A 72,089-nucleotide genomic window follows, 5' to 3' on the forward strand; every position below is an offset into this window, starting at 1 on the left:
CTGATATTCAGAGCTGGGTACTCGTGTGATCCCCTGAATGCGGATGAGGGAACAGAATTGAGGATCAAGGGTGTGAACCAAGTTGTCCAAAGTCACATGCAAACCACCAGAGGGACGTGGTGCTGAGGTCTGTGCCCACGGTCTCCTGCATCTACAACATCTACAAAACATCCAAATCCTCTTGGGACAGTATCTGCAGTCACACTGCTGGTCACATACCTGTCTCCACAGGTCTCAGGACCTCGATCTTCTGGTGCAGCGTGGGTCCTCTCTCTCGGCTTTTGCTGGCCTACCTGTCCTCCTCCCTGAGAAGGAACATGGAAAAGAAATGGTCATGATTCTCTCCCCCGCCCCAATCCTCCAGAATCAACACCCCGCCCCCACACTGTTCCTGGGCAAGGTTTCCTAAGGGACACCCCGTGCCTCTGTCTGTAACAGGAGGATACTCATCCATGCACTTCCTAAAATATCCTGGGAAGATCCAAGTTCGGGCAAAGAGCAGAGTCCCTGCGCAGAGGAAGTGCTGCCCAAAGTTACATTTGGCCCGCTGGGGTTGGGCCTGATGGGATGCAACCAACAACCCCACACTGAAGATGCTGGGGAGAAAACTGCATCTGTCCGTGATGGATACCGACCTTTTTTCCTCGTCATTGTTTCTTAGCCACACAGTATCACAACAACTATTCCCACAGTGTTTACATTGCATTATGAATTATAAGTCATCTAGAGTGGTTTAGAGCAGATGGGAGGTTGTGCGTAGGTTGGGTTCAAATTTAAGGCCATTTTCCAGAAATGGATTGAGCATGGGAGCATGTTGGTGCCCAGGGCCTCAGAGAGCCAGTGCTCTAGGGATAACCAGGAAGGACTGTATTTGCTGGTCCTGCCTCCTTCCTAGGAGGCTTCCAGTTTTCTAGCCCAGGCACCTAATGGTTGCTGGAAGCCTTTGGCTGTGGACCACCCACACATGGGCTCCAGCCTCACAGGTGACCAATCCTCCCCTGACTGACCCGAAACCCTCCACGAGGTCTACCAGGGAAATGACCCTCGGCTTTCCCTCCATGGGCCCTTCACAGCTCCACTTCACTTCACCAGGGGGCGTCTGGTCTCTAGAGCCCCATGCCATCCTGGATGGATGTGCCTTCACCAGGCCTGGGAAGAAAGCAGTGTGTGAAAAGAGGGCACGTGGCTGACTTCGGTACAAGCCTGTAATCCCAGCTGCTCCAGGGCCAGGGCAGGAGGATCTCAAGTTCCACACCGTCCTCTGCAACCTAGGGAAACCATGTCTCAAAATAAAAGTAAAGGGGGCTGGGGATGTAACTCAGTGGTCAAGCACTTTTGGGTTCCATCCCTAGTCCAGAAAAAAAAAAAAAAAAGGAAAGGATAGAAAAAAAAACTAAAACTTAAGAAAGGAAGCAAGGAGGAAAGAAAGAAAAGAGGAAGCAAGAGGTTAGCACACAGCGTAGTCCCTGAGGATGGCTCCTCCCACTCTGAGGACCCCCAGTAGGGGGCTTTCTCTGTGCCCAGGAAGCTGACTGGGGACACTGGGCACATGGGGAGTCCAGCTACCGACACACAAGTCTCGCAGACCCACTAGCCCCCCCCCCCCCCCCCAGGACCCCGTCCCTCCCCCAGCTCCAGGGCCCCACAGGCTCATGCCACTGTCGCTCCTGTCCATCCCAGGCCCTAGGGATGAGAATGGACCTCCCTGGGGCTCTCTGAGCCATGTCCCCACCATGACCTGCTGCTGGTCGATCACTCTTCTTCACACCCTGCGGCCCCCGTCAGGATCCGAGGCAGCTAGTTCCGAAGCCCTGGGCTGAGGAAGGAGCTCGTGCCTGCGCAGACCACGTGGGCCAAGTAGGGGCAGCCACCCACCTGAAGCTCCCAGGGAACTGTGGCTCTTTCCCGCCTTCTAGAGAATGGAGGGCGCCACCTAGGGCAGGCCTGGAAGACGTCTGGGACTGGGCGAAAGAGAGCTTCCAGACCCCTGAGGACATGGGATCCTAATTCTGCCTCCTCCCACAGACTGACGGACCACTCGCAGCTCCTCCACAGTCCCTGGTCTGGTCAGGGTTGGAAGCCACCAGCTACTGTCACCCAGTCAGGCCAGAGCAACAGTTCCCACAGCACCACATGGGGGCGACACGACCTGCCCCCGGCTCACGCTTCCTCTGCCGAGTGCGCCCTCCTGTGGGGAGACCACGGTGGCTGGCTCCCCGTGCTTTGGGGGACTCCCTGTCTTCTCAAGCCTCCCAGACTCACCCCCCAGGTGTCCCTGTGCTGTCTCAGAGGGGTTGATTTTTCGTGACCTCACTCTCATCTCGATCCTGCCTGACCTCCCAAACCCGAGGTGCAGATCGACAGTCCACATGACACATTTCCCGCGCCTGCGGTGTTAAGCTGTCTAGGAATACCCAGTGGTGGGATGTCGCTCTTCTCAATGTGCTTTGAGTGAGGTCAAGCATACGCCACCTGCTCCACCACAGCCAGTAATGGAACAGCCCATGGATGAGCCCGAAGGAACCCAGGCACTGAGACAGTAGGTCCTGGAGGGTACAGATTCACAGGACAGGGGCTCAGACTCTTCCTTTCAACCCCTGGCTGGGAGTGGACCTGGAAGGAGCTGCTCATCTCTGTCCCTGTGTGGGGCCGGGGCAGGTTCCCTGAACATTTCTGGGGTGCCCCACCACCAACACCCCCCCCCCAGCGGGGCTCCCTTCTCAGGCCAGCCTTGTGTCAGATGTGTGCAGACAATCTGGGTAGTTTTACACTGAAACCACAAACACAGGAGTCTTCATCTTAGTGGAATAAGAAATAGGACACACCATGACCAGAAGTTGAACAAGTAATATGTTATTAAAACACAACTTAGTGGCAAAATAAAATGAAAATTTAGGCTCCCTGGCAGCTCAAGACCAGTACCACATAAAGCAAGAGCCACTAAGCCCATTAGAACAACTGTGCAGGATGGAACATGGCTTGGAAATGTTTTCCCTGGCCAGTGGAAGTTACCACGACCTAGCCCAACCCAGCCCAGCAAATCAATAAAAATGTGCATCTCCCTTTGTTCAGGGAGCAGCCATGTCCTCCTTCCTCTCAGTCACAGCTCTCTCCCCTCAGCTGAAGCCCCAGTGAAAACCTTGCTGATGTATTTCTGCTCACTTGACTCGATTCCATGTTCACCTTCACCCAGCCCAAAGTTCCCATCTCCGGTATCAATAAAGTTATGCACTGAACACAGGGCCAGGGCTCTGTGCCATCTGGCTCCCCATGGCAATGACACTCTCCTTTCCTGTCATCCCTCTTTCATGCCATCCCACATTTACTCGCCAGACTCACCCTCCTTCATCCTTTTAGTCCACAGAACATGCCAGAAACTTTTCCTAGCTTGGAAATTTTACCGTTGATGTTAACTGGCTCTTTCTGCCTGGTGGGATGGGGACAACGTGCCCCTTTATTCCTGAGCTACACGGCCATTGATGGAGCTTCCACAAGTACAGGTTATTAGCTCTCCTCATCTTTCAAAATGCAGCCTGGCAGGGGCTGGATGATGGCAGGGGTTCAGAGTCCTGCTTGTACAGCACAATCAGGCATCCCCAGTTCTCCTGACTCCAGTCAGTCAGTCATGGTCACTGCACTGCTCACCGCACCATTTTAATGGAGTCACACGCTGGCTGCTCCTAGTTTGACTGGGAGCTCGCCCCTTCCCTAACCATGGGGAAAACAAGGTTAACCTTCTTCCCATCCTAGACAGAGTCATCTGTCTTTGAACTCATGGACCACAGGAGTGAAGGAATCTGGACTTTGGGGCTGGCAGCAGCGGGTCCTTGTCTCTCAAGGCTACAAATGAATTATGACTCTTGACAGGGAACCACTGGAGTGCAGCCTTTGTGTCCCCCTTAAAACCCCACTCACTGTTCCCACTGAGAGTTAGAATCACAGCCTCTGGGACAGCAGTCCCCCGTGTTTCTCCTTTGCTCACAAAGCAATAAAACTTCCTTTCCCTCTTTCTCAAAACCTTGTCCTTGTTATTGGACTGGCGCCTGGGGGAAGGTATCACCAACTCATAGGAGGCCTCATTATAGATCTTTATCACAGTAGCCCTTTGCCAATGCCAGGTATATACAACAGGATTCTGCAAATAAGTAAATACAGTGAGGATGAAGGGTGGCAAAGTTCCAGAGGTCCAAGAAGGAAGCAATAAACACAGAAAGGTGGAAAGAAAGGGAAACGTAGAACAAACTCTGCTTTTGGACTCTTGCTCACGATGAGGGTGTAAGTCACAATTCTCTTTGCATACAGAGAGGACACCTTTGGGTCTAAAGTCCATGTCCTCCAACAAAAAGGAATAGGGATCCTTGGAGGTATGGATGAAGTGATGGCATTTTTATCTTCCCAGGAACCAGAAAACCACACATTAAGCATGACAAAGAGGGGTCCTTTACAGTCACAAAACACACCCCTTAGGGGGATACAGTGGACCTTGAAATGATGAAGGATAATCCATCAGAAATACAAGTAGTAGTAGATAAAACACAGTCGGGATGAGATGCTTCAAGCACCTCTCCTACTTCTTTCATAAAGTTGCCTTGAGAATTAAAAGAGATTGTGCCTCTAAAACATTTATTCTGATTTCACACATAGTAATAATTGTTCAAAATTTGTAGCTATTTTTTATTAAATATATCCTCATTTTTAAGTGGAGCAAATGAAGCTAGAGAAGTGACATAATTGTCACATATATGTTATCAGCAGAACCAAGATTGTGAACCCAGGTCTGTCTGACTCCACATTGATCTTTTCACTTTTTTGTGTATGAACATATGTATATGTTTCAGTCGACAAAAACACATATATAATTGTCCTGGATTTGTAAATATCTTGCAGATGATGTTCTGGTTCCCCAATACTGAGTGGACTTATCAATTTAACAAACTAAATGCTTCCTTGGTGATCTGAAAGAATTATGATTGAATGACTAACATCTCCAAAAAAAATAACATTAGCAATAAATACTCCTAGCCTAAGAAGAGTTGATGTACTGTTTGTGTATTTAAAGATATTGAGAAGACTTCATTAGATAATAATCGATGAATACTGGTTATAATAAAAGCCTTACAATTTGGCTGCCCCCCCCCCAAAAGCAGCTCTCTCCATAAACGATGTCCATCACTGCGATCACAAACACCGTACATACATGCACCTGGCCCTCAAAATTTTCAAAGTCCTTTAATGGAACTCCATTTCAAAGCCTCATTTCAGGCAGTGGACTACACTTGGCCCAAGACCACTACTTTTCCAACCTCTTCTCAAGATCATTGTCTTACTTCCTTTCCTGGGGGTACAGTAGCTGTGGCTGATTCACACCTGACTGGGCTGACAAAATCCACAGTTGTTCTCTGAGAACACGCTAATGCATCTGCCAGACTGGAGAATGAATGGGAGGTCCTGGAATCCATGGCTCCCGCACCTCTCAGTTCCAACCCTGGCCTTTCTGTGTAATTCCCACTGGTGTGAAGCTGCTTTGGAATGATGACTTCCCCAGGGACCTGCAGCTGCCACAGCTCCCGCTGGCCCTTTCTCTCCTGGGAGTTCCTGCTCCATGGGTCAGGAAGCCCAGGGGGCAGTGACAGAAGCCAAGTTCCATTAGGGCCTGGGATTTGGTCCTGTTGGCTTCACTCCAGTGCCTGGCATGTAAAATGGGATCGACAAGAATTTGTGAGTGGAAACACAGCCTCCACAAGCTATTCCTGACTACCCCACTCCCTTAAAATGGAGAAGTAACCACTGGATGGTTGGGAGGTCCCACTAGACCTGTAAAACAAACCCAGAAGCAAACCCTGTTTATTCCGGGGGCCAGGGAGTTACGGTGGAATTAGGAATCCCAGGACTGGGGCTGAGCTCACAGCCACTTCTCTGTGATGCTGAAAGCTTTAAAACGACACAGTTACCTCGTTAGATGCTCTCTGAAGGCAAGGCAGGAAGCTTCATGGAGTATACCTGTGGGATTTAGGTAACATCCTTCCCTCTGGGCGAGCAACCCCCCAACACAGACACACACACACACACACACATGCATGCATCAAGGGGCTCTGTGTTTGACCCCTGAACCATGTCTGTAGGCAGGATGCACCTCTCCCACAGAGTGGCTCAAGGGGGCTGAAGGGTACCATATGGGCAATGTTTTTGTTTAAAAAATCCATTGAGGACCTAATGGCATGCTAGAAAATTTTATTCCCAGGGAGTGAATGATGAATTAACCACAGATGAGCATTATTGCCACTCAGGTAATTCATTTATTGAACTTAATAACATGCGACGTGCTCCTGGTATCTACCAGGCACTATTGTACATGCTGGCTGGTGGGTTAATGAAAACAAACAAAAACTGCCCTCTTTTCATGGAATTACCATACTAGTATGGGAAAGAAGGGACATAGGTAAACACTAAATTTAATAGGTTGAGATGGTGTCAACAGATGGAGAATATTGTGGAAAAATAAAATTTGGGCAGATAGCCGAAGGAGGACTCAAAACTGAAGGCAAGCTGTGACTTTAAATCCTGCCCATTAATGGGCTGGCCCTGCAGCCTCTTAAGTACTTTGCCTCCCTGGGTTACTTCAAAGTCAAACGAGACCACCCACCATCAGCACAGAATCCACTCCTGGCCATGGAAAGCCAAGAATTCAATCACCCCCTGCTTGGGCTGACTAAAACCCACTGTTTCACTCCGAGAGCTCTCTTTCACATTGGCCAAAGAGGAGAATTAAATGGATAGTGGTGGGATCCACAGCCCATGCATCTGTCAACATCCACTGTGGCCTTCCGTGTAATTAATAGCAACGTTACTTCTATCCTACAATCAGGAACCAGTTTTAGCATCTTTTTGAACAGATTAGGCACATCTCTAAAGTGGGACCATGGTCCCCAGGGAGCTACCCAGTAAGTCTACAAGAAAAGGCTAATTTAATGTATTGTTTGGGCTCACTAAGCTTAGCTTTTCTTTAATGGTTTAATACCAGGCCCTTTACTGCCCATGGGAATAAAGACCAACAGGAAACAAAGGGTTTTGCTTTTACAATATGTGCACAGGGGTCATAGAAACTGCTCTCCAAATATAGCAGGACTGAACGCTCTCTACTATGACCACGTCAACGATGTCATTTGGTTGAGGTACGTAACCGGCAGGAAGCTTCAGAGAATCCAAAGTGAAAAAGATGGTGTCGTCCACCACACCATGTCGCCCATGTACACTGCTAATGCAGACCTGTGATGAGAAATGATGGGAATGGTTGTGTAAAAGCACAGTCCATCCTCACCAGCTCTGCACCTCCTCACTCTGCCTCTAACCTGTGGGTCAACTCCAACCCTGGCACTGATTTCCCAACCTGCCTGGCACACTGGCAATGCCAGGGGTGCTTTTAAAACACACCAGTGCCAAGGTCCCACCTCATGCCAATTAAATTGGAATCTCTGGAGACGGGCCCCGAGACTGTGACCAGAGACCTTGGGCTAAATATTACCCACAATAGACATGGATCCTATTTCCCTGAGTTTCCTACTCATCTTCAGGCTGCAGTACCCAAGTCATTACCCAGCTTTTGCCAGTAAGCTCCAGACTCACAACCCACCTCATTCATTTTTTCCCCAAACTTTCTGGCACACAAATTGCTTTTCCTTAACTGTTGCTCTCAGAATTTTTTGTTGTTGTCTGTTTTGGTACTGGGGATTAGACCCGGGGGTACTCTACCATCCCCAGTTACATCCCCAGCCCCTTTAAATTTATTTTTTTAGACAGGGAAAAACTAAGCTGCTGAGGCTAGTCTCCAAACTTTGATCCTCCTGCCTCGGCCTCCAAAGGAGTTGGAATTACAGGCATGTGTCACCATGCTGGACAATTTCTCTCTTTTTCTTTCTTTCTCTCTTTCTCTCCTTGTCTTCCTTCCTTCCTTCCTTTCTTCCTTTCTTTTCTTTTCTTTTTTTTTTTTTGGTGATCCTGGGAACTGAACTCAGCTGAACTCAGGACATGGCCCATGCTAGGCAGATGCCTTACCACGGAGCCACTCCCATATCCCTCTAATAACTTTCTAATACAAAAAAAAAAAAAAAAAAAAAAAAAAAACCAACTACATAACTTAGAAAGTAATTATGCATGTGGTCTACATTACATTTTATTTAGATCCTTTTGAAAGCCCTTCCTTTTCTATAAGAAAATAGGTTTCTGTTTGGCAAGAAATACATGTTCTAGATTTCTAACCACACCCAACAGACTTTCCCTCAAGAAAATTATCGTTAAAGGAAGGATAGGCAGAAACGAATGACCAGTGAAACATGGACACAGATTACCTCATCCACATGCCTACAGTTCATGGGCTTCACGGAGAGGGCATTGATGTTTGAGGTGCCCGGCTGCACGCAATACTCGACCTCTAGCCAGTCGCCCTTATAAGGCACGAAGCCTAAAATAACCATGGAGAGATTTCAGCGTCATTATCTCTTCACTTAGGCCACATTCCATTTCATAAGTCCCTTTGACATGGTAATACCCTAACACACCTTCTATTGTATGTAAAGTACATTCTGTACACATTTAAACAGACATATAAATCATATCAGTCCTGCTCTTGGAAAGTCAGTTTATATGCCTGTAGCCACCGTTTCTCCTGTCCCGATTTAACAAAGTCAAATGCGGAAAAGTGTCAACCACGTGTCACAGCCAACTTTTTGGCAGCGGCACGGGATTCACTAATCAACTAGCAACATTCACAACTCCTTTGGGAGAGTCAGCTAAGGACATAGGTGAGAGCACATGATTGAACTTGGGTACCTGCCAGTATAGCACTGGCTAGAAACAAAATCTTGGAACTTATCTGCCGATCACAAATAGAATGCAAAAATGAGCATGTGCACACATGTGTGCGCGCGCGCACACACACACACACACACACACAGAGGTATAAGGCTGTCTCCAATCTCATTTTGAAGCATTTCATTTTTTTGGAGAAGGGTATCCTTTTCACTTGCAGAATGTTTTCCTTGACTTAACATTACACACATAAGTGAAATTTTATATAGACATTAAGGACTGCATTCACACAAAGGAGGGAATCGCTGATGTTTTTATGAATATCACCTGTCTGTCCCTGTATCGTGCATTTTTTTCAATTCCTAGGGCCCACGTCACATATCCAAGAGCTGTAAACTGCAGCCAAGTACGTAATAGCCATAGCTCTTTCTCTGCAAATGCAAAACATACCATCACGAACGATAGACAGTGAGAAGCAAGTATCTTTATTAATGTAGACCGCGTCCTTTGTCACTAAGGTGGCACGACTGATTAAAACACTGGTTCCAAGGTCAGATGGCCCAGAATCATCAAAATGGTCAGATATAGCATCCACCTGTAACACATGGAAACGCTTATTACAAACAAAACTAATTTTTACAACAAGAACGTGTATGATCCCCTAAGAATCTCCCTCATAACAACTACAATTCAATGAGTTAGCCTGGTCATTGTAGGTTTGCAAGACATACGATTCCTGTGTCAGAGACAAAGGACTTTGTGACTCACAGCAAATACAGCCACTGCCCACCTCTGTTGAACCGTTGGTGTTCAGGAAATATCTTAAACTACCCTCTTTGACACTAGTCCATATATTTCGCATGACAAGTACATCATAAACATGAGAGGATGCTAAGAATAACGTCTGTGCTTTGTGGATTACAAAACCGCATCCAAAATGTTAATTGTGCATCCGTGTTTAATGTGTTCACAGCACTAGGCCCAAATATGAAAAATATAATGTCCTTGCCAGAGAGGAATTCAAAGTTCAATAGAGAAAATATCTAGTTCTGAACAAGTTGTGATAATGGCTATAAATCATGTTTGAAAATGGGTCTTGCAAATCCCCAGGGGGAGAACATTTTAGCCTTGGAGAGAACGGGGTTTTATTTGGAGGAGGTGAGACTTGAGCTTTGTCTGCAAGAAGACGAAGTCTTTACCTGGTCAAAGGGGGTGGGGGCAGGTGCAGAGAGAGACAGGAACAACAAACACAGGTTGGGAGAACAGGGAGGAAAACACAATTTTCAAGATCTGGTCCTGGGGGAGAAAAACATGAGAGAGAGTTGGAGAAATAACCACGACAGGAAGAGATCTAAAAATGGCAAGTGGCATTAGGGCCTAGTTTTTCTACCACAGAGAGGGTACAAATATTTCAGCTCATCAGAAGTAACGATCCTTATTTAAAATTGTTTTTGATTAGAGCATGATGGCACACTCCTGTCATCCCAGTGGCTTGGGAGGTTGAGGCAGGAAGATCGCGAGTTCAAAGCCAGCCTCAGCAAATTAGCGAGACCCTAAGCAACTTAGCAAGACCCGGTCCGGTCTCTAAATAAAATATATAAAGGGCTGGGGATGTGGCTCATTGGTGAAGCACCCCTGGGTTCAGTCCCTGCTACCAAAAAAAAAAAAATTGTTTTTAATTACACAAACAATACATTCTCATTAAAGACAAAAGGAAAAGACAGATGAATATGAAGCAGAAAACAAGCACCCATCATTTACAGTTTTCCATTGCCTAGAATATATTATGGTATCAACTGTATTATTTCATTCATCATGTTCCAGACATTTTTTTCTGTGAATAAATATATGCCCAGTTTCCAAAACAAAACTTAATATGCCATGCAGTGTTACAGGTTTCAGGTCCTAATCTTTCTCATAAAACAAGACTACTGAAAGGGTAATATAGCATCCCTATGAATGGATTGTCATAATCAATCAATCCAATCCCACATTATGTGTTATTTAGTTTGTATCCTTTGCAATGCATCGCCTACCCCTCTCATTGACTTCTGTAGCGCCAAAGTCCTAGGAGTGATATTTTTTTGGTTCAAAGATTTCTGTTGGAAACATGAGCCCCCAAGATGTAACGTTTTTTCCACGTCTTTTCTAAAGCCTATTTCATTGCTACTCCTATATCAAAACTGATGTCTTTCCAGCTGTCAATACCAATCTCAAGGTCCTTTTGCCCAGATTCACTTTCTTTGGGGAAGAAAGCACCAGGCTCCTGGCTGTCTATCCAGCACCACTTTTGTCAGAATCCAAGTGGGTGATCCTTCATATACCCTCTCATAACTCTGTGCCCTGACTCCACACTAGCTCACAGCCATACTGTACAGCAGGCTGGCGCCCCACCACACCCTGCCCCCACCCAGATTTCACGCCAAACTCCTCTCCCAAATTCCTTTTCTTTTCCCTTGCTACCATCACTAACACAGTAGGGCATACAGACAGATTCAAAGGCTTATGAAGAAACATCTTACCATACACATGGCCTTTCCTTTCCCATCAACAGGGGGATAGAGTGAATTGATCATCCAATTCACCGTAAGGGACAACTGGGTAGCAATTAGCAAGCCAAGATATGGGTCCTTCTCTCAGACCGCTCACCTCAATCAAATCCAGGCTAGTCAAATGTTGACATGTAAATGCACAGAGAACTTTCAGAAGAAAAGGCAAGTGAATGTGTGTGCACATTATGAGTTGGAATGAGCCCAAGAATTCCTGCTGAACACAAAAGCCACATGGACAACATGGACATACTTATCTTACAGGAAAAATAAACATACACAATAAAGAAAAAAGATGGTGTTGGAGGAAATAATGCAAGAACTCCATACCTTAATGAAGCTACGAATAAGAAGTTTAAAATGCACCGTGTTTGACGTATGTATTCCACCTTGAACGCATACCTCAGAAAAGGAATATATATATATATATATATATATATATATATATACATACATACACACACATACACATATATATGTATTTTTAGTTGTAGATGGACGCAATACCTTTATTTTATTGTTTTTACATGGTGCTGAGAATCGAACCCAGTGCCTCACGTTAGGCAAGCATTCTACCACCGAGCCACAACTTGAGCCAGAAGATGGCTCTTTACCAGAAAATCTGTAGAATTTTATAGAGTCCAATGATATCATCATTAACAATTATTTATTTATTATTAATTAATTAATTAATTAATTTGGTACTAGGGATTGAACTCAGGGGGCACTCAACCACTGAGCCACATCCCCAGCCCTCCATCTTACTTTGATGGCTTTCAACACATGAGATGCTTTATCTTCTTCCACAAGTGCAGTAACCTTTTGACCAGCTTTCAGAGGCACATTACCAGTCACAGCATCAGTACTGAAGTAGATGGACCCATCAATCTGGCCATAATCAGTACAGAAAGTTGTCACAACCCCCTGTATAGTTCTCAAATTGCTGTCACCTATGACACAGAAAAACAAAGATCACATCATTTAAGCTCCAATGCAAATGCCCACTACAAATAAGTCCTACACTGGCCCTGAGCACATTTCTTCACTCCTCGGACCTGTTTTCACCTTTAAACAACGTCGATAAGTTTCTGTGCCTCGGGGTTGGTGCGAGTATTAACTGACACATAGATGCCACCTGTTAGGAGCTGTGAGTGCCCTGCCCAAGTGAGAGTGTGAATGTTGATGCGATCACCATGGCTGCATGCAGGAGACTCTAAGCTTCCAGGACGGCTGCGACGACCCTTCCTCAACATCACCAGCAGTTTCTCCAGATCCTTCAACATCTCCCGGAAGCAATAAAAGGTTTCGGGAGACGTTAAGACTCGCGCCCTCGGCTTCAAATACATGCCTATTTGGGTTAGAGACCAAGTTCACCCCCGAATTAGGGCGGTTCACGTCTCGGGAAATGGAAAGGGGTGTCACGCAAGGGGGTGGCAGCCGCAGGGCCTTCTCTGTGGCCGTCTAAACACCCTTCCCCTTTGGACCAACGGGAGACTTAAGATCGAGGTTCGACGGAGGACCCTGGGCCACCCTCACTCCAGGCACACCATGGCAGCACCCCCGCTGCCCTTCCGGCTAGGCCCGAGCCCCGTGAGCCCCGTGAGCCCCGTGAGCCTGGGCGGGCTGAGGAGAGGCCCCCTCTGAGGAGGCTCCTCCTGTGGAGGCCAAGGGGACTCACAGAGGACTACCTTGCAGCAGCCTCTGCTGCCCCTCATCAGGTTCCGCCCTCTTCCGAAGTAAGGCAATAAACCCTCTCAGGATCCTGAGCATGTTGCTACCACCACAGGCCTGGGGGCCGCCCTCGCCACACAGACCAAGCACCAGGCCTCCTCTGTGGGACGCCCTAGCGTCACAGCGCCCCCTTGACCCCTCTGCTTCTCTTCCTCAGCCTCTGTCAGGTGGGACCACGGAACTGCTAGTGAGCAGCCCTCAGGTGAGCCAGGGTCATGGCGCCCCCACCCGGGCTCACAGGTGTGCCTTAACCTCCCCAGACTGAGAGGGCCCTGCAGGGCACACCTCTTTCCACCTTCCAACCAATGGGAATGCAACACCACAGAACATGCCCCCTGCACCCTGAGCACACTGGTGAGACTATCCTAAGGGGCCCTTAGATCGGATGGGTGGAGCCTCAATTTCCCCACCCGTTGCTTCTTATTGGTTGCAGACACACACGTGATCCTCAGCTGCATTCCCAAAAACTATAAGCCTTAGTACATTCTACACATGAATGAAGGTAGATTTGTGCTCAGATCATCTCTCTCCTCAAGTTATGAGCTCTTTTCTCCATTTTCTTAACAGAAAATGGAACGGAAGGGCTTTACAATATATATTTTTTTTAAGTTTAGCCAGGCATAGTGTATGCATGCCGGTAATCCCAGCAGCTCAGAGGCTGAGGCAGGAGGATCTTGAGTTCAAAGCCAGCCTCAGTAAAAGTGAGGCCTAAGCAACTCAGTGAGACCCTGTCTGGGGATGGGGCTCAGTGGTTGAGTGCCTTTGAGTTCAATCCCCGGTGTTCACCCACTCAAATCTTAATTTTAAGTTTATACAATTTCTTTATGATTTTTGTTGGTACATTATAATTATACATAATAGTGGGATTCCTTGTGACATAATCATACATGCTTATAATTTGATGAGTCTCATTCCTCAGTACATTTTTTTCCTTCCTCTCCTCTCCCAACTCCTTTTCTCTATAAGTCTCCCCTTTATTATATTTAAATTAATGTATTATATATAAAAGTGGGATTCACTTTGGTATATTCGTATATGGACACAGCGTAATTTAGTGGATTTCACTCTCCAGTATCTCCTCATGCCTTTCCCTCTCCCTTCTTCTTCATTCCAAGAAGGGATTTTAGAATTTCTATGTCATGAGAAATCTGAAGCTTTTCTCCAACAAAATAATTTCTTTCACATATTCTACTACCGTCCTAAAAACTCCATTGATTTCAGTGAGAACCTTATAAAGCAAGCAGTTACTATCCCTGCCCAACCTTCCTTATTCAGAAAATCAGGTTCCTCTAAAACAACAAGAAAGTACGTTTCTGTTTAGGCAGAGTGGGATGTCTCTATGGGGCACTCTTTGCTTAACTGAATGCTAGTATTTCATTTCCAGGATCCTGAAACACTCTGCTTGTAGTCTGTGTTAGTCTGCTTCTCATCCCTGGGACCAAAATTCATGGCTACAAAAACTCAAGAGGAGGAAAAGTTTATTTGGGGTTCAAGGTCATAGAGATTTAGTCCATGGTGAGCTGACTCCGTTCCTTTGGGCCTTGAGAAAGGCAGAACATACCAGTGGAAGAGCTTGGTGGAGGAAAGCAGCTTTGCTCCTGGCAGGAGGTGGAAGTGGGGGGGCAGGGGGAGGAAGAGAGAGGGAGGAAGAGAGAGGGAGGGAAAGGGAGAAAGGGAGGGAGAGGGAGAAAGGGAGGGAGGGGGGGAGAGAGAGAGAGAGAGAGAGAGAGAGAGAGAGAAAGAAGCAGGGGGATAAGGTACTGAGAGGAGGAGCCAAAAATATGATAGGCAGACAGGGCAGAGATCTCCATAGCAGATTTCCATAGCAGCAATTGTGTGTGCAAAGTCTCTGATCCAGCCAGCCAGCTAACCATGGAGCACATGAACAGTGCACGATCAACATCCTGATTGGACAGAGGGGGTGCATGCTCACCAAGTATCTCACTCTGGGTGTAGCAATTCCCCTCCCTAAAAGTCATTAGCCAGTAGATTTAAAAGTTACCTCCAGCAACACCATATAAACCCCTGGACAGCCACACCTCAGTGACCAGTCTCTTGGGACCCCTTCCTTGTGGTAGCTGTTTCCTGTCTGTTAAAATTCTGTTATTCTACTATACCCTCCATTGTCGACAGGTCTCATTCTTCAGATCCTAAATACATCTCACTGCATCTCAGGTACAATCCCCAAGACCACACCTCCCAATGACCCACCTCTCCTAGCCATACCCCCACCACCTGCTCATAGTTACCACCCAACATTATAGTCCATCATTTGCTTTTTCAAACCAATCTCAGGGTCCTCTGAGTGGACACTTCCAGGGAGAATCTAAAGGTGCATGTTTTTGCCTGGCCCAGGACACAGTCAGTCTCACTCAGGGTGGTATGTCAGGCGAAGACACAGCAGATGCAAAATGGTGTGGAGTTTAAATCCTTTGATTGAATCCTTCAAAGCCCAGGGATGGGAGGGGTGCTCTGTAATAGCACCCCCCTTCCCCTTCTTTCTCACTTTGCTTTGCAGGCTTCAGCTCCGCCCCCTCCCCCCTCTGGTATCCCGCAGTTCTCTCTCCGGTCTCCCCTCCGTCTCTGGCTCTGTCCCTTTATCATGTAGATTTACAAGGCATTCTTCCCTATTTTAAAGAGGCTTTCTCCAGTGCATAGGAAGGGAGGAAAACAATCTATATAATTCTGGGATCCTCTTTGCCCAGAAAGTTAGGTCCCTTCCCACAAAGATGGACAGGAACCCCCTCTGTGCCCACTGAATGCATCAGATCTAATTTGGGGTGGGGGAGGGGGTGAAAAGGAAAACTGTTAGGGACAGGGTTGTTTAGGACAGAGGGGGCGGTGCAATCATTAGGCAATCAGATCACAGGTAGGAAGTAGGCAATTCATTTAAGCTCTAATCGGATGTTCAGGGAAAAATTAATCAAGACACTGAAGGAATAGGACCAGGGGAAGAGATAGTTAACCCTCTGACCAAATTGGTTGTCTTTCTTCTGCTTCATGCTCCTCTCGCTGAGCTGGAGTTCATTTTGAGTCCCCCATTTTTTGTTTTTTTTTCAAAGCCCAAAGCCATCCTCCTTTTCCAATAGGGGACATCTAGTGACAGGGTGTGAGGGGCACACTGTGACACTAAACCATCCTGCACTGCTTTTCCTCTTTGCTTTGTTTTGGGGGACTTACAACAAGGAGCTTCTACTGGGAGGCAGTGCTGTCATCAAAACCCCTGAGACATCTGGATGTGGTCCCCTAATTAACAACATCACCTGAAACAAAACAACACACACACACACACACACACACACACACACACACACACACACATATGCAAAACATCACCTGGTGCTACTTTCAGGGCCAGTGTGGTCTTCCTTCCCTTTTCTTTTCAAGGACTGGAAGATCCTGGCTCCACCCAGAGCTGCTGGCAGACTAATGAATGGTCCCAGCAACTCTGTGCCTGATCAGCAATGGGCTGAAAGGAACACTCTTGCAATTTAAAAACACTGTCATCCTTCTACAATAACCAACCCCCTTGACCAATGGCAGTCACTTTCAATTTCCCTTAATTCCTTGAGCCCGAGGCACCCTCTAATTTACTTTCTATTGTTATATGATTGGGTTTTTTTTTAAACCGTGCATCCGTGGCTGCCACCTGGGAATAATATTGTCCCTAGGAGACTTTTGACAGTGCCTGGAGATAATTTTGATTTTCACAACTGGCCAGGTGGGGGCCGTTGCAACTGGTATTTGGTGGGTGGAGGCCAGAGATGCTGCAAAGCATCTGACAATATCCTTACAACAAAGTACCCAGCTCAAAATGTCAAATGAGTTGAGGAACCTCATTTATGATACTTTCTTTCTTTCCTTCCTTCCTTTCCCTCTCCCATTTTTTTTTTTTTTTTTTTTTGGTATGAGGGATTGAACCCAGGTGCTTAACCACTGAGCCACATCCCCAGCCCTTTTCAATTTTGATTTTGAGACAGAGTCTTGCTAAGTTGCTCAAGGGCTCACTATGGCTAAGGCCTCCTGCCTCAGCCTCCTGAGCTGCTGAGATTAGAGGGGTGTGCCACCACACCTGGCTCCCCATCTATGATTTTGGTCAGAAGTCCTAATGAATGAAATGTGTACATGCCTAACAGGTGGTTTTTAGTTAAAGTACTTTACAGCAGGATTAGCCTTTATTTTCTTATCTTTCAAGCAGGTTAAAATACTAGTGGGGGAAAATCAACACTTTCCTCAAGGAAGACTCCATGATTGACCTTTCAAAGTAACTCCTCTATACTTGGTTACCTGGGAAAACCACAGGATTAGAGCTCACAAAATTTATTTCAACAGAGTCTGTAGTGAGTTTTTATTCTAAGAATGCCAAAATAAGTAAGTGCTATCCTGAGAAGCATCGCTGGAGGCCTGATACCCTTAGAGCTGTGCTGTTGCTCATGATGTGGGTCAGTCTTTTTTAAAAGGTATTTCTTACAGCAATAAAAATGTGAATTTGTTGTTTTCATTTTTTTTGTGACAAAATACATATACAATAAATGTCTGAGGATAAAAGGAAAATATACTCTCTTCACCCCAATTGTTACCGACCCTATGGAGCTCAACCTCCACCTCTGCTACCTTCAAAAACGTGGATACATTTTAGTGCACCCTTTCCTGCTGCAATGCTCAAGTCCAGCATTCCCTTTTTAATCTTGCTTTTTGGTTTTTCATGGATAATGGTTCTTCTTTGTATGTGCCGCAACCTGATAAAATCCTGAGTACAGAGCAAGAGTGCTCCTGTTTTGGGGTGAATTCACGTGAGGTGGATTGTAGAAAAGTCCAAATAAAACCCTCAAGGAAAGAGTATCAACAGGACAGCCACATACCATTGTATATACTTTCAGTGTTCCCTAGTTTGACATTTTATTACTGGTTTGCAGATAAAATATTGATAAATGTGGACTTTGAGGTCAGACTGCTTAAATTTAAGGCTGTCCTAGACTGTGGGACCATCAGCAATCACATTTGGATTTCTTCTCTTTCTCTGCTCTACATATAGTCTTGAAAGACCCCAGCCCAATAACTTTAGGCCCAGTAATAAATCACCAGGGCTTGCTTCCGCACCTGCACAGACGTCAGATGTATTTTTCAGAAAATCAGTTAAGTGTAACCGATTAAAAGGGAAAAACAGGATGGTTGGGAAAGAGCAGAAGAATAGATTCCAGGGCATGCCTGACTAAACAGGGGCTAATAAGCAGGAATAGAAAAAAAAAACAGAATGTTCATATGTAACTGTCATATGGTGTAATTCCAGGAACATAAAATGAAAAATAACTTTACCCTTTAGGTAACCTGTATGTTGGGTTCAAAATAACCAATAAGAAACCTGTTGCTTACCGCGCGCGCGAAACCTGCTCCTTGACCCTATAAAAAATCCTGTACCCCAAAGCCCGGTGTGCCAGTTCACCGAAGCTCCGGCTGAGGTTTCGCTGGGCACCCGCAGGCGCCTGTGTATCAATAAATCACCTCTTGCGTTTGCAGCCAGTGCCTCGTGCGTCTTTCTTGGACAGGGAATCGGTGGGTCTTTCATTTGGCGAGCCAGCCAGGAGAACTCCTGTAACCCCGTCCGGATCCCTGCCCGAGGAACACCCGATAACCACTGGGAGGTAAGCTGGCCAGTTCGTGTCATTTTGTGTCTCTCTCTGTCTGGTTGTTATCTTGTTATCTGTTCATGCGCAGCGTCTGTACGATTACGCGTAATCGCTCTGTATTCTGGGCAGCTTGAGAAGGAGTTGACGAACTCTGACTTCTCCCCTGCCACCCTGGGAGACGTCCCAGGGGCTCAGGGAGGCCCATCTTGGGGGGCCTCCAATGTTCTGTAGAGTACACTGTACTCGTGGGTGACGGAGGTGACGGTATCCCTCCTCTCCCTAATCCGTCAGGTACGTTCGGTTTGTGCTCGAGCCGCGCAGCGTTCTCTGTGTCCAGTCTGATATTTGTGTCTGTCTTCTTGCCTTTGCCCGAAGCCGCGCAGCGTTCTTTGTGTTTTGTGTCCTGTCTGATTTGTATCTGTCTCCTTGCCTCTGCATTTTCTCATTCCACCTGAGACTAACATGGGACAATCTATAACAACTTTAACATCTCGCTTTGACTTTTCTCAAAGCCCTATCCTCATTATTAAATTAGTGTTAATTGGCTTTAGAGATGGGAACCAAATTTTCAGTCACAAATTTTAACACTCTCAAGGGGACTTTTAAGGAGTCCCCACTCTGCTCTCTTGGGGAAGCTTAGCACTCGAAACAACTGCAAGCAGAGGATGGACTTTTTGGGAGCTGGCTACTAAAAAGTTAGAAGAAAAAAAAAAAATGCCTAATGCCTAAGGTCAAACCAAACTGGAGGAACTGATCCTATGGGTGAAAGATAGGATTAAGGGACTCCCAGCAGCTGCCAGAGCCATTTAGCTCTGGGGAGTTCCCTGGGTCCTTATCTACATCTTAAGGATTACGCTACCTCTGTTTACTTAAAAAGAAGGGACACTAAATGCAGTAAAGCCAGTCACACTGGGACCCTTGATTTTACACCTATATTTGCCCCTACGTGAAAACATCTGGTCCACTCATGGGAAAGTCTATGGTGCCATTGATGGGAGTCATAATTAAATGAAAGTTCAAAACCTGGAGAGATATTTTCTTATCTGGTTGTCTGATTGTTTCTTAGGGATAATCTAGGTTAAATGTGTGTCTAAAAAAAATAATAATAATAATTTTTATTGTAACAATCTGGTATCTGAATGGGTTTCTAAAGCATTGCACTATCTTGCAGTTAAAAGTTGGGTTTAAGCAATTGTTTAATTTGATTTTAGATAGTTCATGCTAGAAAACTTAAATACTTGGGATAAAAAAAAAAAAAATTTAAAGAGTTTCAATTTTGAACTGGGTAGCCTGAAAAGAAATTAAAACGTTGGTCTGGCTCATAAAAATGACATTAAATAATTAAATAGTAATAGTCTTAAAAATTTTCAAAGCTTAATTTCAGATATATATGGTAGTGTGTGGGCAAATTTAATGTAACTCAATGCTACTTTAGAAACTTCAGAACAAGCAAAGTGGCTTAGAGGTACTAAAGAAATTTCTTCTGATGGTAGAGATCCTATTTCCAGTTTTATGTGAACAAGTTTTTCTAGTGTAAAAAGATATAAAATTTTAAATTTTGGAAATTGCTTCTTAAATTTGTATCATAATTTTCAACATCTAAACCTGGAAATATAACTTAAGGTTAAAATGCCTTAGGCCTAAAGTGTCTGCTCAAAATAGCAGTTTTTTTTTTTCCCTGCTCCTTCCAGACCTTGGTCAGGGCTTAAACTGATATGCAAACAGAAGCAGCTTGGAGCTCAGGCCCAAGAAAAAAAAAAAAAAACATTGCAATGGAGATTTCATCTGCAAAAAGCTACGAGGCCTTTATTATTGTTATGTGTGCACACTCTTGTTATGTGTTGTATGTCGGTATGTCTGTATGTGTGTATGTCCATATATCCTACAGTGATATAACAATTGACAGATGAGGAGCGCTCATAAAAAAAAAAAAAATTAAAAATAGATCCAAATATCTTTAATTCACGTGATTCAAACGGTTCAATTTAGATTGGGTAAACAGATAAAAGTAAAGATGTCCTCAAAATTAAGCTTATAAGTTTCTCTAGGTGTTCAAAAAGGCCCTAATAAAATGTTAACTCTGCTTAAATTTAAAAGTTTACAAGTATTGTTTCAAAATGTGAACAAAAGGAGGTTTATGTAATTATGGTGTTATTAATGTGTTCATATCTTCCAGGTATACAAGTCTGTAAGGTAGAAGCTTCAAAAGAACATTATATCAAGCTGGTGTTCTAAAGTTGTATGGTAATTTTAGGCTTAAAAAAAAAAAAAAACATGTTGGAGATTCAATTATATCATTTGTGTTCTATAACTGAACTTGTTATCAATAAGATATGTACGGTTCCATGTTACTTTCTACTCTGAGATACAATTCATGTATTTTTAAGTTAATAAGAGCCTAATCTATGTGAAGGTTTTATTGCAAAACACAAAAGTACATTACTACTTTTCTATAAGAGGTTAAAAGCTTTCAGCCTTTAATTCATGTTTTAGGTGTGATATTAAACTTGAACAACAATTTATGTAAACTTTGTAAAATGATCAGCTTCAGAACTATAGTACTTGAGATTTATAAAGAGCCCTGCCTTACTTGAAATAAGGCTCTGTCCCATCTCACTACATGTGAAAGTGGCTATGAAAAAAGTAAGCCAGATTTCAGTACAGTTAAAGTTGTGTCCAAAAATAGGTTTGTGCCAAGATTACTAGGATCTCAAACAGGAAATTATGATGTATAACCCTGCCAAAATTCAAGGTAGCTATTATATAAGCTAAATATGTTTTTACCCTAGTTAGTTTTGTTTTGTAGTTTGCTTATAGATGGTTTAAGGATTGCCTGTTAATGTTTTAAAGAGGTATTGCTTTAAGAACACAACCTGGGTCAACATAAGATAAGGAGTTATCACCTACAGGATAGAGAGATAGACATTAAAGCCCAGTGCTCTTAATATAAGGCTGTTAACTTATTTGCTGGATGTTTAAGATCAAGTTTTTAAAATTAGTTAAATTAAAAGGGCCAAGAAAACCAATATTCGGCTCTTGCCCTCTGAGTCAGTCTGAATCAGGGAATAGGGGACTTCTCCAAAGGGCTCAGCAACTCTAGGCCACATAACCTCCTGAGCAGGGAGATTAATGAGACCGGTGGAGGACAGAAAGCCAATCGGTGCATTTGCTGTAAAGAGGAGGGTCATTAGAAAAGGGAGACATCCCTGATGCTTCTGAGGGAAGCCATATGGTCAAGCAAGGCCTGGACCCATCCTAGCGCAAATGGCACTAGCAGAACTGAAAAGCTGCTATGAAGTTCCCGAGGACTCCCAGGGAAACTCAGCTGACTGTAAACAATAGGTAGAAACAAAAGTCAGTTTGACTTGCTTCATCTTAAACACTTAGCAAAGACAGTCAAAGCCAAAGCACAGCTGTCCCTGGACATCTTAAATGATAATAATAGTTAAATGTAACTTCCATAAATAAGTAGACTGAAGGCTACAAAAAAGATTCTTAGACAGAAATGCCTGATAACTGTCAAAGGGACTGCTAGAGTAGTTTTAGTCTAAGGCCTTTATTTCTAGCCAACGCAGGTCGGCTTGATGTTTGCTAATATGGTTATCCAGCCCTAAGTAACAGAATTAAAGATTTCTCTATTAGACACAGAGGTTATACTAGTAAAAGGATTTTGCAGGATCAGATGGCATTAAATTATTAAACTATATCTTAAAGAAAAAGACATCTGTAACCCTACATGTTAGTTGTTGTGTTGACATCCCTGACATTTCTGACAATGTGACAAATATCTTTAAAGATTTACCTGCTCAGATGGAAGCCATGTCCTCAGCAACTTTTTCGTGGAAACAATATCCTAGCTCCTAGTTCCTGGTACTGCCTGATGGAAAACATTGTTAATCTTTGTCTTGGCCATTATACTCATTGGCATATTTCTGTGCTGTGGCATTTATTACTGCATCAATATGGTTCCAGTACTAATAAGTTCTTGTTTCTCTTATAGACCACCCATCACTCAAATGGCCCTCCAGCCTATTACTTCTCAATTAGACTTTCATCATGGACCACTCGATAGACCCGATATTTTTAAGGGGGACTCCAAACTGCATGCCCCACGCCGTCCCTTTTCAGCCTGAAGAAGCCAGAAAGATTCTCTTCGTCCCCCTTCCTCACAGCAGTAAGGAGTTCCCAAATTAAAAAAAAAAAAAAATGAAGCCAGATTTAAAGTTAGGTAGTCAGTGTAGTTAGATAAATCGGGGGTCTAATATCAAGTGACCAAGTCTATCACTGTCTTAGAGAAATCTCTCTCTTCCCTCGCAGAAGTCGTACTACAAAATAGAAGGGGATTAGATCTGTTATTCCTTAGAAAAGGTGGTCTCTGTGTGGTTTTAAAGAAACAATGTTGTTTTTACGCTGACCATACAGGGGTAGTCCGGGAAACTATAAAAAAGGTCACTGAAAGGCTGGCCAAAAAAAAAAAAAAAAAAAAAAAAAAATTTGAGGCTCAACAAGGATGGTTTGAACACTGGTTTAACAAATCCCCATGGTTAACTACTTTGCTATCCACCATAGCGGGACCTTTAGTTATTCTGCTAATAATCCTAACGTTTGGACCCTGCATACTCAATAGATTGGTGCAATTCATGAGAGAGAGACTTTCTATAATCCAAACTATGGTTCTAACTCAACAGTACCAGTTGCTTAAACAACAAACAGGGTCACACACAAGCTTAATCCAAGAACCTGAGCAAGCAGAACAATGGATATAAGATTCTATCCATGATAAAGAAAAAGGGGGGAATGAAAGACCCCAGCCCAATAACTTTAGGCCCAGTAATAAATCACCAGGGCTTGCTTCCGCACCTGCACAGACGTCAGATGTATTTTTCAGAAAATCAGTTAAGTGTAACCGATTAAAAGGGAAAAACAGGATGGTTGGGAAAGAGCAGAAGAATAGATTCCAGGGCATGCCTGACTAAACAGGGGCTAATAAGCAGGAATAGAAAAAAAAACAGAATGTTCATATGTAACTGTCATATGGTGTAATTCCAGGAACATAAAATGAAAAATAACTTTACCCTTTAGGTAACCTGTATGTTGGGTTCAAAATAACCAATAAGAAACCTGTTGCTTACCGCGCGCGCGAAACCTGCTCCTTGACCCTATAAAAAATCCTGTACCCCAAAGCCCGGTGTGCCAGTTCACCGAAGCTCCGGCTGAGGTTTCGCTGGGCACCCGCAGGCGCCTGTGTATCAATAAATCACCTCTTGCGTTTGCAGCCAGTGCCTCGTGCGTCTTTCTTGGACAGGGAATCGGTGGGTCTTTCAGTCTCATTTCCTATATTCTAGAGATATGAAGGCAAAATGATGAAATATGCTAATCAGAGGGATTTCTGGTCATAATGATCTCTGCAGAAATGTTGTGGTTTGGGGGACACCCCAAAAGCTCATTTGCGAGACAATGCAAGAACATTCAGAGGTGAAATGATTGGATTATGAGAGTCTTAACCCACTCAGTGGATTAGTCCCCTGATAAGGATTAACTGAGCAGTAACTGTTATTGATAGACCTTTATTTTATTTATTTATATGTGGTGCTGAGAATCGAACCCAGTGCCTCACACAGGCAAGTGTGCTATCGCTGGGCCACAGCCCCAGCCTTAAAACTGATTTCTTTCAATGTCTATAAGTATAAAGCATTATCACCCTTGGCTAGAAAAATGGGACCAAGCTCAATGCATTTGGGAGAATCATTATTTTTTTTTTAATCATAGCAAGAGAAAAAATCTGCATAAGCACCACTAACTCTTTTAATGGTTCTGCCATAATTAGTGTTCTTCTATATAGCAACAAACATCAGTAAGGGGAATGAAATTCCCTTAATGTTAAATCTAGGAGCTTTTCTAATCATAACGATTGCACCTTTTATTCTCCATGTATTTCAACACTCATTGCCTTTGTGGTTTCATAATTTAAATTATCTCATGAATATTCTATTTTCATCTGAATAATGAACTCATTCCTGGATAGGAAAGGTTGCAGTAGCTGCACAAGGGGGCAGTGTGGAGAGCAGGAAGGGAGCTCAGATACCTTGCAAACCGATCTAATTCACAAACCAGCTCTTCTTCTACTGGTCTTCTGGTCTTGAACTTGTGATCTAATTTAAGCCTCAGTTTTTCCTCAGGTGTAAAACAGAGAGAGTATCTGTTTTGGGGTTATTATGTGATCAAAACTGATAATGGTGTTCATATTGGCAGCATATATCCAAACATTGGAATGATACAGAGATTAGCCTGGCCCTTGTGCAAAGATGACATGCATATCTATGAAGCACTCCACATTGAAAAAAAATAATAAGCGACAGCGAACATCTGTGTGCAAGCACGTAATTTACTCTCAATTACCAAAGTAAAACTGTGAAGGTAGTAAGGTTACTATCCCCACTTTACACTGGAGGAAACTAGAACCCAGATAAATTTTTTTCTTTTTAAAAATTTGTTATTTTTAGATATCCACGATAGCAAAGTATAATTTTAGATGTATTATACATACACGGAATATAACTTATTCTTATTCCCAGTGTTGCAGCTACTGAACAGTCTTTCACCAAAGGGACAACTAAAGATTATTAAAGAAGAACAACCACAAGGGTTTTCCAGGTGGTCAATTGGAATGCAACAAAATTTAGTTTCATTCAACAATAATTTAATAAATGAGTTCTATGGGCTGGGTGCATGGGCTTTGTAATGCCTCAAGGGAATGAGAAGGGAGTCTGAAATGTCCTTGGGAGATTACCCAGTGTTCACTGACGAAAAGATCCCAGGTAGCACATTAAGTACCAGTGAATCAAGGTGCTTTTAATAGAACCCTGAGATGTGATTATAATGTAAGCTGTGAATTTCCATGTCCAACAGATTCATTGCACCATTAGAGAAAACATGCGGATTCCGGAAGTCACTCATTCCTGCTTTGCTTGGCCTCCTGATATTCCTCCCCATAGGAAACTCTTCGTAGCCAGAGACATCCAGAGGAGTCTCTTAATTGCCTTCAGGAATGAAGCTACCGACCCGTGCTAGGAGAACTTCTGTTAGCACGGGCCGATGGCTGTCTTTACAATGATTAATTGTGGCACATGGGATATGCTCTCTGAGCTAATCAAAGTACACAGATGTATTCCTTTGTGGGTAAATGTATTGACTTTGATCTATGTAACTGGCAAGCAAATGATAGATAATTTAATTCTATAACTGAGACCAGAGAAAAGTGCAATTTTGGAATGTGAGTCACCAGGACCAGAGATCTTTTGCAGCACTTGAACTTTACAGTGAACCAGGGATGTATGGGGACAGGATGGGAAGGATCACAACAAGCACAAGGAAACACTGTAGGGTGGCCAGAGAGCATTTTGGTGGCACCTTCTTATGAAGATGAAACCTGGATAAACCATTTGAAGACTTACCAAAAAAATAATCCCTGTGTATGAGGGTCCATATGTGTGCACAGAATGAATGTAACTTTGTATAAAAGAACATCTAACATTAGGCCCGTACAAGAGCAAAGAAAATCTAACTCCATTGAAAAGTTTTAAGAATTCACGACCAAGGAACAGTTTGAAAAGATCAGCAGATGCCAATGAAAGGATAAGAAATAGGAATTACCCATCCCCTTTCGAAATATCTGAACTCTTGTGAGAAATCTAGGCTATCTATAAACTTTAAAATGAAGCTACCTAGGAGGAGAGGGAATAGAACATGATTTCAAACCTTTAATTCAACACGTTAGCTTTAAAACCAGGAAAGCATAAATTCTGACCACTAAAGAATATTACAGTATAAAATTCTGGTATTCATTTCCATTTTTAAAAGTATGATATTATCCTTATAAATATTATGACAGCATAATATTAGAAACATCACAAAAGGCAAAACACGGCATTCAGATTTCTCACAAAACCCATTCCCCTACAGAGTTACAATTCTTTTTTATTCAGATGTAGTATTTGTACATCTTGGTGGGGTAGATTATGGTAGACATGGATACAGCGTGTAGTGATCCAGTCAGGTAATAAGCATTTACATCTCTTCAAACATTACTCCTTTTTATGTGTTGAGAATTTCATACTCTTCCAGTCATTCTGAAATACGTGGATTGTTTCAACAAGTATTTACCATAGTGTGTTATGGAAAAATCAGAAGCCATTCCTCCTCTCTGTTTCTATTCCCACTGTCCCCTGCCATTCCCAGTCTCTAGTGAAAACTATTTCCCTTTCCAGTGGATTTTCTAAGGAGATACATTTATGGATTTCCACAAATGTGTGAGAACATATACTTGTCTTTCTGTGTCTGCTAATTTCACATAACATGCCCTCCAATTCTATCTATGTCGATGCAAATGACAGGATTTCATTATTATTTATGGCTGAATAATATTCCATCTTGTATATATACCACATTTTCTTTATCCATTCATCTGCTGTTGGACATCTGGGTTGACTGCATGTTTCAAGTACTGTGGTTCGTGCGGCGGTAAATATGGGAAAACAGGTGTCTTCTGCACATAATGATTGTGCTGTGGTACTAGTGAAATTATTAGATCCTATAGTAGTTCTAGTTTTAGTTTGGGAGCAATCTCAATACTGTTTTCCATAATGGTTATACTAGTTTCATTTCCACTGATAGTGTATAAGTCCCTTTGCTCTGCATCCTTGCCCACATTTTTTTTTTTTTTTGGTCTATTTGGTGTTAATTGTTCTAACAGGGTGAGATGGTATCTCATGATTGTTTTTTATTTCCGTTTCCAGCATTTTTTCATATCCTTGCTTTTTGCCATTTCTATATCTTCTTTTGAGAAGTGTCTCTAGTTCTTCAGGCCATTTTTAAATTGGATGATATTTTTTGGTGGTCAGCTTTTGGAGCTGCTTGGTGTATATTCTGGATGTCAGTCCAGTGTATGAATAATTTGCAAACTTGTTCTTGCATTTTGCAGGTTGTCTCTTAACACTTGATTATTTCCTTTGCTGAACAGAAGCTTCTTAGTGGTATGATCCCACCTGACTATTTTGACTTGTGTTGCGTCTGCCTTTGAGGCCCGATCTCAGACATCATTATCTACACCATGGTCTTGAAGTAATTGCATAGTTTCAGGTTCTACATTTAGGTCTCTGATTCATTTTGAGTTGATGTTTGTGTATGGCGAGAGGAAAGCATCTAAACCTTGTCTAATTGTGCTGGCACTCTTTTTGGAAGAGGCTGTCTTTTGGACACTGTACGTTCTGCATGCTTCTGTGAAAAGTCAGTTGGCTGTACGAGCATGGATTGATTTTCTAGATCCTCCAATCTGTTCCATGGGTCTCTGCCTGTGTCTGTTCTGATGGCTGTACCATGCAATCCCCAATACTGGAAATTTGTAGTATGTTTTGAAGTCAGGTATGTGATGTGCCTCCAGGTTATCCACCCCCCTCAGAATCACTTTGACTATTAAGGGTCTTTTGTGGTTTCAAGCGTTTTTGGATGATTGTATATATTTCTTGAAGGAAACTCATAGATTTGTTTTGGTAATATGGTAATTTTAGCAATATTAAATTCTTTTGATATAGGAACATGGGATAGGTTTTTATTTTTTGTGTTCTCTACCATTTCATTCATCAGTGTTTTATATGATTTTTATGGTACAGATCTTTCACTTCCATGATTAGGTATCTTTCAACATGCCTTATATATTTTTGCCTTTGTGAATGCAATTACTTTCTTAATTTCTTTTTAAAAAATATATTTGTTCTGTTTAGCTACACATGATAGTAGAATATATTTTACATATTATGCATACATGGAATATAACTTAAGATCTCATTCTTGTGGTTATACATGATGTGGAGTTTCACTGGTCATGTATTCATATATGAACACAGGAAAATTATGTCTAATTCATTGACTTTCCTATTCCCATTCCAACTCTTTACCTTCATTCCCCTTTGTCTAATCGAATGAACTTCTATTTTTCCCCACTGCCCCCTCCCTTTTTGTGCATGAGCATCCATGTATCAGAGAGAACATTACCTTTGGGTTTTGTTTTTTTTTTTTTTAGATTGGCTTATTTTGCTTGGCATTATAGCCGCCAGTTCCATCAATTTACTGGCAAATGCCATTATCTCATTCTTCTTTATGGCTGAGTAATATTCCATTGTGTATATACCATATTTTCTTTCTTTATCTATCTATCTGTTAAAGGGCACCTAGGTTGCTTCCATAGCTTAGCTATTGTGAATTGTGCTGCTCTAAGCATTGATGTGGCTGTGTCATTGTAGTAGGCTCATTTTAAATCCTTTGGCTATACACTAAGGAGTGGGATAACTGGGTCAAATGGTAGTTCCATTAAATTTTTTTTCAGAGATCTCCATTCTGCTTCCCAGAGTGGTTGCATCAGTGTACAGTTCCACCAGCAATGTGTGAGTGTACACTTTTCCCCACATCCTCACCAACATTTATTGTTACTTATATTCTTGATAATTGCCATTCTGACTTGAGTGAGATGGCATCTCAGGGTGGTCTTAATTTGCATTTATCTAACTGCTAGAAATATTGAACTTTTAAAATATATTTGTTGACTGAACATATTTCTTCTTCTGTGAAGTGTGTGTTCACTTTCTTTTCCCATTTATTTATTTAGATATTTGGGTTTTTTTCTTTGGTGTAAAGTTTTTTTTGAGTTCTTTGCATATACTGGAAATTAATGCCCTCTCTGAGGTGCAGTTTGGCAAATATTTTCTTCCATTCTGTGGGCTCTGTCTTCATGCTCTTGATTGTTTCCTTTGCTGTGAAAAAGCCTTTTAGTGTGATGCCATTTAGTGTGATGTCATCCCATTTATTGATTTTTGATCTTAACTTCTTGCGCTTTAGGAGTCTTGTTAACAAACTTAGTCCCTGAACTGAAATGTTGGAGTGTTGGTTTCTGGTCTAATTCCTAGGTCTTTTGATCTACTTTGAGTTAAATTTTATGTAGGGTGAGAAATGAAATTTGTAGTAAATTTAATTCTACTACATATGGATTTACAGTTTTCCCAGCACCATTTGTTGAAGAGGCTATCTTTTCTCCAATGCATGTTTATGGCACTGCTGTCTAGTATGCAATAACTGTATTTATGAGGGTTTGCCTCTGTGTTTTCTGCTCCATTGATCTTCAATTTGTCTGTTTTGGCACCAATACCATGCCATTTTTGTTACCATGTGGCTCTGTAGTATAATTTAACATCTGGTATTGTGATGCCTCCTGCTATTTTTTTTTTTTTTCTCGCTAAGGATTGCTTTGGCTATTTTGGGCCTCTTATTTTACCAAATGAATCTCATGACTGCTTTTTTCTATATCTATGAAGAACATCATTGGAATTTTAATGAGAATTGCATTGAATCTACATAGCATTTTTGGTAATACAAACATTTTGACAATATTAATTCTGCCTGTCCAAGAACATAAGAGATCTTTCTATTCTCCTAAGGTTTTCTTCAATTTTTCTGTGATCTGTAGTTTTCATTGTAGAAGTTCTTCACCTCTTTTATTAGATTGATTCCTAAGTATTTTTTGAGGCTTTTGTGAATGAAATAATTTTCTTAATTTCTCTTTCAGCTTACTCATCATTGGTGTCTAGGAATGCAATTGATCTAAGGGTGTTAATCTTGTATCCTTTACTTTGCTGAATTCATTTATAAGTTTTAGAAGTTTTCTGATGGAGTTTTTTAGGTCTCCTAAATACAGGATTATGTCATCAACAAAGAGAAAGTTTGAGTTCTTCTTTGCCTATTTTTATAGATTTAATTTCTTCCATTTGTCTAATTGCTCTGGTTAGAGTTCTTACCCTACACAAAATTCAACTCAAAGTAGACCAAAGACCTAGGAATTAGAACAGAAACCAATGCCCCAACATTTCAGTTCAGGGACTATGTTGATTAAAAGTGGTAAAAGAGGACATCCTTGTCTTGTCCCTGTTTTTAGAGTGAATGCTTTCAATTTTTCTCCATTCAGAATGACGCTGGCCTTAGGGTAGCTGCATATAGCTTTTAAAATGTTGAGGTATGCTCCTTATATCCCCAGTTATTCTAGTGTTTTGAATACGAATGGATGCTGTATATTGTCATGTGATTTTTCCTGCATCTATTGAAATATTCAGGTGATTTCTATCTTTAAGTCTATTTATATAGTAAATTATACTTATTGATTTTGATATGTTGTTCCAACATATGGGAATGAAGTGGGATGAAGCCCACTTGATCATGGTGCACTATCTTTTTAATAATGTGTTTTTGTATGTGAATTGCCAGTATTTTATTAAGAATTTTTGCATAGATGTTCATCAAGGATATTGGTCTGAAATTTCTTTCTTTGATGTGTCTTTGTATGGTTTTGGTGTCAGGGTGATGCTCACTTCATAGAATGAGTTTGAAAGAGTTACCTCCTTTTCTGTTTCATGGAATAATTTGAGAAGCATTAGTATTAATTATTCTTTAAAGGTCTGGTAGAACTTGGCTGAGAATCCATCTGGTCCTGGGCTTTTCTTTGTTGGTAGGCTTTAGATTGCTTCTTTAGCTTTATTACTTTAAATTGATCTGTTTAAAATTTTTAAATTTTAAATATATTCTCCTGGTTTCAAAAATGAAATCATTTTTATTTCTATTTTTGGTGTTGATTTGTTATTCTTTTTCTAGGGACTTAAAATGTAATGTTAGAATTTTATTTATTTGGTGTCTTTCTAGTCTTTTAACGTATGAACTCAGTGCTATGAACTTTCCTCTTACAGCTGCCTTCATATTGTACCAGAGTTTTTGATTTGTTGTTTCAGTATTCTCATTTTCTTCCAAGTATTTTTGAATTTCACTTCTGATTTCTTCTGCTATCCATTCATCATTCAACGGTATATCATTTAGTCTCCAGGTGTTAGTTACTATTTTATCATTGATTGCTAATTTTTTTCCACTAAGATCTTACAGGATAAAAGGTATTAACACTATATTTTTTTTGGTATTTCTTGAGAGTTTCTGTGGGTTAAGATTTCCACTTTAAAAAGTGTTCCATATCTAATGAGAAAAAAGTATATTCAGTCACTAATGAATGAAATAGTCTATATAGTCTATATAGTCAGTTAAGTCTAAATTATTAATTATACTTTTTAGTTCTGTAGTTTTCATTTATACTTCTTGAAATACTTTATTATGTTTTGTAGTGAAGGCTTTCTAGTTGTAAATTCTTTTACTTTTGTTTTTCATGAAAGGCTTTTATTTCACCTCTAGTTAGAAGTTTTAATTTTGCTGGTACAGTATTCTTGGTGGGCACCCACTTTCTTCTAGAGCTTCATATATATTATTCCAAGACCTCCTAGCTTTTAGGGCTGGGTTAAGAAATCAGTTGAAATCTGGATTATTTTACCTCTAAATGTGACCTCTAGTTTTTCTCTAGCAGCTTTTCAAATTCTATCCTTATTCTGAATGTCAGTTATTTTCATAATAAGAATATTTTTATAATTAATTAATGGCATTGAGTGGATCTGTTGTAATTTCATATATTTGAAGACCTGCAAGCCTCTTATATTTGAATTTCCATTGCTTTCTTAAGGTTTAGAAAAATGTCTGATATTATCTCATTGAAAATATTTAGTTTGTATTTCAGAACCTTTATCTCAGTGAATCTTAAATTTTGCCTTTTAAGGTTATCCTATATTTCTTGAATATGTGGCTGTCTCTCAACATGTTTTCTCCATGGTCAACTTTGTTATCAAGATTATAGACTTTGTCTCTGTTGCCTGAAACTCGGTCTTTCAAGTGCTGCGATCTATTGATGATGCTTTCCATTGAATTTTTAATTTGGTTTATTGATTCTTTCATTTTGAGGATTACCAATTAATTTTTTTCCCCAGAATTTTAATCTCCTTGTTGACCTTTCACTTCTTGTATTTTGTTTCTGATTTCACTCCTACATCATCTTTTACCTCATATATCAGTTCAACTGACATCTCCTCCACTGCGATGTCAATAGAGACTGTGGTGGAGACATTTTGGTTTGTTTGGAATGGATTGTACCCTTGCTTTTTCATATCGTTTGTGTGTCTACCTCTCTGTAATATGGGTCTGAAGGAGCTAAGTTTCTATCCTATGAGCTTGTAGTGTCCCTGTAGGTTTCCAGTATCTCACAGATTAGAGGGAGACAATAATAACCACCAATGCAAACAATATACAGTATTAAGCTAAATACTTAGTTCCTACTGTGACATCTACAATGTTAATCAGCACAATCAACAGAGATGGTAGAATCAGCAATTGCCATCAATAAAGCACTAAGTAATCATGTATTATATCTGGCATTACATCAAATACCAGGTGTCATATATGTCATCCACAACAGTGATAATTGCACCAGCATTATTGGTGGGGGCAGGCATTATGTAAAACAATTAGCGTTAAAAGATGTCAAGAATAGAATTAATTAAGAGGAAAGAAAATTAGGTGGGTAGAAAAGAGTGTACAATTAGGCAAATCAACAAAGGTTTCTATGAATTCCAAGTTAGCCACTTAGCATGGAACTTCTGATGAAACCAATGGACTGCTGATGGCATCTCATTTAAAGAGGACTCTAAAATTGACTGCAGTTTGCTCACAAATGAATACACTTAGAGGAAAACTGCAAAGATGAAGGACATTTCCTGGAGAGCTCATGTCATAAAAAACACATAAAACATGAATTTTTAAAAGAGCTTAAAAAATACTGTCATTGTTTTAATATCTCTTTTTCATAAAGCTGGTGTGTTAATATAGACTGTAACGTTTTGCTAAAACTTGAGACTGAATTCTGAGGAAAGGAAACCAGACCACAATGGAATAGATAGGAAGTCAGATATTCAGAGCTTGTTGACCAAACAGGTTAACTCAATAGTGGTGTCCTGTAAAGTGAAGGTAAATGTACAAAAACTCTGAGTTTCTCATCTCCCATGCATTCTGAAGGGAGAGCCCCTCAGATCCTGACCTGTGGGCATCCTTACCCTACCATCGAGGCTCCCTGTAGTCTCATACTGGGGAGTGTCTTTCTTTTTGACTGACTTTAAAGTCTTGACTCTTTGCTTTTAGAAGGAATGATTAGACTCTCTTTTTATCACACTGTAGTTTCCTTCAAGGTTTGTGTTTGGTGGCTGGTTTTATTGGCAAGCCTCAAGGCCGTGTTACCTGTCAGTCTCCAGTCCTCCTCGGGCTGCCATGACACCACTGGAAAGCACAGCATTCTCTGCCCAAGGCTGGGACTGATCCTTCATCGTTGGGTAGAAGTACGGGAGCTTCATGGCTTCTTTGGCAGTCAGTGTCTGTTGATGGTCATATTGTGGGAGTTTATCCTGAAGATCTCCGGCTTTAGGGCTAACAAGGTGCCTGTTCTCAGTACGCATAAAGTTTTCCCAGCGTTTCTGTGAATGATGTCCCAGGATATCTTTGAGACGTGGATCTAGGTCTATATGATACTTCTTCCAATACCCATACAGCTCATCTGTACCCAGAACCTTGGCGATGCAAACAAGCTGGTCACAGCTGTCCTGTCTGTGGAAGAAGGTTCCTTCTGAAATACCACGCTTGCCAACATACAGCTCAAACTCCACGTGTCCCCGCTGTAATCATGTATCTGACAGTCCACAAGAAGCTCTGGTCCCTTGAAGTACCTTGACGCTACAGGAACATTGTACTCCTGATCAAGGTGATGGAACTTTGCCAGGCCCCAGTCCACCGGTGGCAGCTGTTTTTAGTTGGTGATTTGTCATTGTGAGGTGATTTGAAACATCGTGTGCATGATTTCCTTGCTGTGGCTGTAATCCAGATCTTTAAGTAGTTTGTACACACAAAAAATGGGGTATCCAAGGCTGTCCAGATCTGGTAGGGTTGCTTAAAATCCATATTATTGATTATTTCAAAGAATAAAGCTGGTGTCTTTGACCCAGGCTCCTTTTTATTTATTTATTTATTTTAATTCGGTGTATATGACAGCAAAATGCATTTTGATTCATTGTACACAATTGTAGCACATGGTTAGACATGATGCAGCATCACACCCTATGTGTAGTCTTACATGTACCTAGAGTAATGATGTCCATCTCATTCCACCTTCTTTCCTGCCCCCCTGCACCCACCCTCCTCTCCCTCCCCTTTGCCCAATCAAAGTTCCTCCATTTTTCCCATGCTGTCCCCCTCCCCATTTTGGATCAGCATACACTTATCAGAGAGCACATTTGGCCTTTGGTTTTGGCGGATTGGCTTTCTTCACTTAGCATGACATTCTCCAACTCCATCCATTTACCTGCAAATGCCATGATTTTATTCTCTTTTAATTCTGAGCAACATTCTGTTGTTTATATATACCACAGTTTCTTTATCCATTTATCTATTGAAGGGCATCTAGGTTGCTTTCATAGTTTAGCTATTGTGAATTGACCTGCTATGAACATTGATGTGACTGCATTACTACAGTATGCTGATTTTGAGTCCTTTTGGTATAGCTGGGTCAAATGGTGGTTCCATTCCAAGTTTTGTAAGGGATCTTCATACTGCTTTCCAGATTTGTTGCACCAATTTGCAATTACCCCAGTAATGTAGGAGTGTGCCTTTCCCCCCACATTCTTACCAACATTTATTGTTGCCTGTATTCTTGATAACTGCCCTTCTGACAGGCATGAGATGAAATCTTAGAGTAGTTTTGATTTGCATTCCTCTAATTATTAGAGTTGAACATTTTTTTCCATATATTTGTTGATCAAATGTGTATCTTCTTCTGAGAAGCATCTGTTCAGCTCCTTAACCCATTTATTGCTTGAGTTGTTTGGTTTTTCTTTTTGGTGTTAAGTTTTTTGAGTTCAATATTTCTATCTTCTTATTCATAACTTGTACTGACTTCCTTAATTCATTCTTTTTTTTTTTTTCGGTGTATCCTGGGAACTCATTGATCATTCTTGTAATGATTCTTTTGAAAATTTATCTGGTATTTCACCCATTACAATATCTTTGAGTGACATTGCTGGTAAATTATGAATTTTAGGAGCTGTCATGTTACCTTAGTTATTCATATTTCTTGTATTCCTGTGTTGGGTTTTTATGCATCTCTGGGAGAAATTTATCTTCTACTCTCTGGTGTGTGAACAAGTAGGAATGTAGTCTTCCTCTCATCTGTCACCTTGAGTCTGCACATAAGATCCTTTTTAAAAACATTTTTCCTTTCTAGCTTCCACAGGTGAGAGAAATTATATGCCCTTATACTTTCTGTCTGGCTTATTTCATTCAACAGGATGTTATATACTTCCATCCATTTGCCAGCCAATGACATAATTTCATTCTTTATAACTGAATAAAATTCCACCATTTAAATATAATACATTTTATTTATCCATTCATCTGTTGACACACCCCTAGGCTGGTTCCACATTGGGATATTGTGAATTATGATGCTATAGACATTAGGTATGCATGTGTCACTATGGTATGCTAACTTAAATTCTTTGAGAAAAATAACAATGGGTAGCACAGATGGGTCATAACACAATTTCATTGCTAGACCTTTGAAGAAACTCCATACTAATTGTACTAATTTAAAATCCTACCAACAATGTATAAGTGTCTCCTTTCCCTATTAGCTTCACCAGCATTTATTATTACTTATATTCTTGACAGTTGCTATTCTAACTGGAGTGATGAGAAATTTCAGTGTGGTTTTGATTTGCTTTTTCCTGATTGCTAAAAGTGTTAAACATTTTTTTTTCATATACTTGTTGACCATATGAATTTCTTCTTTTGAGAAATGTCTACTTAATTCATTTGCACATTTATTGATCGGGTTGTTTGGGCTTTTTTTTAGCATAAAGTTTTTTGAGGTCTTCATATATTCTAGATATTAGTCCTCATAAGAGTAGCTGGCAAAGATTTTTTTTTTTTTTTTTTTTTTTTTGGTACTGGTGATTGAACCCAGAGGCACCTTACTACTGAGCCACATGCCCAGCCCCTTTTATTTTTTATTTTGAGTTCCCAGTTCACTAAGTTGTTGAGGGCCTCATTAACTTGCTGGGGCTGGTCTTGAACTTGCAATCCTCCTGCTTCAGCTTCCTGGGTTGCTGAGATTCCAGGTGTACTCCACTGCCCTGGTTATTTCCAAGCATTCTGTAGGCTCTCTCTTCATACTCATCTCCTTTGCTGTTCAGAAGTTGTTTTTTTTTTTCATTTGATACCATCTGTTTGATAATTATTGGTATTATTTCCTGAGCTGTAAAAGTCCTGTTGAGAAAGTATTTGTCTGTGGTTTTAATCTACAATTTTATGATGATGAGTGATGTTTAACTTTTTTCTTTTTTCATGCACTTGTTGGCTGCTGAATATCCTTCTTTGAGACATGTCTACTGATATCCTTTGGCCATGTAAAATCAAGTTACGAGTGTTCTCACTATTGGATAGTACAGGTTCCTTTATACTTTTGATATGACACCCTAGCAGATGTATGGTTTTTCTTCAGTTCTATATTTTGCCTCTCATTCTAATAATTGTCTTTTAGTACATAAGGTTTTCACTCCATGAATATGATTTATCCACTTTTGCATTTTAGTTGCTTTTGGGATCAAGCTAAAATAAAAAAGGAGAACCATGTCTAAGATCAGTTTTGTGGTGCTTTCTCCTATATTTTCTTTAGTTCTTTTATAGATATATATTATAATGTTGAAGATCACCAGTAAGAGTGGCCATTGTTCTCTTGTCTTAAAGAAAAAGATTTCAGCTTTTCCCCTGAGAATATGATGTCAGTGGTGGGCTTCTGTTATCTGGCCTTTATTGTGCTGAGTTACATTTCTTGTATACTAAGATATTTTTTAGAGTACTTACCATGAATGGTTGCTGAATTTAATCATATGCTCCATCCACATCTATTCAGAAAATAATTTTTTTACTCCATTAAAATTTCTGTGAATGTGTTATATAACATCAATTTATTAGCATATATTTAAACATCTTTGCATCATAGAGATAAACTCTACATGGTCATTTGAATGATCCTGTTAATTTTCACTTGAATATTGTATGTTAGTAATTTTTAGAATTTTATATGTGTTTTTGAAAGTTATTCTCGAGAACTTTCTTTTTTTATGATGGATTTTTCCAGGCTTTCAGGGCACTGTATAACTCATAAAATGAATTTGTAAGTATTTTCTTCTCTTTGGTTTTGGAAGACTTTGAGGAGTTTTTATAATTAGTTTGCACAATAATATTTTATGCATTTACTCAGTTAATATCCTGTGGGATTAGGAATTTGGGCTTTACTCTTTGAGGGCTTAACTAATTGATTGGGTCAGATCATTATCATATGGAAATACTGCAAAGGAAGAGGAGTATATATTTATATATACACATACTGATAGAGATGATGATACATATACCTTTATCACCAGATAGCAAAAAGTAAATTCAAACTCATACATCAAAGCACAGAAAAGAGAATAACATAGACACAACATTGATTCACTAAATCTCCCTTATGGGATATATTCAGGGATTAGCTCCACAAAAGAGAAATGCAATCCATGCACTTGGCTTCAGCCCAGAAGGATTGGTAAAACTCTCCACACCAGAAAGATATTTCATGACTAGCATAAATCATGGCTAGACACAATCTCATATTTATTTACAAGAAAGTAATCAAAGTACATTAACAGCAATGACCTCCAAACATGAACCATCATGAATAAAAAAGAACAAAATACAATGAATAACACACCTGTTATTATGAAGAAACATACTAACAGACAACAATCACACATAGTGAGTATAAATAAAGATAGGTAAAACATAACTGATTAGAAGCGCTCATTAAATTGATGATCACGGTGCCTCAAGTAACATCAGTAAGAAAAATCATACCAGTCACAAAGCTGGTCAGTGCTGGTGCTAGAAACTGAGTTCCAACTTTCTCATTCCACAGGCCACGTTTGGTCCTAACCTCACGGGGCCCTGAGGCAGTCTGCCTCTGCTGGTTTAGGCCATCAGCTGTCCCTGGGACTGACACTGAGCTTACTATGGCTGGCTGGGGTGGGAGCTAAGCAGAGAGACCGGTTAGTACTTGCAGGACAGCAGAGCCATCTGAGTCTGCCAAGATCACATACCACCCCCTTACCATCCAGCACCTGCCCAGCACCTGGAGTCCTGGTTCCCCAGCAATCACCCCACCAAAGGGTGTGTGGCTAACCGGGGAGCTGTGGCCACAGGCTCTCACAGCTGCCAGCCAGGAAGACCTTCTCCACCCACCCTGGGCTTTCACACACCTCCACGCTGGCCCTCACCCGTTCTCACTGAGCCACTCAATGGAATGGAAACAGACCTCAAATTCCTCCTCCCATTCCAAATCGTCTCACTGGGAACAGCTGCATCTCTTGAAGAGCTTTGATTTCCCAGGGTAAGGAAAACAGGCAGCAAGCCCACAGGGCCTGCACTGAGAATGACGTGGGGACCCTGGGAGAGGAAAGAGGAAGGGGCTGGTGTCCTGGACTTCCTTCCTTAAGGGGAACCTCCTTCCCTCAATCTCACCCCAGCCCCAAGCTCTTCTCAGAGTTGGGTTCAAAGAATCCCTGCCACAGAATTGTACTTATTTCTAGTCCCCTACACACACCTCCCACTGGGATGCTTTTATTCTTTTTGTGTGTACAAAACCTTCCTAATAAAGCCCAGGGCATAGAGCATTCCTAGTCTCCCCCTATTGTGGCACCCAATTTACTTTCTTCATTTTATTAAAGTTGATAAGATTTCCATGGAGGGAACCCAACCAAAGTCCATCATGAGGATTATACACCAATAACACCCCACACCTTGACCCTCTGTCATGAATTAATTCCAGTGCCCACCAGGGTCATGAGATGTCCATGATAAAGCCCTGAAGCAGCTCAGCCTTTGGCTCTGGAGGAAAGGAACATTGGAACTGAGCTCTGGGGCTCTAATTCCCAACTCTCTCTGAAGACAGGGAAACAGGCCATACACAGGACGGGGGTAGGGACCACACACGTATTTCCTACCCTCAGAGGGTCTCAACTTCACTCTATTCTCATGGTACCACCCGAAAGAGACTATCGTCAGCTCTGCTAAACTCCAATGCAGCTTAGCTGTCAGCCAGCCTCACCACGTGGAGAACAGGGACACGGGCTTCTGTGCAGCCTCCTTCACTCCTGGGTAAGATGGATGTGACCGCTCTAGCACACAGAGGCCTCTGTGAGACTCTCTGGAGAACAGGTTGTCCAAGTGCTGGGGTCTCTCAGCCAAGTGCAGGGCACTCTCCTCCAACCCTCGGGATGCTGGTTGCCAAGGACAGAATCACTCACACCCACATGGTCCTTCATTGCAGTGCATACCATCACCAGATCAGTGAGGAAGGTGCCAAGAAAGGGAATGGCTCCGTGTGCCATCGGAGTTGTTCTGAAGATGAGGACACAGTCCCAGGGGCACACAGAGGGCCTGAAATTCCATTAACCTGATTCCTGGACCCTCTACTCAGGCATCCCAACTGGAGCCATTGGGTGCCTCCCTCCCATTCTCTCTCTCTTTTCCCCTGGGCTGGCTTCAAGGGAGACCAAACACTGCTCTATGCCTCTATGGTGACATTTCCACAAGTCAAAAATGTGTGTTCTGTCCCCACCTCTAGCCCCAAACCCACCCTGAATGCAGCCTCTTCTGGGATCTTGCTCTGGGCCCTCTGCTGCAGGTATCTCAAACAACATGGTAAACAAGTGCTTTACTAGGACATCCCTGGCTCTCTGGACTTGAGATCTCCAGCTGGAAAGGAGGATCCTGGTCTCCTGACTCTCTGGAAAGCCCCTCCCTACCACAGGCAATCACCTTCTGCTATCGCCACTAACTCCTCCGGGCTCTCACCTTGAGCACGTGCAGCTTCCTCATGTGGGAAGTGTGATATGACGTACACCCACCTCACAGGTCTCCAGAGGAGGCAGTTGACACAGTTATCACTACTTTGGTCATCATCCCTCTGAGGAAGGACTGACTGAGCAAGGCACCCACACTTATCTTTCCTCCCATGAACCTCATAGCCACACTGTTGATGCCTGCCTGAAGGATTCATCTTTCTTGTTTTGAGATGAGGAATCAGGGACAAAGAATGTCAATCAATATCCCAGTGACACAAGAGAAGCCAGGTCCTCCTGCAAACTAGCCAGCCAGAGACAGTTTCAGCCGCCTTCACCTCACATTCCAGCACCACCAGTGACCAGTGTCCCTTCCTCTGAGCTCTTGATGTGTATCCAGGTACCAGCCACACCCAGCCATAGTGGAGGAGGGGCAGAGTGTCTCTGGCAGCAGGTTTGAGAACCTCCTTGCTTCTCATTCCCATGAGTATTTAGAGGCAATGCCTCAGAGGTCACTTTTGCCAATTGATCCATAAGAGAATTTCTTGGAGGTAATTCTCTGCTCCTTGATTCAAAAAAGGTCTCCCAAGGTGCCAACTCCGACTGACAGAGTAAAGACTTCTGTGCGTATTATGTGGCAATACTCTCTTTTTGTTTTATGTAGGAATTTAGGAGCTCTGATCAGGAATCAACTGATCAGGAACCCATGAGTCACTTAGAACCTTCTGAAAAATCTATCTGGAAGTTCTTGGACTTGCCAGGTGGGCACTAGAGTAATGATCCTAAGACCAGTTAGTAGTGTGAGCAATGGGTAGAGCAGGAGTCACAGCAAACACAAAAATCATTTGCAAGTGTAACCATTAGGATCCGAGCTGAGCTGACCCGGACCCACTGTCATAGGGATTTCTCTGATGTCCCCACTCTATGATAGGTAAGAGATCTTCTGTTGTCAGTGGTATAGTAAAGTCTGAAGAGGGACAGCGGGTGTCTGCCTAAAGAATTTTGTCTCTAGTTTTTTAAAACCGGAGGCCTTACTTGCCACATACACAGCAGCTCGTTGGAAAACATGTCAGCCAGATGGACCAGCAGTGAAGCCAGAGAACTGCTAATTCAGCCAGCTCATCACCACTTCCTGAACACTGACATCACTGTACCCATTCTCAGGGACTCCTGCTCTTACAACCCAACCTGAATTTTCCAAACACTTTCAATCAATACCACAGCCTCTTGGTTTCCTTGATGCACATTATATCTTTGCATATGTGACTGCTGGAATTTCTGGGAGCATATTCTGATAGGAGGGTGGAAAGGAGAAGTTTAAGAAAAAGGAAAACGTGAGTCCAAATTCCTTTTGAGAACCCAAAGGACCCAAATTAACAGCCTAGATGAGAGATTCTCATTGGTTTCCTCTGAATCCTAAAAGATCTGAAGAATTTGCCAAGGGAGATACCATTTATATCACTCCCCATTTCAACTCCACAGCTGTTTTGACAGTTTAGATTTCAATTGGACAGAGTTCTATTGCTCTGCATCTTTGAAAGCCAATTTTGACATATGACTTGTGCCTGACAGTTGAAATAAACTTACTGCTCAGAAATCCTTGTTAAGGCCTCTAGTTAAGGCTATTCCTATCCTCTGTCTCCCTGACTTCCCAGACACCCCCAAGACTCATGAAAGGGGCAGTAGTAGGGACCTCATCCACTTCCCATTGAAAAAGAAAAACATCTCAGCCTGGATACTTCTCTCCACATTTTCTTCAGAATACCTATTGAACTGTGCTGCAAAGCAGAGAGAATGGCTTGTGGTTAAGAGAAGTCCCCGAGTTTTAAGTGCTCCTAGAGAAAGAAGAAATAAACTGTCTGGGTAAGGCAGGGTGAGCTGGAGCTCTGCCTGTTCAAGATTTATCTGCCTCAGCTGATATATCCCTTCCTGGATGAGACAGATGAGAGCAGTTGACCAGGAAGCCATACAAGGGCACAACTTGGACACAATGAACAATGCAGGAAGGAAGATTTCATTTGAATCCCAAAGAGCCCAAATCAAATGAGAGAATGTGACACACAACATATCTTTTGAGTCTATGTGTGGCCCCATGAAAAGGGACTATATTTTATGCAGGTCTGTTTTTAGACACAGTTTAGATTCCTAAAAGCTGACTTAGGAAAAGATGCAGCCCACAGACCCACAGAGAAAATTTCCTGAGCCCTTTGTTGCTTACCCTGGCCACCTTGATTCAGTGCTCCACCACCAGGTCCTATCCCAGGTTTCATGCTGAGACCCCAAAGGCAGGTAGTGACGACACAGGAGGCCACACTGTTGAACCAAATAATGGCGGCACAGATAGATAGTCAGTGCCAGCTGCTCTTTGTCCTTCCTGTGTCACTGAGACTGCATGGAGACCTTGCAGTCACTGGGCAACACCTTCTTGAAGAGTTTTTAGGGAGGGAGAGAGCGCCACATGGCCACAAATCCACCCTATCTAGAGCCTGCAGGTGCACACACTCCCAGAGAATGAGATAAGCAAGTCTTAGATGTGGAAGGAGACTTCTACAGATAGATGGGATTTCTTCTCTACACACTGATAGTGTGCAATTCACGATGACTTAGCACTCTTGTGAAAAAAAGGAGAAGTGCATTTTCTTCTCGGCTATCCTCACTTATTTCCAGATCCAGAATCCTCAGTCTTGATAATTCTGATGAGATGGTATTTTCTGCCCAACCTCACCAGGCATCTGGTCCTTCAGATGTACATTCCCTGGGATGTCATAAATAGTGGTGCTACTTGGGTGTCTGCTGTAGAATTCTAAGAGATAAGAATGGCCAGGTCATCGGGGGTGGCTAGGTGACACATGGCTCCATCTGCGCCTGGGTGAATACCCTTCACTATCATATGGGCCAGTTCCACCCTGTTTCCTAACTATTCCATCTCAGATGAAGCTGGTACTCTTAGGGTCCCAGCTCTACTATGAACAGGGAAAGCCTGGGGTAAAGAAACTAGTCCAGGTTGCACAGGAGGAGTTGGGGTTGTTCCATACCATTGTAATACTTTCAGGAAATGGTGGGTCTAAGATCATTGCTGCCAAGGGGATGGCCTGCTCCTGCCTTCTCTGCAGAGCTCCTCCATTTACCACGTTCATCAGAGTTATTGGCTCTGACAGCAGCTTTGGAGAAAATGCCATGTTACTCATCTTCTTCATGCACTGGATCTTTTCATTCACAGAACAAAGGCAGAGAGCTCTAGAGCTATTATAGGGGTTCCCTATAATAGGGTCATGAGACGTGGCTCTTTCTCCGCTGCTGGCATAGATTCCAGATCTGACGCGGGAGCTCTTTCTACCTGGGGTGGTACACCGAGTGCTGAAGGGCATCTGGCTGCAGAGCAGAACCTAGCTTTGCCAGTGGTTCTGGAACTGGCTTTAGACCAACACTATAAAAGGCCCGTTGCTCATGGAGCAGGACCCGAAACAGCAGACATGTTGTTCACCAATGTCACTTACTTTCCAAAGACCATTTAATCCCAGAAAACATATTCCTGCATGATGAGAATTCCATCAACAAACAAAACATACAGACAGAGTAGGGTGTACACACCATCTGTTTCTATCTCAGCTGACTTTGTATGGTACTTTTGATCCAGAAGAATGTGGAACGGAAGCTCCGGTGCTGCTCCAGTCGGGGTGACCTGACACAGGCCAACTTAAGTTTTTAACAAAGCAATGTATGGTGGAAAACAGTGATTTGCAGTGCACCACTGTGGCAAGGTGCCAAAATGAAAGACAGACTCCTGGGGAGACATGAGTGAACAGCAGAGACACAGGCCTGGCCTTTCTTTCCAAACTCTCTTTGCAAGAATCCATTGCGTGAATCCAAGGCCCAGGTCCTCACACTCCATGGCTATAGGCCAAGCCTTCTGTGTTTGTCTGGCCATGGCAGACCTGGTCAGTAAGGTTGATTCAGACAGTCATGGGCCTCAGCTTCCTATTGACTCTCCAACGAAGAGGGCATACAATTGTATGCACCTGAGCACTATGTGCTAGTCTCCAGAGAGATCTGAGAACAAGTCGTTCATCATTACTCCAGTTTGGGGTCCCCTGGTGCTGTGGTTGGGATGAATGGTGTGGATGAAGGAGGACAGGTAGAGCTGGGGACTTATTTTGCTGAAGGTCAGAATTTCATGTGCCAGCTCTGAGCCCCATGCTCCCCTCTCCTTTGCAAGAAATCTGAGACCCAATGCACAGGACTATTTGAATTTTTCATCTTTTACGGATAGCCTCCAAGAGTTCAGCTCCTTCTTAGGCATCGTAATATATAGGATATTCTGGTTTCTCTCAATTCCTCTCAGCCATAGTCCACATCTTTGTCACTTTGGACACTTACTCTGAACCTAAGATCCACACACTTTTTAGCTGGTCCTGTGATCTGTCAACCTGGTCCTGAGATGGGAGGAGGCCTTTACATTTCTGGGAAGTCAGGAAGGCTTCAGAGCTAACATTGTGTGGGTCTGACCTGCTTATGTATGAGATCTGTGACTATCTGACCCAAGAACAGAATTAAATCCCAGGTACTGTTTTCTATTTTTTTTCAGTGAATTGTGCTAAATATTCAGAAAATTAATGTAAATTAGTAATGTCTCTCTCTGTCTCTGTCTCTGTCTCTGTCTCTGTCTCTCTCTCTCTCTCTCTCTCTCTCTGTGTGTGTGTGTGTGTGTGTGTATGTGCATGTTGAATAAATGATCCACATATAATACCTTTCCATACATTTAGTCGACTGTTTTGTTTTCCTGCCATAACTCAGAGACTCTTATACAGGCTATATTAAGGAATATATAAGTATTCTATCACACTTAGTGGAATTCCCCAAACTCCCTAACAGCAGGGCAATTGTGTGTGCTTTCTAAATATTTTCCCAAACATAGATGGACATAAGCTAGAAGCATGAAGCAGAGAACTTCTTCAGTGGGGGCAAAGAGATAAATAATACATACATAATGAATATAGCATAAGCAGTAGCCCCTTGTGCAGAGCCAGGTGCTAGGTACACAATTCCTGGTTCTTATACCCTTTCAATACTAAAAAATCCCCATGAGCTTTGTTCTTTAGCATCACACTTTTCAGAGGTGGTAAGGATGCTCAGAAATGTGCAATAGCATTTACAAGTTGTAGTATGTGGCAGAGGCACCTTATGTGCCTTGGAGGTGACAGACACTCACCCAGTGAAGGGTTGGGCTGATGTTGTGGGATGATGTTGAAATCCCAGGAAAGTGGTGAATCAGGAGCTGATTCAACCCTTGAAGGATGGTTCCCAGGACTCCACCAACTTTTCCCTTGTGCCTGCAGGAGGGTCCACCTCATGTAGATCTCTGCTTACTTCAGAGTTGACTCACTGTAACACTAGCGAGGACAAGCGGGGACATATAGTCAGTGGCACCACCATGAACCATCCAGGTTGCAACCAACCAGGTTGCAACTGGAAGACTGCAAGGAAGACTGAGCCCTTCCTATTTGTGCATGTGGAGGATGTGAGTGTCCATGAGAAAAGTGTTCCAAGGTTCTGAAATTACATTTGATGAAGGGGATAGAAAAGGAGCAAACAGTGCATTCAAGATAGCTTTCAGGGTGTTTTTTTCAGCTCCAGAGCCTTAGCATCTATGTATGTTAACAGTCTGTAAGACAGTATTGTCCCACTATGTCCTCAAAGTCCTTCCCATCATAGAAATGGGAAAACCTGGGCTTCAGGAGGACAAGTGGCTGCTTAGCACACATGTCAGACCTGAGGACCACCCACAGCTAGACCTGATGACATTCCTACTCAGCTACCTGAGACTTGGTCTGCTCCTGAACCTTGGTCAGAAAGATCTGGGGTGAAACCTTTCCTCCCCGATCTGACATCATTGTACAGGACAAGACACCCTTGGAGGACCCTTTGGACTTAAGCAGCAGAAGTGTTTCTTGTTAAGTGTTTCATGTTAAGGAGAGCTTTGGGAAACAGGGACAGCAACCCCAGGTCCCTCCTCCCTAGGGGAAGATGTCAGGAATAAGCATTCTAGCAAACACCTTGACAAATACAGCTTTTGCAATGGCGAGAATGTAGTTAAGTGGTAGAGCACTTGCCTAGCATGTACTAGCCCTGGGTTCAATCTTAGTACAAAAGAAAAAAGAGGCGTAATGTACAATAGGAAGAAAGAAAAGAAAGACCCAGGGAGACAGGAGAAAATTTGTGGTAGACGTGGTTTAGTGAAAACTAAAAACTTTTAGCTCTGATCCATTCTACAGAGACAACTCAAAACTTAAAAACAATGTACAATCCAATAAAAGTGTGTAAGGTTTTTATTTGGAATCACCTCAGCAATTTACTGAAGATCATCATATACATATAATTTTTATTTTATTTTTTTGCTAAAAGATCAATTTGAGAAGAGAGCACTGAGGTGTCCTACTTTTAAAGGGCTCCTTCGGCTTGATAGCTACACTATGGCACACATGAGGCTTTTCCTTTAGCACCTATAAACTAGTTCAAAATGATGTACCACTGAATGCCTTGCTAAGGTAAGCCGTGTTTTCAATTATATCCTGTTACAAGGAGGAACAAACACTTATTGAATCTATGTAAATAAATACATTGCCAAAAATAGAAAAACAGAAGTTTTTGAGTTTTGGAGGGATCCAATAGAATGAAAGGGTAAATGTTTCCACTTTTGGTCACAATATTTACCTGACTCTACTAGACTGGCTTCCATTACTTTAACGACATGCACAAGGCAAGAAGAGGGTCTTTACCTCATGTTATCGAGGCTCTATACCATAGCACATCAGGTCGGCTCGGATCAAGTTGTCTCTTGGATGCGCTCAATGGGAAGGTTAAATTGCCTTGAGAAAGCATTGAAAGCCAGGAATCAGCCAGGAGTGATGGCACATGCCTGTCATCCCAGTGGCTTGGGAGGCTGAGGCAGGAGATTTGTGAGTTCAAAGCCAGCCTCAGCAACGTAGTGAGACCCTAAGCAACTCAGTGAGACCCTGTCTCTAAATAAAATACAAAATAGGGCCGGGGATGTGGCTCCGTGTTCAATTGACCTCGGTGCTAGGAAAAAAAAAAAGCCAGGAATTCCCAGTTGTGAGGTGAAAATGATAGGCTTCCAGGGACAAAGTTCAGCATGTAGTCAACCTCATGTAGAACAGTATCTCTCATTTTTGGAATAATCCACACCTGCCCTGTCATTTAAAAAATTCTCCTGCAATATATAAGAAAATGAGGCTGTCCACATGGCCTTGTAAGATATGTACATTTGCAGGTGAACCCAATTCTAGTCAAGACACAGCTATCACGTTTACATTTTGTTAGTGACATGGAGCTTTTCTGCAAAGACCATAAAGATGCTCTCTTTACCGTCTCTGCTTCCAGGTCTGGAAGGAACCGTTCTCCTTTCATATGATCACATCCAAATAGTGCCACCCGTGTGTCCAGCCACAGGAAAACCCTCCTTGGCAGACCAGCTGATGATGTGATGGAGTGATGGAAACTGATGATCTTGATCATTTAGCCTGCAACCTGAATAAGCTCTTATTCCATGCGAACGGAATAAGTGAAGGAAAACATCATGATTCTCAGCTTAGTGAGATTTAGAGTTGTCCTTTTTTTGGGAAAGGAATGAGAGAATTATCTACATGAAATACAAAAATACTATTGCAAAAAGAGAAGATGTCTGAAGAGATTATCTAGTCATATTGCATGATGAGCATTTGTAACCTGTTATCAAACCAAATTGCCTTAGGAAAGCAAATGTGACTCCCCAAACCAGGACATCAGAGGAAATGAGTAAGACTCCAGTGTGTTCTGCACTCTACTGCAGTGGGACCTGTGAAGGCAGGTACTTTAGTTGGAGCATCAGCATGTTTGCCTTTTCTCCCCGTGGCATAGTTGCATGCCCAAGCCATGGGTATTGCATATAAACACCAACAGAGAATAAGACTTGCTTTCTATATCACTTGATATTTTGCACTTGATTTATCACCACAGTAGTACCTAAGTTGTTCTGAAGAAGACAATTACTTACTCTCTGCCGCACATTTCTTCCAAGCTAATGCTGACTGGGTTGGGCAGAAATGCCTGCTAGTGGCTGCTTGGGTCACATGGGGCTCCTGGAAAGAATCCATGAGTTGGAGGTATCCAAGAGTTCATTGGGACTGCTTCCAGATCTACATGCATGCATGCATGTGAGTAAGGCAGGATTGGTCAGGGGGAGTGGGAACACGATTTTTCAGGTCAAACACGGGGATCTTCAGAGCTGGAGTGGCACTCAGCATTGCCTAATGAAGACCCCAGTACCAGGTGTTTACATCCCCACATCTAATAGTCAACAACTTCTGAATGCCCCAGGAAATCTCATATTATCCCAGGCCAGGGCTGTTGTCCCTGCAGTGAGCATCTCCTATATGGCACCACAAAGTAGTGCGGAGCCTGTGATCAACATTCCAGTCCCTTGGGAAGGATAAACTGGTCCCAAACAGTAATCTAGGTTGAGGTCTCAACATTCATTGATCTTTCTGCTCCCTGCTGCCCCCTGTTCATAACCTCACAACCCAGAACTTCCCTGGGATCTGCCTCAAACCCTCATAAGAAACACATACTCGGCTTTCCCCACAGTTCTCTCTGATGTTCAAGTGGCCCTGCGCAGGATCTGAGCATTTCTGCCCGATGCAGACCCACTTAGCTGTGGAACTGGGCAGAGCTCCAGCAGCATGCAGAACTCAGCGGAAGATGCAACATGGTTCCTGCAACCACAAGGGGTCACGTGTACTGTGGCAGCTGTAATGGGGAGAAATCTTAGTCTCCCCAGGCAGCCAAGGCCGAGCTCCACAGGGCGGATGTTCAGTGTGAAAGGCTTCTGGAGACACGGAAGCCCAAGGAGAGCCTGCAGAGCTGCTGAGAACCACTGCTGATCTCCATCTAAAGCACCTAAGCAGAGGGCGCAGCATTAGGGAGAAGGGTCACATCACGTCATTCAGGGTAACTGCTCAGCACGACACTGGTTAATAGTGAGAATTAGCCCAAATCAGAACGAGTTTTGGATTTCCCACTACCTACTGGGAAATATTTCCATAGTCCTCCTACCCATCCCGTTCTTCTTTCTTCTTAATAGGAAATCACTGCTCTACAGTCTCCCCTCCCATTCGTTGTTACACGGACCCACAGTTATGGTCTCCCTCAGCAGCAGCACTATCAGGTTTGCTGACCCCTTCCTCTCAATACTTTTGGGTTTCTTCATTTTCCCTCTCAACCTTTAACGAAAGTGTGATACAAAGAAGAACTTCCTCTGCAATTACAAGAACTGTTTTCATTGACTTTTATCACTTGACTCTTAGCTCAATCATCATGAGTTGAACCCATAAAAATGTTTTGCCTGTAATTTTATCATTACAGGTCACCGAATGTTTTGTAAGTTGAATTTTGCTTCTATTTGATAGGAACAGATTTTCCAAAATTCAAAGACAAAAAGTCATTCTTCATTTTAAGCTTTTATTTTCATCCACTTTCTTAACTCACATTTTCACATGCTGAAGGAATGGCAGAAGAAAAAGACACAAAATGTATCCTGTAGTAAAAAGGGACATTATGGGGTTTCAGTAGCTAGTTGTTCTCTCCTGCAGTAGGCCATTCCTCCCCCCATTGCCTTTTATAATTATGTTTCCATTTGCATATCAAAACGGGATATCAAAAATGTGAAGATGCTCACTGACTTATATGCACCAAAGTTTGCCACACACAAGTGCAGAGTGAAACTGCTGCGTTGTCAGTGTGAAACTACGGAAAATAAGACGCTCCCCAAATTTCACATTCAAGAATCACAGAATTTTACAGCTGGGTTATATATACATAATTTCCTGTTTGTGTTTTAAACCCAGGGCTCTCTTCCTGAGCTGCATCCCAAGATGTATCTTTTTTTTGAGACTGGGTCTCGCAAAGTTGCTGAGGCTGGCCACGGAATCAGGATCCTCCTGCCTCAGCCTCCCAACTTGCTGGGCTTAAAGGTGTGTGCCACGGCACCTAGCTAGTGATAACCTATTTTAACCCAATTAACTGCATATAACAGGAATAAAACCAACAAAACTTAAAGGATTCTTTTTCTGGGGGGGTCCTAAAAGGCATTTCCTAGTATTTCATGACACCAAAAGAGATGACACAGTTTCATAATGCTGTATCAATTAATGACCAGATAAAAATCATCACATTAATCAGATGTGTGCCTTTGGCAAAGTAACAATGTCTTAGTGTGGGTTGGCAAGCCTCATCTACTTTAAAGAATACCTCAGAGCCTTTGTCTGTCTTTAAAACTGGATGTGCCTGAGAACTCAGCTCTCCTACTTTGGAGTCAAATTCCAGATTGGGGGCAGAGGGTTTATGCTACATGGTTTATGCTACTTACTAATAAAATCATACATGGCAACACTTACCAATCTTTGTAAAACTGTATGATGGAAGTACTGATTTAACAAAAACATTTGAAAGTGGTGAAAAAAATTATATATGTGTGTACACACACACACACACACACACACTTGTTGCCAAAATTATTCAAAGTAGACATGTCAGAATTTAAAAAAAATTTTAAAAATTTGTTTTAATTAGTTATACATGACAGGAGAATACATTTATGTACTTTGATATATTATACATAGATGGGATATAATTTCTCATTTTTCTGAGGATACATGTTGCAGAATCATATTGATCATGCAGCCACATATATACATACAATAATAAGGTCTGTTTCATTCTACTAACTTTCCTATCCCCACTTCCCCTCCCCTTCTCTCCCATCACTTCCCTCTACCTAATCTAAGGTAACGCTATTCTTCCCTAGTGCCCCCCCTCGCCTTATTATCTGTATATTAGAGAAAACATTTAGCCTTTGGTTTTGTGGGATTGGCTTTTTCACTTAGCATGATAATTCTCCAACTCTATCCATTTACTGGCAAATGCCATAATTTTACTCTTCTTTAAAGCTGATTAATATTCCACTGAGTGTGTGTGTGTGTGTGTGTGTGTGTGTGTGTGTGATCACATTTTCTTTATCCATTCATCTATTGAGGGACACCTAGATGGGTTCCATAGTCTAGCTATTGTGAATTGAGCTGCTATAAACATTGATGTGACTGTGTCACTATAGTATGCTGATTTTAAGTCCTTTGGGTATAAACCAAGGAGTCGGGTAGACAGGTCAAATGGTTGTTCCATTTCCAGTTTTCTGAGGAATCTCCAAACTGTTTCCCATAGTGGTTGTACCAATTTGCAATCCCATCAGCAATATATAAGTGTACCTTTTCCCCACATTCTCGCCAACATTTATTGTTGCCTGTATTCTTGATGATTGCCATTTTGACTAGTGTGAGATGAAATCTTAGAGTAGTTTTGATTTGCATTTCTCTAATTGCTAGAGATGTTGAACACTTTTTCGTATATTTGTTTATCAATTGTATTTCTTCTTCTGTGAAGTGTCTGTTCAGTTCCTTAGCCCATTTATTGATTGGGTTATTTGTGGGGTTTTTTTGTGTGTGTGTGTTAAGTATTTGAGTTCTTCATATATTGTAAAGATGCTTTATTGGAGGTGCATGTGGTAAATATTTTCTCCTAATCCGTAGGCTCTCTCATCACGATATTAATTGTTTCCTTCGCTGAGAAGAAGCTTTTTAATTTGAATCCATCCCATTTATTGATTCTTGATTTTACTTCTTGTGCTTCAGGAGTCTTGTTAAGGAAATCATATCCTAGGCTGAAGTGGTGAAGATTTGGGCCTCTTTTTTCTTCTATTAAGTGCAGGGTCTCTGTGTTCCAATGCCTAAGTCTTTGATCCAGTTGAAGTTGATTTTTGGGCAGGGTGAGAGACAGAGGTTTAATTTATACTCTAATAAAATAGAAAATATCAAAGACATCAAAAAACATTGACAAATTTCAACCTACCCAAACTGAATGAGGAGGTCATACATGATTTAAACAGATAAATTTCAAGTAATGAACTAGAAAATGCCATTAAAAGCCTACCAACCAAGGACCAGGGGGATTCTCAGCCGAGTTCTACAAGACTTTCAAAGAAGAATTAACACAAATACTCCTCAAAGATGAGTCTAATATCACCTAAATCCAGGCAAAGACACATCAAGGAAAGAAAACTTCAGACTAATATCCCTGATGAACATAGATGCAAAAATTCTCAATAAAATTCTGGAAAATTGCATATGGAAGCATATTAAAATATAATGTACCATGATCAAGTGGGATTTATCCCAGGGATTCAGGGTTGGTTCAACATATGGAAATCAATAAATGTAATTTATCATATTAATAGACTTTAAAAAAAAAAAGAATCATATGATCATCTCCAGAGATGCAGAAAAAGCATTTGACAAAATACGGTACACCTCCATGTTCAAAATAGTAGAAAAACTAGGGATAGTAGGAACATACCTCAACATTGTAAAAGCTATATATGCTAAACCCAAGGCCAGCATCATTCTAAATGGAGAAAAATTAAAGGCATTCCCGCTAAAAACTGGATCACTTCTATTCAACATCATCCTTGAAACTCTAGCCAAAGCAATTAGATGAAAGAAAGAATAAAGAGATACAAATAGGTAAAGAAGAAGTGAAACTATCACTATTTGCTGATGACATGATTTTATATCTAGAAGATCCAAAAAATTCTACCAGAAAACTTATAGAACTAATAAATGAATTCAGCATAGCAGCAGAATATAAAATCAACACCCATAAATCAAACACATTCCTATACATCAGTGATGAATCCACTGAAAGAGAAATTAGGAAAACTATTCCATTCACAATAGCCTCAAAAAAAAGTACCTGGGAATCAATCTAACAAAAGAGGTCAAAGACCTCTACAATGAAAAAAGAAATTGAACACTAAAGAAAGAAATTGAAGAAGACCTCAGAAGATGGAATGATCTCTCATGCTCCTGGATAGTAAGAATTAATATTGTCAAAATGGCTATACTACCAAAAGTGTCATACAGATTTAATGCAATTCCTATGAAAATCCCAATGGCATTCTTCTTAGAAATAGAAAAAGCAATCATGAAATTTATTTGGGAAAATAAGAGACCCAGAATACCTAAAGCAATCCTTAGCAAGAAAAGTGAAGCGGGAGGCATCACAGTACCAGAACTTAAAAGTATACTACAGAGCTATAGTAACAAAAACAGGATGGTATTGGCACCAGAATAGACTTGACCAATGGTACAGAATAGAGGATACAGAGACAAACCCACATAAATATGGTTATTTCATACTAGACAAGGGTGCCAAAAACATTCACTGGAGAAAAGATAGCCTATTCAACAAATGGTGCTGGCAAAACTGGAAATACGACATGTTGGAATTTTAAGGCCAAAGGATTTGATTGAAGCAAACAAACTTGCACACATGAGGACACAATGACAACATTAGTTTGGCAGAAATATTGTTGCAACTCTCAAGCCTTCCCATATATGTATACACACACACACACACACACACACATTTACATTTTTTAAGAATTGGTGCATTGTGGAAATTCATCAAAGTGGCCTCACTGTGACATGTTCACACAGGCACATGGTATGGTTTGGCTACTTTCATCTGCTCTTCCCCCACTCTCCCATCTCTTCTTCCTTCCTGTCCATCCCCCTCCTCTGCTCCACTGTTCTTTCTTCTATTTTTATGAGATCTCCTGCCAGTTTTAATTTCTTATTTCTCTCTCACTTCCAAGATGAGAGAGAACATCTGACTCTTGACTTTCTGCATTTGGCTTCTTTCACTCAGCATGATGGTCTAGAGTCCCATTTACCACCAAGTGACATAATTTCATTCTTTTTGGCTCAGTAAAACTCTCTCAAACCTAGATACATTGTTATACCCCTTCTCACTCATTGCTCCCATCCCATTATGTTCCTATTGGATTGTTTCAAGAAATGTAATTTATCCTTCCATCAATAGAGAGGGGGAAAAAACCCTAGAGCTTATTACGTCTCTTAGAAACATGCTCTATGGGGCTGGGATTGTGGCTCAGTAGTAGAGCGCTCGCCTAGCACGGGAGGGACCCGGGTTGGATCCTCAGCACCACATGAAAATAAAGGCATTGTGTTGTGTCCATCTACACCTAAAAAAATAAATACATATATATATTTTAAAAAGAAACATACTCTATGCTTATTTTGGTCCAGAAGATCACACTGTGTAGAGCTACATTATTTCCCAATTCACATGTCATTTGGATCTTTTGTTTTGGGAGGTGGTGCCAGATGAGACCAAGGCCTGGTTACATGTGAGGTAAGTACCCTACCACTGAGGGCTGAGAGAAAGACTTAATTATCTTAAAATTAAGGAATAAAGACTATGAGAAAGGTTTCTTAAACTGATATTATTTAGTAGAAATATTCTACCTGTAGACACAATTTCATATTTAGATAACTCCATCTTATACATGAGCTATTCATAACACATTTTCATATATAAGCTTTTCATTAACAGAAATCAATCTAACTCATAGGTAAACCCAGGAGAAGCAGCAAGTGAACACCTGCCTGCTTTTGAAGGTGAGTTTTTTTTTTTTTTTTTTTTTTGAGTGTCAGGAACTCTGCTCCTAAGATGCCCATCTCATTCTTAAACCTCTATCTTGCCATAATTCTTCATTTAGACATACATTGGATATTCTGTCACTATGTGATAGAGAACTCACTTTTTCTAATTCAAGATGTATGATAACTAGTACTGCAATTATAATATAATGGCTTCAGAGACAAATCCTCTATTTCTTTTTCTTTTAAAGAGAGAGAGAGAGAAATTTTTAATATTTATTTTTTAGTTTTCGGTGGACACAACATCTTTATTTTATTTGTATGTGGTGCTGAGGATTGAACCCAGCGCCCCGCACATGCCAGGCAAGTGTGCTACCGCTTGAGCCACATCCCCAGCCCCCCTCTATTTCTTATAGTGCCTTTTTTATTATTTTTAATTTTTTTTTTGGGGGGGGGACTGGGGATTGAACTCAGAAGTGCTGAGCCACAGCCCTCTTTTGTATTTTATTTAGAGACAGAGTCTCACTGAGTTGCTTAGGGCCTCATTAAATTGCTGAGGGTGGCCTTGAACTCATGTTTTCCTGCCTCAGTCTCCTGAGTCGCTGGGATTACAGGGTGTGCGCCACCATGCTCAGCTATTTTAATTTCTTTAATACTTCTTTTTACTTATACATAATATTAGGGTTCATTTTAATATAACCTTATAAGCAACTTTCATAGCTAATATACTGGGTCTTCTTATTTGAGTAATATGCATAATTCATTTCCATGGAGCAGTAAGCCACAAATCAGGAAGGTTCTTTGGATAACTTAGGTTTAGGCATATGTCTAATATCTAATTTCCAATTTGGGTTCATATTTTTCATTTGCATATCAAACTCATGGTGGTCCTTTTTCAACTGTAACTACTTTTGGGATCCTTATTTTTAGTTTTCTATATTAAAAAAATGCTCAGTCGTGTTGACTTCCTGGGTTGTTATTATTTCCATAGTCGTTTTCATTTAAATAAGCCAAGATGACTTGCAAGCATATTCCAGGGGCCCAGAGCATGAAAGAGATCTTTTTAAGAATAGAATCTGTTTGTTCAGGAAATGTCTGCAAAACTACAGATAGACCCTCCAGATGCATTTTACCCTCACTACCAAGTGTATTCTTTGTCAAATTACAGGGTATTCAAGTTTTTTCCTCCTTTAGTTAACATGAAGTGGCTCTTCCTCAGGATCAACAGTAATGTTGATTTTTTCCCCCCACAAACCCACCAGACTGATTTGTGAGGAGTTGTACATTATTTTCCCACTCTGTTTTGCCTTACAGGATGAACAGTCCCTTTTGCTCTTGCACATAAGGATGTTCTGAATGGACAGATCTGTGTTCTCCACCATAATCCTCATTCATTTCTGGTTCTTGAGACATTCTTTGCAGAGGTGAAAGTGGAAGACTAGTTTGCGTGGTTTGACTCTCAAATGTCCTCTCTATGCTGGCACATGGCTCTAAAGCATGGGTAAAAAAAATCAGATAATAGTTAAATTTAACTTTGAACTCTTCTTAGTATACATTTAGCTACTCCCAAATCATTGGACTATAACTAAGAAGCGAAAAAAAAAAAAATTTACCTCAACCTGAAGTAGGATAAAATCACGAACTAGTAAACTTAAACGCTGTCACTGTTTGTTTTAACTAATCTCAATACATCATGTGTTAAACCCACCAAAAATGAATTAGAAGGTTCTTAACATTATAATGTCTTTGTCACATAAAGAGATTTTTACCTCCTCATACCTTAAAGAGTGAGTCCTTAGAGTGCATTTAAATCTTTTTGCTAAAGGTCAGTAACTGGAGGATAGGCAAACTTCAAATTAGTAAGAGCCAAAGCCCACAAACACCAATCAAGAACAACAACAAATTTCTAAAATTTAATTCAGATTATATGACAGTGGCAACATATAACATAAGATGATGATAGTGTTAGGCACCTATATGGACTATGTCCATTAAGTCCAGTTCTAATATATTCTAATGTCCACTACAGACAGTGGACAAAACAATTTTAATATCATTTACCAATTTCCTACATGAAATGAAGTGAGAAAGTATCGCTCATAACCTTAACCTAACATGAAAGGTGCCATTCTGGAAGGCATGATTCTTTAATAGGTTGTTGGGCTGATTTTTTATGACCCAATTTCCTCCCTCATAGACTCTGAAGTCAACTGAAGACCACAAGGAACAGTTAAATGTGTGTGCCTGTGTGCACGTGTGTGTGTATGTGAAATTCTGAAGAATTGCTTTGAGAACTGAGTTCTCAAAACACTGGCATTGGGCCTCATTTCTATGAATTGGTTGATAAGGCTTTGAAATCTACCTTTTGCAGACACATGTGTGCGTGCACACACACCCACATTACAATAACAAACACATAACAATTGGGGTATAATAATAAAGAATAATCATAAAGCATTATTGAAAGAGGTATTATCTTCACATAAAATAACATACATTCAAGATATCTACAGAGAAACTTGGAAAAACAACAATTAAGGTTTAATTGTAAAGCCAGATACTCACTATGCTTTTTTACAGTTCAGATGTGTGTTAGGCAGATGTATACCTAACTAAGCCTACAAGATAAGCTTAATTTATTTGAATGTATTTCTTTCTGCTAGTTTTGTACCTATCCATAGATAGGAGCAATAGTAGCATATTTTACTGACACAGAAGTGTACGTGAGTGTGTGTGTGTCTGTGTGCGTATTCTCCCATGGTAAGAATTGAATTAATGTGTATATTTATTTCAATTTAGTAGTTCATCTAAAGCAAGCTAGTATCTGTGTTTCTGGAAATTGTTATGTGAATACCACATGTAAACCTTGAAATCCCTAATTGGTTTTTTAAAAAATTTACATAAACATCACAAGTTATTCAAAACAAGGTAAAAATAACATGGATAATCCAAGGCTTTTCCTTAAAATATAGCTATTTCTCTTTTGTCCCTAGAAGACTTTCTGCCCTAATACAATTATGATTGCTTCATTTTATTCAGAATGTTATTTTTATCTTCTTGTTTCAATCTTTGCTATACTAGTTCAAGTTTTAACGATTGCTACAGTTTTGATCTGTCCAAAGTCCTATGTGTACGAGGCTTAGCCACCAGCTAATGACACCATCGGGAGGTGACAGAAACTTTAGTTGATGGGGCCTATTTGAAAGAGGCGGGTTGTTGGGCTATGCTTTGAAGGCTAGATCTTGATCTTGGTTCCTTCCTTCCTCCCTCCCTGCCTCTCCTACCTGGCCACTGTAAGGTGAGTAGCTTTGATCTGCCACATTCTTCCACTGTGAAGTACTGATTCACTAAAGGCATGGAAACAATGCATCCAGCAGACTATGGACTCAAACCCATGAGGCAATGGGCCAAAATATATAAGTGGATTTTCTCAGGTTCACTGTCACAGTGACCAAAAGCTGACTTGAGAAAACTGGTGCTGAGAATTGGGATTATTGCTGTGATCATATCTGATCATGTGGCTCAGAAGCCTTTGGAATTGGTCTGTGGGAGGAGTTTGGAGGGGTCTGGATGTATAGGCTAGAGAAGCCCTAGAATGTTGTAAGTGGAGTTTAAGATGGAGGATTCTAGTGTGAGCTTACAAAAACCATAATGCTGATAGAAATGCAGACCGTAGAGACTGTATTCATGAGGTTTCAGATGGGAATGAGAACTCTTGGAAGTTGGAGCAAAGGCCATCTCTTTATATTCTGGCAAAGAACTTGGCTAAATTTTGACCAAGTCGTTAAGACTTTCTGTGAATCTGAGTTTAAAGGTGATGGACTAAATAACCTTGTAGAGGAAATGTCAAAGCACCACAGCATTCACGTGGTGGTGGCACAGATAGAACAAAGAGCAGAGTGGAAAGATCTAAATAACTTGCAGTTGGGTCACAAAGAGTTTAAAGTTGTGGCCAAGAAGGGTACAGATGCTGCAGATGCTGAAGATATTGGTGCCATTAAGAATAAACCAAGCACTTTGCTCTGGGACAAGAGGAAAAATGCCTTGTGTACATCTCAGGAATTGGCTAGATCCCATCCATCCATCCCAGGCCCAAATGAGTAAAAAGTGTAAACTCCTTAGACTGCTTTGAGAGCACTGGGGTGCCTTGCTTGTGAAGGGATACTTGGGGAATTATTTCCCTGAGATTTTTCCCCCCATGTTCACCTGTCCAGGAACACAGAGGCTGCTACTGCCATAGTTCAAGGGGCCCTGGATACTTACCCTGGCAGCAAACTTTAGCATCATCCACATAGTGCTCATTTTGTAGGTATGCAGAATATAACCTTCTGTAGGTATGCAGAATATAAGAGTTGTGGAGTCACAGAACCTTCCTTCTAGATTTCAAAGGAAATTCTGAGGGACTTGGCAATGTGTGGTAGGCTCAGGATCCCTGTCAGCAACCACCACAAGGGTGACATGTACATGTTTTGCATGTCTTTTCTTTACCCTCTCAGGGAAAAACAGTTATATAAATACAACAACAGTAGATGAACTATGAAGTTTGACATTATCTTTAATGGAAATCTGTACCTTTCCATATTCTTTGGCCATCCAGGACATTCCAGTTTCATGTCCATCACATGGTGACTTCCCATTCTTGAGAGCAAGGAGCCGCTTAAAGTGGGGCAACAGGACATTGCCATCAGTGTCTCCATCTTGCTTTATTCCTGTTCCCTTTCTTATTCTCAGGCTGTGAATTTCACTTTGCATTTCTTGATCTGTCTTGTTTGAGCTGATTCCAGGAACTGGCCTCTGACCAAAAGAATGGACTTGAAGTGGGAGTATCCTCCTGCAGGAGCTGGTCAGTGCCAGCGAGAGAGTCAGGAAGGGGCCCCAGGGAAGATGTCTGATTCAAAGTCTTGTAAAATGTTGATTCTTATAAAGATGCATATTTGCAGATGAGTGAATACAATAAATAAAAAGTGTGTCCCCAGCCTGATGCAGAGGCACGTGCCTGTAACCCCTGCTAGGTGGGAGGCTGAGGCAGAAGGATGGGATTGCTTGAATCTGGGAGTTGGAGAACAGTGTGGACTGGTTTAATCTGCTTTTGTTTTGCTGTGACCAAAATATCTGACAAGAACAACCTAGAGGAACATAAAGTTTACTTGGGGCTTATGGTTTCATTCCATAGACAGCCAACTCCATTTCTCGGGGCCCAAGGTGAGGCAGGACATCATGATGGAAGAGCCCAGTGTAAGGAAAGCTGCTCAGGTCATGGCACGGTCAGGAAGCTGAGAGAGAGGTGGGAAGGGGCTATGGGAAGATGAACCTTTCCAGGGTATGCCCTCAGTGATCCACCTCCTCCTCCAGCCACACCACACCTGCCTACAGTTACCTCCCCGTCAATCCATTCAAACAGGATGGACTGATCAGGTTATAGCTCTCATAATCTAATCATCTTACCTCTGAATAGTCCTGTCTTAACAGGAGCTTTTGAGGAACACCTCATATCCAAACCCTGATAGCAATATAGTAAGACCCCCATGTCAAAAAAAGAAGAAAAGTTCACGGCCATTTATAAACACAAGCATGTGTTATGATTAATGGTAATGTCAAGGACAGAGTATGAATGCCACTGCAGTGCACACAGACACAATGTCCAGGAGTGCCACATATTACTGCATTCACACATTACTGGATTTTTTAAAACAAACTACAAGCTCAAGTTCTTTAAAAGTCCTGGATAAATGAGCAGTGTTGTCCAGAGTTTGCATTTAATATGAACCATTCCAAAGGAAGGCAAAGAAGTATGCATGCACCAAAACATGCTCTCTTAAGAAGAAAACAACCCAAATTCTATCATTTAAATCATTTCATACTTTTTCTCATGATAACTTAGTAAATGAATTCCTGAGGTAGATGGAGGTGATGAATCTAGATCTGTACTTTTTGGCCAGCAATGGTGATTAATTTCCAGTTAAAAAGGAAAAAAATAATACCAACTGCAGCGAATCTGCATGTTCACATGCTTTCATTGCAATAACATCCCTTTAGTACTGAGTAGGTGTTGCTTTGTTTCAGGCCAATTTAAAGACCCCCACTGGATGCCTGAAACCATGGTTAGAATAAAACCCTACATACTATATTTTTTCCTATACATACAGTCATTTATCATTGAATGGCAGGGATAATTCTTAAAAGAATTTTGTGTAATTATTTTGTTATGTGAACATCCTTGAGTGTACTTACCCAAACCTAGATGGCATAGCCTGCTATGTGTGTGTGTGTGTGTGTGTGTGTGTGTGTGCTATATTGTGGAGCAACCATCACCTATGTGGTCCATCATTGACTGAAACATTTTGTGGTTTGCGACTGTACATACCTATAGTAAAGTTGAATAAACTAAGCTCCAAGCAGAGGGCAGCAATTCAATTCACATTATGCATAGTTCTCAGTGGAAACAAGAGAAGCAGCTCCCTCCAATGCCTGTGCCCTGCACAGCCCATACACCTCCACCCCAGTAACCACTGAACCAAGACACTACTCCTTGACAGCACCAGACAGCCTTCCCCTTCAGCAGTTGCTTTTTTAAACCTCTTACTATTAATAAATACCTTCTGATTGGTGAAACCATAAAAACAAAAATAAACTAAAAGCACAAAATCCATCTTAAACTTTCAACTTCCTTGGGGTGGAGGGAAGCCCAAACTGATAGTGCTCTAAGTTCATTAGAGTGAATTCTTTGCAGTGTACAGGAATTTGCTAGGTCTGCTATAACAAAGTACCATGAACATGAGCCTTGATTGGCCTGAAAGGCAGTGTAACAGGGCTGAGATTGTTTTCCTCTTTACAAGATCCCCAGGGTCAAAGCTTCCTGTCCCAGCATTCAGCCTTCTCAGAACTGCTGATCACCCCAACACATGGGTTCACATCTTAACCCAACATCAGCGTCCCCCACACCAGGTTGGACCTAACCTGGCTGGGAATCTTTGTTCTGTTTGGCTTGACATCTAAATTCCCTTTTCTGTGCTATCTTGGAGCCAGATCTGAGGCGCTCCAGGGAGTTTCACCCACTCAGAAGCAATGAATGATGTAGGGTTCTCATTTGCTACAGGGAGAGGGCGTGAAGCACCTGTCTAGTAAGCTGCTTACCTGGTATTAGGGGCAGAGCTTCCCAAACACTATCTTATTCACTCCTCATAGCCACAGCGGGGGTGGGGGGCGGGGAGGCACTCAGTCCCAAAAAAACTGAGGCTCAAACCATAAGTGAAATAATTTAAACTCAGGTCTGATCACCTTGAAGCAGAAGCTTGTATCAGAACCTCTAGGGAACTTTCTTTATAAATTGGGTTTTTACATCATGTGGCAGGGGTCTGGGAAGCTGGGTATTTACAAAAGCTTTCCTGGTGATTCTAAGGGGATCTGTATAGGTAGGGGTGGGGAGTACCAATCGTACTATGATATGCTCTCCTCCAGCTCCCACAGAGCCTGTGTCCCTCCATAGGGTGGTGGGGCCAGAATGCCAGAGGCAAGTCCCTGGGGAACCTGAGCCAGACAGTGGCTGTGACTTACCATAAACTTCCCATAGGCTGGCGCTGGATTCCATTCTCACATGTCCCTCTGAGTCAGTCAGTGTTCTGTCTCTATAATGAAATACCAAGATCACTTATAAAGAAAAAAGGGCCTTTTTTTTTTTGTTTTGGGCCTGTGGCAAGGTGGCACATTGTGACTGGAGGTTACAGATGCAGCACTCCCCACATGGCCAGGAAGAAAAAACAAAAAACAAAAAAAAAATGAGGGGCCTGGGGTCCTACAATCCCCTTCCAGGGCATGCTCCCAATGACCTAAAGTAGGCTCCATCTCTTAGGGATTCAATCACCTCCCAACAGTGCCATCCTAGTGACCAGGCCTGTGTGTGGGGGGGTCAATCAAGATCCAAACTATAGCATAATCCCTCTTTTTATCTTCACCCCCTCCCCCTTCTGAGAGGAGATGTATCTAGCTGGGGAAAGTGAGGCCCCAAGAGAGATGACTAATGTGAGTCATGAAAGGGAGCCAGAGCCTCCTCAGATCCTCCCCCTCCCAGAAGAAAAGCAAGGGGAAGCCCCCCCTGGGGAATGGCAGGCTGGCACCTTTGGATTTTACCTCCCCTCAGCCTTGGATCTCCTGTTGATCTCCCAGTGTGGTGGTGTCCACGTCCTCTCTTCCACTTAAGCAACTACCCTTGTGGTGTTCCAAGCTTTGGGTCCTGAAACAATGCCCTGGGCTCAGGCAGGGCTGAGTCACTCCCAGCCCCCTACACTTTCCAAGGCCAGCAGGCCTAGAGGTCCCCTTCTGCTGTCTGTTGGATGCTATTGGTCAAGTTCCCTCATATGAGGGAAGCCAGGTACCTGAGTGCATGTATGTCCACGTATGGGAACACAGGTATATGTAGGGGTAAACATGAGAGGCCCTCTAAACCCTGTTCCAAAGAGAGGGCAGTGTCCACACCATAGCATCACGAGTCCTCTCAGGACCCCTAAGGGTGGAGGTGGGTAGAGGCTGGACCTGAGGGAGGCTAGGTGGAAGCAAAGTCTCAGATGGGACCAGGAGATGGGTAAACAGAGAGCAGTGGACATCTAAACTACTCAGTGTCAGCAATGCCTGGATGGTGTGGTCGCTGGAAGATACGGGTGGGAAGGTATGTCAGAAGAGTGAGCCAAAAGGCAGCTGGAGGTGGAGAAGAGTGGGCTTCCCCCCGCAGAAGATAGGAACCCACCTAAGACCCAATCCCACCAGCACAGAGGCGTCTCCTTTTTAGGGTGAATGTGTTTTGAAAGATATGCGGAGTTACCCATTCCCATCAGTGGTCCAATCCGTAGGGAGGGGGAATCACAAACTCCCTATAGAACCCCCACCATCTACCCGTGCTCTGCCAAGAATACTGTGAGCGCCAACCCTGCTCACCACTGGAGAGGGCAGAAGGCTCCCCTGCCCGCCTCTCCTAATGGGGCTCTTTCTCTCCTTTGGCGTCCAGTCTCTGAAAAGGCCATGCTCTCACCGCACAGCCCAGTCAGTATTTGTGAACTTGAAGAGGACGAGCCCCACGCCAGAGCCTGTAGGGGGCTCCCCAAGTCTGTTGGTCAGATCTCCCAGGCGCACAAGGAGTACCGGCGGCCAGAAAGAGAAACTCAGCGATGACTAAATGCCCGCAGGGTGAGAAAAAAATAGGCGGCTTGCAGAGGTGCGCACGTGCTTCTGGCAGGCACAGCCACTGGTCCAGGCTAAGCGCAGAGCACAGCCTGGGTGGTACCCCCCAGCCCCGCCCATCCCGACCCTCCTTCTTCCGCCGCCCGGTAATCCCACAGCCTCGCTCCTGCGGGTTTGCTGAAGTCCAGCCCAAGTCGCGGGAGAAGGGCCTCTGTCCAGTGCGCCCATCCTGTCCCATCCCGTCCCTCTTTCTTTGGCCGCCGTCCAGTGCCGCGGTCCAGTGCCGCGGTCCAGTGCGCGCACAGCGTCTCCTGCACCCTGACAGCTCTGCGGGGAGCGGAACTCCACTGTCGAGGCTCCCTGTCCGCCTGCGAGGGAGGGCGATCTCCAGCACCGTGGGGCTGCTGCTGCTGTTCTGCTAAGGTGAGCCTCGGTGGCAGCAGGTACCCAGGATGATGAAGGCGCTCAGCAAGGCTTTTTTTTTTTTTCTGTTCCCAGGCGAGGGTGATCCCTGCGGCCGCAGGGCTGAGTGGCTTTCAGGTAGAGCGGGACACACGTGCTGGGTGGCCGGTCGGGTGGCCGTGTGGGTGCCCAGAGCCCAAGCAGCCTCCCGGAGCAGTGTATCTGGTTTCCATTTTGGCACAAGGTAGAGGAGCTAGGTAGCCCCAGAAAGCGCGGGGCTTGCGAGGATGGGGCATGAAAAGGAAACTGCAGGATTCTGGTTTGCTTTTCGTGCCCCATGTTTGTCTGCAACCTGCTACCCTGACCTCTGAGGGGTGCGGAGGTTTTTCTTTTCTTTTCTTTTCTTTTTTTATTACAAGTGATGACCTTTCTCTTGTGCCCTGTTTGTGTATGTAAAAGTATGTAAAAGCCCTGATTGTGTGACCCAGGTCCAGAGCCCGCCTAAGGCTAACACCAGGTTCGAGCCCCACCATTGAGGGATTGCACACTGAGTTTTCAAAGTCATTCCATTGACATTATATCCTATACACTCTTAATTTAAGAATGCATGTTTTGCCCCAAATAGTAAATGACTATAGAAGCAGAGACTCTCAATAACCATATGGTAAAATTTTAATTTCAGAAGTATTTTGCATTGTAGTTTGAGCTACATCCGCAGCTTTTTTGTGTGTGTTATTTTGAGACAGGGTCTAAACTGCCCAGGCTGCTCTTGAGCTTTGTTCCGGATGGATGCCTCAGCTTGTCTTCGCAGGCATTTCATTTCAGCCTGGGCAGTTGAGCCCAGCTGCATCATAAGTCTTTGAAAAATGTTCAAAGTCCTTGTATCACATCCTAATATTTCACATTATTAAAAGTTATTTTTTGTGTGAGTTTAGTTTTTTAAATGTTCGTTTTAAAGCTCCTGCAACACTATGAGCTATTGGACATTAGGAAATGTATTTGTGTGTTTCCTAGACAACTAGAATCATGTTTTATATGAAAGAATATTTTTCAAACGTGTATAAATATATTCTAAACTACACAGGGGTAAGTTTTTGTTTTAGGTTATTTTGGGCAAGAAAGTAGTCTGATGGATATCCTGGTATTTGTATAATAACCAATTAGAGGTCAGAGGAGTGATATTTTGTGGGTATCTCTACCATCTCTTCACCACAGAGAAGATTATAGGTTAGTAAAGGGCAGAACTGGGATTTGGATCTACTTCTGAATGATAGCTAAATGGGGTGCTGTCGCAGGTGTCTGCAGACACCACTTTGGAACCTATGTGGGCTTGTGCACACCTCCTTTTATAAAAAGGTGGGCATTCCATAGATGTACTCTTTTCAGGAAAATGAAGAGCAGAAGCCATTTACTTAAGTCATTTAATGGGGACTTAGTAATGACGTCCGGAGGAAGAGATAACTCTGGGAGGATGGGGAGGTGGGCCCATGGGTAAATTTCTGGGCAGTTGAGCACAAATAGTACCTGTAGATGTTTGCTAAGAAACTTGCAAAAATGCTATTTTTAAATGAGGACCTATATGACTGGAGTCCATGACTCTCCAAAGAAGGAAAGATGTCTGATATTTTGATTGGACTAAAAGGCTGCATGAATACCTTGTGGACACTGAATGCCTTACCAAGGACTGGGCAGGAGGCTGACTTCCTTGGACCTATAGATCTATATAAACCTTAGAAAATAGCCACTCTTGGATATCCTTCTTTCTGAACCTCTACCTTATGGGGACCTGTGCTTTCCAGTTTCTATTACTTACCGTAATAAATCCTGTTACTTTGCTCTCTTGTGTCTATGGATTTTATTCTTCAAATTCATTAGAGAAAGAACCCAACATGCTCTGTGCTATAGTCATGAAAACCATTGTATGGTCTTGCGGTCTATGAAGTGTGGCAGACTTTAGGTATGTTCTGATGCAGGCAGGTAACAGAGATGGCGAGTGGAGGATAAGGGTCTTATTAACAGTTCAACTGAGCACCTTATCAAGTTTGAGGTCTCACCCCATTTTTGCCTTCTTCACAGTACAACTCTGTGAAGTAGGGATTGGATCTTATCCTCACTCTTCAGTGGGACATAAAATGAGAAAGATTCTATGGTTACCATCACAGCTGGTTAGCGGTAATGTTAACTCAAGGAGTTAGAGGAAAGCTATCCCACTGTTGTTATTAAGCTTGGGAGGAGGCAGTGTCAATAGGAATGGACTTTCCTATAAAATGTTGCTATTACATAGGATGTTATTATATTGGCCAAAATAAAAGAAAATTGGAAAGAATAGTGGAACCAGTTAGGGAGAAATCAGGAAAGCCATTGAGTGACCAAAAGAAAAAAGTGCATTAGCAAGTTTTGGACTTCTTTTGTAGTTTCAATCTGGGGGAATATAATAGGGAGGAACTTGAGACCAGATTCCAGAAAGGTAAGATAAAGGAATTGGAAGCAGACCCATCATAGACCAGCGCCTCTGAAGCTTTAATGAATCAGCTGTTGTAGACCATGCCAAGAACATGCATTCTGGTTCAGCAGGTCTGCCATTCTGCATTTCCAGTAAGTTCTCAGGTGAAGCCAGTGCTGATCTTCAAACTGCACTGAGGAGCCAGAGTCTATAGACTTCCCTTTAGAAAAGTCTGGATGAAGAGCCATTGGATAGTAATTGAAGACAGGACAGGATCAAGGGAAAGCATACTTTCTGTTTTTATTTCTGTGCTTGTTATCTAGTCAGATGAGAAGGAGCAAAGAGATGAAGAAATAGAAATTATATCTAAGATATTACTGCTGAGTAAAGAGGAAAGAGCTGGTGGGAACAAGCCATAAATGAGAAATTACTTTTGAAAATAATATGGATTGTTAGGTGGGTGTGGTGGTGGTGCATGCCTGTAATCTCAGCAGGTTGGAAGGCTGAGGTAGGAGGATGGCGAGTTCCAAGCCAGCCTCAGCAATTTGGCGAGGCTCTAAGCAACTTAGTGAAACCTGTCTCTGAATAAAATATAAATAGTTGTGGGGAAGTGGCTCAGTGTTCGAATGCCCCTGTGTTCAATCCTTGGTACAAAATACACACACACACACACACACACACACACACAAATATATTGTTGATGATAGAGGAGAAAGGAAAGAAAAAAGTGAGCTATGTAACTTTGGAGGAAATGATGAGGAAATTGAGAAAGTGCACCTCAGATGGCTTCAGTACATTTGCATTCAAGTCAGGTCAGATTATTGCTGTTGCAGAGATGATCAGAAGCAGGAGGGACTGCTAGTGCCCAGGCCCCTTATTTCTCCTCTCCATAACCATCAGGCATCAGAGGTGTCTGCTGAACTGGTTTTAGTTGATGAAACAAGATTAATTTGAATATAGCAGTGTTTTTTTTTTTAAAGATGTTTTTTCCCTTTTATTATGCAACTGTGAGCACATATGAATTGTACATATGAATGGGTTTTCTCTGTGACCTTCCCACACAGGCGTGTGTGGTACATGGATCTTGTCCAGCCTTCTGTCTTTTTCTTCTCCTGCCTTCCCTTTCTCCTTCCCTATTCCCAGTTCCTAATCATCCCTCTTCAACTTTCATGTGACTGATAGTCAGTTTTTTCAATAAGAACCTCTCCATGAACTTTTCTCTCAATTTTCACCAAGAAATTGGCCCCTTTGAACCACTTTTACTGTGTTTTATTTTCTTTCTCTTCTCTCGGTGACTTAAATTTCAAGGTCCTCCTGTTTTCAGTATTATTTTTACTGATCTTTCTCTGCCTTGTTGATCTTGTCTTTCATTAAATGTGATATGTTCAAGGACAATAAAGATGATTTAAGTGTTCAAAACAGTCATTAAATCAGTCCTGAAAGAAAACAGAATAGGAGTAGAATGTTTAACTGGATCTAAACTCCCAGACCCCACTGCCAAGGAGTAATCTGTTCAGGGCAGAAATGAAGTGCCTCTGTGAATGTCAATGGGGTCCTAGGTGAGAAGATCACCTGCTGTGGATTGAGTTCTTTCATTGGATATAAAAATAATTTGGGTAAAATATAATATTTGGATAAAATGATCTGATTATGTCCTTTTAACCTGACTTTCTTAACTAGACCTCTAAGCTCAAGAAATAAAATCAAGAATTACTTATTGTATAACATCAAATTGAAAATCTTCTGCATAGCAAAGGAAACAAGAGTGAAGGGGAAAGTCTAAAAAATGGGGGTAGGGGGAATTTTGTCAGCTAATCCTCTAAAATATATATTTTAATTAAAAATTAATTAAAAATAAGAAATTATATATATAAATTAATATTCAGAATATATAAAGAACTCAAAAAACTTAACACCAAAAAAGCAACATAATAAATAGCCAAAAAAGCTAAACAGACATTTCTCTAAAGAAGAAATTCAATAAGTAAATATATGAAAAAAATATTCAACATCCTTAGCAATTAGGTGAATGCAAATCAAAACTATATTGATATTTCATCTCACTCTAGTTATAATGAGAATCAATAATAATACAAATAATAATAAAGGCTAGAGAGAATGTGGAGAAAAAAGAACACTTTTACACATCTATTCATTCATGTTTTAGATGGTGCATTATATTTACATATAAAATTAGAATGCCTTGTGATGTCTTCATACATGCATACGGCATAATCTGGTCAACCTTATTTCCCAATTCTTCTATTTTCCCTCCCCTCCTCACTCCCCACTGGTCCCCCTGTTTCTACTCACCTTTTCTGCATGGGCTCTGAAGCAAGCTGACTCTCTCTGCTAAGATACCCTCCTATTGCCTCTTGGGCTCCAAGTCTTCATACTTTCCCACATCTACTAGGGGTGGGGGAAATCTCTTCATGAATTTTGATCTCCCCCAAATAATTTATGAAAAGATTGTTCAAGATGTAATTGAAAGGACAAGACACATAAGAAAAAGGTAGGAGCTAACAGATTATTTTTGAAGAACGAAAACAAAATCCTAACCAAAGAAAGTACTTCTTTTGACAGCAAAGTAATGTTTGTATCTAATGAGAATTCAGGCATTTTTAAGGAGCTTTATGTCTACTTTGATGCCAGTACCATGATGTTGTGGCTAATATAGCTCTGCAGTATAATTTGCAATAAGATACTGTGATGCCTCCTGAATCACTTTTCTTGCTCAGAATTGATTTGGCTATTATGGATCATTTATTCTTCCAAACAAAGTGTAGGACATTTTTTTCCCCCTAATTCTTTGAAGCTTTTCATTGTATTTTGATGGGGATTGCATTGAATGTGTATATTGCTTTGGTAGTATGGCTATTTTGACATTATTAATTCTGCCTAAGAACATGGAGGTCTTTTAATTTTCTAAAGCCTTTTTTAATCTCTTTATTCAGTGATAAGTGATTTTTGTTGTATAGTTTTTTTTTTTTTTTTTTTTTTTACTTCCTTGGGTAGATTAAGTCCCAGGTATTTTATTTTTTTCTTGACGTTTTTTTACAAATGATGGTTTTCATGATTTCTTCTCTGCTGAATTGCTGTTTATAAAGAAGCTATTAATTTAATGAGCCTTTTTTCTTGTACCCTGCTATTTCTTAAATTCTTTAATCATCTCTAGAAGTCTTTTGGTGGAATTTTGGGGGTTTTCTATATATAAGATTCTGTTACCAGCAAACAATGATAGTTTAATGACTACTTCTCTGATTTTTCTCCATTTAATTTTCTTCTCTAGCCTGATAGTCCTGGCTAGAGTTTCAGAAACTATATTGAATAAAAGTGGTGAGGGTCAATATTCTTCTTTTGTTTCTAATTTTAGAGGAATAGCTTTCAATATTCCTTCATTTAATATGATGTTGGCTATGAGTTTTTCATATATTTCCTTTATAATGTTGAGGTAACTCCTTTATATCCCTACTTTCTCCAGTGTTCATTTATTTTTATATTTTTATTAGTTGTTGATGGACCTTTATTTTTTTTTATTTATATGTAGTGCTGAGAAGCAAACCCAGTGCCTCACACTTGCTAGACAAGTGCTCTACCACTGACATACAACCCAGGCCCTTTCCAGTGTTTTTAACATGCTTGAGTGCTGTATTTTATGAAAGGTCATTTCTGCATCCATTGAGATGATTTTGTTCTTAATTCTCTTAGGTGGTGAATTACATTTATTGATTTGTGTATGTTGAACCAGCCTTGCATCCTGGAATGAAGCCTACCTAATCTTGGTGTATCATCTTCTTCATATGTTTTTTAATGTGGTTTTTCTAAAGTTTTATTAAGGATTTTGGCATCTATAAGTTTTTATATGGAGATATTCATAAGAGCTCACCAAGCATTTGTAGATTCACTTAAACCTAAAGCCAAAAACATTGATTTTGAGGACCCAAGACACACTAGATATTACTACATTGTTTTCTGCCCAAGTGGCACAATCTTCCTTTTATGTGTTTCCATTCTGAAGACAGGGCTTCAAATATGTGTTTATATTATTTCCCTCTTCTGGGGAAAGCCATACATGAAAAGAGGTCTTTTTTTTTTTAAATCAGGTAAATTCTCCCACCAGGACGTCTCAGATATGGCATCAGGCTTTCATGGCAACCTTTTGTTGTGATGCCCCCACTGTACATGCGGACAATTTTCCTCATGATTTCCTAGTTTGTGTAGCACTTCTATAAGTGTAGTATAATTCCAGTGACCCCTACCTTTCTTGCTTGGTCCAATTAATATTCTCTTACTCTGGCCAGAAAAGTTTTCCTCCAATCCAGCTAGGTTTTAACATATGTGGGCCTTAGGGAGGTAGAGCTTCTGCCTGCAACTCCTAAAATCCTTTAACGCCTTCAAAATCCTAAGTTCTTTTTCTTTCTAACATGGTATTTCCATTCTCCCCAGTATTTAGATATATCAAAGATCACAAGCACTCAGCTACAGAAAATGTATTCCCTGGTAAATTCTGGCCATCTTCACCATCCTGAGATCCCACCTTAGAAAAACCCATATGACATTAAGAATGGTTTCTGTGATACATTAGAGAAACTTGTTCTGCAAGGTCAGAAACATATACTCTTGACTGGGGTTCCCATACTCTTTCATGAAGATGTAAAATTCTCAGATATTTTCCCTCAGTGTTAGGTACTGAGGGAAATATATTTGGATTCTATTGAGTAATACAGTAATAACTGTATGTTTTAGTCAGCTGCTTAGTGCTGCAACCAAAAGACCTGATAAGAAAATTTTCAGAGGAGGAAGTTTATTTGGTGCTCATGGTTTCAGAGGCCTCAGTCCATAGACAGCTTGTTCTATTACTCTATGCACAAGGTATGCCAGAAGATCATAATAAAAAGATGTAGTACAAG

At 41.7% G+C, this 72,089-nt stretch overlaps 1 protein-coding gene, 3 long non-coding RNA genes, 1 other non-coding gene and 1 pseudogene across 6 annotated transcripts in view; 3 read left to right on the forward strand and 3 right to left on the reverse strand.

Moving 5' to 3' along the window:
* Positions 1 to 6,284: 6,284 nt before the first annotated feature.
* LOC114084445 (cancer/testis antigen 55-like) lies at positions 6,285 to 12,308 on the reverse strand (the record flags this gene model as incomplete). Its single annotated transcript, XM_071606535.1, has 4 exons — positions 6,285 to 7,266; positions 8,346 to 8,458; positions 9,256 to 9,400; positions 12,120 to 12,308. Coding segments are annotated over 4 exons (639 nt in total), but the record flags the coding sequence as incomplete, so codon positions are not given.
* A 5,818-nt stretch (positions 12,309 to 18,126) lies between these two features.
* On the forward strand, positions 18,127 to 23,987 carry LOC139703360 (uncharacterized). Of its 2 annotated transcripts, XR_011705736.1 has the most exons (3): positions 18,127 to 18,727; positions 20,889 to 20,956; positions 22,713 to 23,987. It is a non-coding gene; the product is annotated as an uncharacterized lncRNA (long non-coding RNA). The 2 variants fall into 2 exon arrangements; XR_011705735.1 differs by lacking the exon at positions 20,889 to 20,956.
* A 961-nt stretch (positions 23,988 to 24,948) lies between these two features.
* LOC139703378 (U6 spliceosomal RNA) lies at positions 24,949 to 25,052 on the forward strand. The gene has a single exon (XR_011705755.1). It is a non-coding gene; the product is annotated as a U6 spliceosomal RNA (small nuclear RNA).
* Positions 25,053 to 33,903: 8,851 nt separating this feature from the next.
* LOC139703160 (casein kinase II subunit alpha'-like) lies at positions 33,904 to 43,964 on the reverse strand (annotated as a pseudogene).
* A 12,173-nt stretch (positions 43,965 to 56,137) lies between these two features.
* Positions 56,138 to 63,387, reverse strand: LOC139703290 (uncharacterized). The gene is made up of 4 exons (XR_011705688.1): positions 63,291 to 63,387; positions 62,718 to 62,788; positions 59,736 to 60,003; positions 56,138 to 56,653 (listed from the first exon to the last, which is right to left on the reverse strand). It is a non-coding gene; the product is annotated as an uncharacterized lncRNA (long non-coding RNA).
* Positions 63,388 to 64,507: 1,120 nt separating this feature from the next.
* The window catches only part of LOC139703269 (uncharacterized), a 132,503-nt gene continuing 124,921 nt past the window's right edge, over positions 64,508 to 72,089 (forward strand). The window contains exon 1 of the long non-coding RNA XR_011705675.1: positions 64,508 to 64,757. This is a non-coding gene — a long non-coding RNA (uncharacterized lncRNA). The remainder of the gene's footprint in view (positions 64,758 to 72,089) is intronic.

Source organism: Marmota flaviventris, chromosome X (assembly GCF_047511675.1).
Source record: "Marmota flaviventris isolate mMarFla1 chromosome X, mMarFla1.hap1, whole genome shotgun sequence".
Lineage (NCBI taxonomy): Eukaryota > Metazoa > Chordata > Mammalia > Rodentia > Sciuridae > Marmota > Marmota flaviventris.